This window comes from Lactuca sativa, chromosome 2 (assembly GCF_002870075.4).
Source record: "Lactuca sativa cultivar Salinas chromosome 2, Lsat_Salinas_v11, whole genome shotgun sequence".
Taxonomy (NCBI): domain Eukaryota; kingdom Viridiplantae; phylum Streptophyta; class Magnoliopsida; order Asterales; family Asteraceae; genus Lactuca; species Lactuca sativa.
The window spans coordinates 135745095-135817183 of NC_056624.2; the positions used below are offsets into that span (position 1 = coordinate 135745095).

The 72089-nt window shown below is 35.5% G+C and overlaps 7 protein-coding genes and 1 long non-coding RNA gene across 8 annotated transcripts; 5 read left to right on the top strand and 3 right to left on the bottom strand.

Annotated features, from left to right (window-relative positions):
• Positions 1–16477: 16477 nt before the first annotated feature.
• LOC111884693 (uncharacterized) lies at positions 16478–16914 on the bottom strand. Its single transcript, XM_023881011.1, has 2 exons — positions 16714–16914; positions 16478–16615 (listed from the first exon to the last, which is right to left on the bottom strand). Exons 1-2 carry the CDS (start codon positions 16912–16914, stop codon positions 16478–16480), a joined length of 339 nt encoding a protein of 112 aa, XP_023736779.1.
• Positions 16915–42622: 25708 nt separating this feature from the next.
• LOC111884692 (uncharacterized) lies at positions 42623–43930 on the top strand. The gene is made up of 3 exons (XM_023881010.1): positions 42623–42827; positions 43381–43594; positions 43672–43930. The coding sequence occupies exons 1-3, from the start codon at positions 42623–42625 to the stop codon at positions 43928–43930; spliced, it is 678 nt and encodes a 225-aa protein (XP_023736778.1).
• Positions 43931–45467: 1537 nt separating this feature from the next.
• LOC111884703 (peptidyl-prolyl cis-trans isomerase CYP18-2) lies at positions 45468–46882 on the top strand. Its single transcript, XM_023881022.2, has 6 exons — positions 45468–45628; positions 45710–45805; positions 45925–45986; positions 46254–46387; positions 46465–46549; positions 46658–46882. The coding sequence occupies exons 1-6, from the start codon at positions 45560–45562 to the stop codon at positions 46701–46703; spliced, it is 492 nt and encodes a 163-aa protein (XP_023736790.1). The 5' UTR covers positions 45468–45559; the 3' UTR covers positions 46704–46882.
• A 1199-nt stretch (positions 46883–48081) lies between these two features.
• Positions 48082–48937, top strand: LOC111884691 (protein FAR1-RELATED SEQUENCE 5-like). Its single transcript, XM_023881009.1, has 2 exons — positions 48082–48676; positions 48732–48937. Exons 1-2 carry the CDS (start codon positions 48082–48084, stop codon positions 48935–48937), a joined length of 801 nt encoding a protein of 266 aa, XP_023736777.1.
• An 11-nt stretch (positions 48938–48948) lies between these two features.
• Positions 48949–50339, top strand: LOC111884690 (protein FAR1-RELATED SEQUENCE 6-like). The gene is made up of 3 exons (XM_052768933.1): positions 48949–49537; positions 49659–50032; positions 50199–50339. Exons 1-3 carry the CDS (start codon positions 48949–48951, stop codon positions 50337–50339), a joined length of 1104 nt encoding a protein of 367 aa, XP_052624893.1.
• Positions 50340–54818: 4479 nt separating this feature from the next.
• Positions 54819–55331, bottom strand: LOC111884698 (uncharacterized). The gene is made up of 2 exons (XR_002847861.3): positions 55214–55331; positions 54819–55108 (listed from the first exon to the last, which is right to left on the bottom strand). It is a non-coding gene; the product is annotated as an uncharacterized LOC111884698 (long non-coding RNA).
• Positions 55332–58693: 3362 nt separating this feature from the next.
• On the bottom strand, positions 58694–59604 carry LOC111884686 (60S ribosomal protein L21-1). Its single transcript, XM_023881003.3, has 2 exons — positions 59287–59604; positions 58694–59107 (listed from the first exon to the last, which is right to left on the bottom strand). The coding sequence occupies exons 1-2, from the start codon at positions 59521–59523 to the stop codon at positions 58850–58852; spliced, it is 495 nt and encodes a 164-aa protein (XP_023736771.1). The 5' UTR covers positions 59524–59604; the 3' UTR covers positions 58694–58849.
• A 9083-nt stretch (positions 59605–68687) lies between these two features.
• On the top strand, positions 68688–70434 carry LOC111884702 (uncharacterized). Its single transcript, XM_023881019.3, has 6 exons — positions 68688–68885; positions 69027–69077; positions 69671–69722; positions 69796–69854; positions 69949–69994; positions 70150–70434. The coding sequence occupies exons 1-6, from the start codon at positions 68760–68762 to the stop codon at positions 70290–70292; spliced, it is 477 nt and encodes a 158-aa protein (XP_023736787.1). The 5' UTR covers positions 68688–68759; the 3' UTR covers positions 70293–70434.
• The last annotated feature ends 1655 nt before the right edge of the window (positions 70435–72089 follow it).

A 72089-nucleotide genomic window follows, 5' to 3' on the forward strand; every position in this document is an offset into this window, starting at 1 on the left:
GAACGAGAGGAGACCGGGTGAACTTCCAAGTAAAACCGAGAATAATTCGAGAATGGAGAATGTGAATGCTATAACCTCCAGCTATGGAGAAGTTTTCACTCCTATGACCCCTGCACAGAAGGTCTCAAATAAGGTGCATGCAGAAAAGACAGAAGAGTCGAGTTCAGCTAAACCCAACCAGACTCGCCGAGTCCCTCTAATGGACTCGACGAGTCCATGCCCTGATGACAAATTTGTTGTTTCCTTAAAGCCTTACAACCCTCCTCTGCCATTCCCAATCAGAACCATACATGATGAAAAGGTTAAAGCATACAGAGCTTTCATGAAGCATGTTAAAGCCCTTCAAGTCAACGTCCCATTTGTGGAAACGATGCTTCAAACACCCAAATATTTGAACTTGCTAAAGGGTCTCTTTGCTGCTAGAAAAGATTTGGTTGAAGTCGCGGAGATAGTATTGAGTGAGCTACCAGAAAAGAAGGGCGATTCGGGAAGCATCATAATTCCTTGTCAATTTGGAAATATACTTGCTACTCAAGCGTTGACCGATTCGGGTGCAAGTATTAACTTAATGCCTTTTTCTTTCTTCAAGAAGCTGAATTTACCGGAGTCAAGGCCTATGAATATGAAGATCCATTTGGCGGATAAGACGATTATTCGTCCAAGAGGTGTTTGTGAAGATCTCCTCATTAAGGTGGATAAATTTATATTCCCCGTGGACTTTGTAGTACTTGATATGGAAGAAGACCCCGAAATTCCAATTATTTTGGGGAGATCATTTTTGAATACCGCATGCGCATTGATAGATGTATGTGAGTCCACATTAACATTGAGGGTAGGAGATGAGTCAGCAGTGTTTAAAGCTCTACCAGAGATTAAGCAAGAAGAATGAAGAAAAGAAGAAGTTTCCTTCATTGATTTGGATGATGAAATACTACAAAAAGAACTTGCACGCTTGCAAGAAGAAGATCCAAGTAAGTTTTTGCTATCGTCTGAAGGAAACTTTGATGCTGATAAAGACTTAGAAGAGATGGAGAGGTTGCTTGGGGGAGCTGATCCAGAAGAAACGAATAATTTTATGGAATACGCTCCGACTCGCCGAGTCGCTTTGACAGACTCGACGAGTCCCGTCGAAAAGTGCAGAAAAGAAGACAGCCTTGACTTGCTTGTTACCAGCCCCTTGCATGTTCTGGACATGAAGATTTTTCCTAATTCTTTAGAAGATCAAGCAGCAGAGGGCGGAACTGTTAAAGCATATGGTGATTTTCAACACGTTCAAGTAGCATGCCTCGATACAATAATGCAAGAAGATGAAGACATTCCACTTGAAGAGGAGGTAAGCTTTGGAGAAGAGGAAAATGCAAAAGATAACCCATTCATTGAGTCACGTATTAACAAACCTCGAGCCCGAGTTTTTACCAACTATGAAGTAATGAAGTTTAAAGAAGGAGGAGTGCAAAAGAGGGTGCAAGAGAATGGGGTAAAGAAGAAGAAGGTGAGGAAAAGGGAAATTCATGCAGCTGAAGATGATGCTACAAGGAAAAAGAGAGAAGAATTAAGACGGGCTTACAAGAAGAAGATACACGCTTACAAGACAAAGTATAAACCGCAAAAGATTAGGCGTGCATTCCCGATGCAGGAAAATGAAGAAACGTAGATGGGAAAGACTCCAGCTAACGACTCCTTAAAAAGAAGCACTTGGCGGGAGGTAACCCGTTATTAGAGTTTGCTTTCTTTTATCTTTCTCGTTGTAGTTTTGTTTGATTTTCGTTTTTAGGATTTTATTTTCATCTTATAAATCATCAAACATGATTGCTTGAGAGTGCGTATGGGCTGAGTGTGGGGAGGAATGAATTTTTTCTTTATGAATAAATGATAAAATGATATAATTTTTGAATTGTTTGCAAGTGACTCGCCGAGTCTGACCCTGACTCGACGAGTCTATTCAGATTCCAGATGAGTTTCAATTCGCGACCAGACTCGCCGAGTCTGACCTTGACTCGACGAGTTGATTTTATTTATAGAAAAAATTTAATTAAAACAATTGTTACATCTGGTAAAACTCGGGTTTTTAACCCTAATGAGATTATATTTCCTTCATACTCGTCGTGCGCCTCTCTTGCTTTTTCTCTCTCAAGCACTCATCAATTTCTTCACTTTTTCTTCCAAATTCTCGAATTCTATCAAAAAAGGTACTTAATTTCTTCCATAATTCTGTTAAAGCCATGATCTTTAGATGTTCTAAGGTGTCAATTTCATAGAATACCGGATTTTGAAGTTTAGTGAATTTTTTTAGGGTTTTGATTTTGTATTAAATGTGTTGTTTTGGATGGTTATTCTTGCTCTAATACATCTTAGGAACGTCCATGGACAAAACCCTTGAAACAAATTTCGAGTTTTTATGGTCAAATTTCGCTCGACCCGTCAACTGACTCGCACAGTTCATCCGACTTGCCGAGTCGTTCATGGACTCGACGAGTCTAGTTGGGGACCCAGATGGATTCTGTTTTAATGTTTTTCTATGTCTTCTGGGTTGTTTGTTCTTTGTTTTGCAGGTACCATGTTTTCAAGAGGATAGAGCTCAAGTGGAAACCAAGAAGATTTTCCTTGGTTGAATCTCCCTCAGATTGAATCTGCTTCAACAATGACAAAATGGAGGAAGAGGCTGGCTGAGGTCAGGAAGAAGGAGGTTTGTGTACCTAATAGGGTTGACTGGGATTGGTTAAAGAATGTCCGATATGAGGAAGAGTTGGCGCCTTACCTTTTTAAGGAATTTACTTACGATGGGGAGTCAATTATATATGATGGATGGAGCCGGGTTTTCAGAATTCAAGAGCCGGTGTTTTGAGAACTCTGCTGGGAATTTTTCTCCACGGTATCTTTCCGAGGAGGAGATGATTGCTACCACCCCGAGATTTTAGTTTTTGTCTTGGGGGCGAATTCCATCGATGTTCTGTCATTGATCTTGCATGCCGGTTGGGGATTTATGACCGACCATTGGTCACTATTGCTGTCTTCCGTGCCTTCTTGGAACAATCTCATAAGGTGTTCCCCGACGGTGTTACAAGTACTGGTTGGTGGAACACAATCTCCAACAAATTATATATTCCGAAATTGGCTCAAGAAGGGAGCATTAGGTTACCCACACACCGCCTTATCTCCACTACAATCAATCAAAGAAAGGACGACGACAAGTTTTCCAACCTTGACGTATTTTATCTTTGGAGTATCATCACGCATGACACATTCTGCAACATTCCATGGTGTTTGGCCTCTTACTTGGCGGAGTGTGCGGTCAAGGATCGCAAAACCTCCAATTCCTATGGGTTGATGACCTGCGGTGCATGGAACTTGATGATAATGATTCCTGCCCCTCCCTTTAATCCTATTCTTTTTTCGGAGAGCAAGAATTATTGAAGATTATGGCGGTGGTCATTATGCTATCCCACATGACGATCTGGTGGTCGTGCCCGAGGCACCGGGAAGGAGGGTTAGATCGAGATGTGAGTGCGAAGTGGAGGAGGAACCGCCGGTGATTCCGGTGGACAATGATGAAGTGCCAATGGATTGGTACAATGTCGAGATGATGCGGCTACAAAACCAAATGGCGAGGGGTATCGATTTCAGCAATGAATCCCACGTGCGACTTTTTGACCATTTCCATATTCCACACATTGATGGGGGTAACTTCCCCTACATACCATCTTGGGATGAGATCATTAATGCAAGGCGGAGTGGAGCTGGTGGGAGCGGGGCTGCACATGGCAATGATGAGGAAGAGGATGATTAGTTTTTTTTTATGTTTTGATTGAACAATTTATTTTTGTTTTTGTTTTGTTTGGTGTGTTTTGAATTCTTAGTTAAGACTTTAAGTTATGTGTTTGATGTTTTATTTGCCTTGGTGACTTTCAAATTTTGGATTAGGAATGCTTGCATAAAGGGTTTAGAGTTTGAGAGAAAGAAAAAAAGAGTGGAAAAGAGTCAAGGAAGGGCGAAGTTTAGAGTTAAGGTGTCGAGTCCGGTCCTAAGGGACAAGAGTGACTAATTGTAGAAGTTATGGGAAGTTCTTGAGATTTATCAAAGGATGGAACAAGTGTAGAACGTTTATTTTTCCACCCAGCGATGACTCGCCGAGTGCAATTAACCAACTCGACGAGTCGAGATATATGTTCACACTTTTGAGGCTTTCCGTGACTATACTCGACGAGTCGTTTATATGACTCGAAGAGTCACTTATTTTTATACCGAGTAGACTGCTGATTCGATGCTGTTGAACATACCACTTGACCACTTATTCTTTTCGATTAATTCCAGAAGATTTTACACTATTTTTCCTGCATATTTGGAGCTGCCACATGCGATTTGATGCCCAAGACGTGGATGAGCTGTTCCCATGTCTAAAGTCAATTGAAGATGGAGTTGAAGAGAAGAGATATCAACCTAGCGACTGGTACCCCAGGGGACTTTGTTCCAATTCTCTCTACATTTCATGTTTTTATTTTTCATGCATAATATGCAATGAGGACATTGCATAAAATAAGTGTGGGGTAGGGGGTTGGTTACATCCTAGTGAATTGAGAATCTTAATATCCTAATTTAGGACTATTTTAAAAAAATTTGCATACCAAAAATGTTACTTAGGATTTAATCTAGAAAATTTTGGTAAAAAGTAATTAGGATTCCATGTTAGAGTTATGTTGATGATTGCATGAAGACCCAAATGTTTAGTTGAGCCTATATACGTTCTAGTGCATTTGTGGCTTCCTTATTCCAGTGAAATCATGGGACAAAAACACGACTTTGCTTAGCCCGAAGGATGCAATATGTTTAACATCGTGTACCAGAAATGTATCCAGGAAAATTATTATCGTTAGCCAATAAAGGTTGAAGTGGAGCGCCCCTGCTTAAGCATGTAGGGTTTTGAGAGAAAAAAGTGAGTTACATGTAAAAAAAAGAGAGAATTGCAAGAAAAGTTTGAAGAATTTTGGAGTAATTAAAGTGAAGATCAAAAGATCAAAATTCCAAGAGTTCAAAAGTTGAAGATACCAAAAATCAAATCAAACACGGTGGTGAATTCACAAAAATCAAAGGTCAAATTATCAAATAAGGGAAGAATTCCAAAGAGCTCCATAGTGGTATCATAAATTGTAATTCTAAATTATGTATGCTTGGGTTGCTCAACTAAAAATACCTTGAGGATAGGAGGTTTTCTGCGGATAGATTCGGAGGGATGCATAAAATGAGCATTGTTCGGGATAAGTGGGCGAATGTTTATGAGGATTATGAGTATTTGGAGTATGGGGGGTTATTAGGAAAATTTTTAGACACAAATGCATGCGTTGCGGTCTTGGCATAATGGCTGGGTTGGATTGGAGTTGTCCTATGTGATTCTAATGTGCTAAAATTTAGTTTTGCTTGGGGGCAAGCAAAAGTCAAGTGTGGGGTATTTTGATATCTGCATATTTAGCCTCATAATAAGTATAGATTTTTATCATTTATTAGCTAATTTATTGCATATCATGGACAAAAGATACTTAAAAGTGTTTGAATTGTGTTTTCAGTCCAAAAGCGAAGCTCGTAAGCAAAAGGAAGCAGGAGAAGCGGTTGGGAGCTCGGGAGTTGAACAAAGAAGAAAAAGGCTTAAAATACAAGGGACTCGGCGAGTAGGGTCGATTACTCGGCGAGTAGCATCGAAGATTCGAAAGGATAAAGACTCCGTGACTTACTGTGTACGGGAATTAAGGGATGGAATCGACGAGTCGGTATTGGACTCGGCGAGTCGGTTCGCATCTATAAAAACAGCTGTCCAGATTGACATAAGGTATTCTGGAACCCTTGGGGAGAAGCAAGCTGCGAATCAGAGCCAGGAGAGATTTGAAGAACGAACATACAACCTAGAATTCAATTCCGAAGGAGATTTGAGGCAAATTCTCATCATTCTACTTAATCTGTTGTTTTTCAATTATGGTTAGACAATTAGAATTCGTTTTATTGTTGTTAATTACCTCAATCATGAGCTAAAACTCTTAAACTTCTGTTTGGGGATACAAAATTGAGACTATGGTTTGATTATTGGTAGGATTAATTCAATATTGGTGATTTTGTTGATTTTAGCTTGTTAAAGAACCTTGTGTATGAATGATAACTATTTTTCTGTTGATAGGAAGATAATTAAATAGTATGAACATCTTTTAATTGTCAACCTCATATGTTTATGTGACCACTTTATCATATGTCTAGGAATAACGAACGTGAAACTAGAATTAATAGAGAATTAGGTAAATTCATGTGTGAGCTTGTTTGATGACCATCAACAAGAGGTTAACTAAAGGACCAAATTAGTCAGCTATTACAAGTCTAAATTAACCCGAACAAATAATCTAGTGAATTAAATTAAATTAGACAACTGATCACTGTTTGAGTTAGTTTGTTCTCTAAGGATTAGTGTAGCGAACGCGAAGCTAATCACTTGAATCGGTAGCCAATAGAAGACTTAATCCATTGCATTATTACCATAATATCAACCATAGGATCAATTGAGTTGAACTAAACAGAAGTCCCTCTCGTTATTGAAATTAGTTAAATCTTTGTTTTTTTAGTTTTTAGCCTAAGTAATATTAGTAAGTTTCTAGTCTTGTAAAACTAGAGAAAACCCCTATTTATTATTTAATTTAGATAAAATTAGTCTTTAGTTTTAATTTACCGTTCCCTGTGTTCGATACCCTACTTATTTAGCTGTACCACAATTGATAGGTCCACTGCCTTTGTATGTTCATTTTATAATTAAAAGTAGGTTTAAAACTAGTTGAGTTTACACACATCAGTTCTATTCTACAGTTTCCTATGATCCTAGGAAGACACCTGATGACAGGACAACTTTTTCCTTTCGACTTGGTGGTGTGAGTCGGGAGTGCAGCGCGATTGAGCTTGCCACTAGAGTTGGGATTTATATTGCAGACGAGACAAGGAGTGCCCACTTCCTGACATTCCTTGTTGATTGTCTTACGGGACGGCGGGGTGACTACAATGAAAATACTTTTTGGGCCGAGATTACTGGGGGAGTTTACATACCATCTACTGCTCGGGGGAAGTTGATTCGGTCTACCACTTACAAATTACTGCATCGTTTGATTTCTATATCTCTCACACATCATAAGAATAGTGAGAGAGTGCATTCTACAAATTTGTATTTCCTGTGGACTCTTGTACTACAGGGAGGCACCTAAACTTCCCGGTTGCTTTAGCTACTTACATGGGGAGGAGGGCCAGGGGGCTTCGTGAGGATAGCCCGATTTTTGGTGGCCACTTCATCACACGCTTGGATCGATCGTATCAGTTGTTGATGAGGGAGATCACTAGATCCATGGTGTCTTATGATATGAGGCCGATGAGTTTACAGTTGATGGAGTCGATGCATGTACTTCAACGAGGTGAGAATGGTATTATCCGGATACGACCAGATGACATGGCCAACGAGGAGGGGGCAGATAAGCCAACACCTGAGAGACGAGGGAGGCGTAGACGTGCTCCTCGAGGAGCACAGCAGGGACCGGAGCCAGAGATTGATATACGTTACCTGGACCAGCGCATGGACGAGGGATTTCAGTGTATTGACGAGAGATTTCAGATCCTGGACGAGCGCTATGCACACGTAGAGAGTTGACAGCAGTGGTATGGGGATGTGTTGACCGCATTCATTGCCCATCAGGGTTTTCAGTACCCAGTTCCTTTTTCCTCAACCATACCAGTCGCGAGATGATGGAGCAGGCCCATCAGGGACGCAGCAGCATGACGACAGGGATGATGAGTGACATAGTTATCCTTTTATGTTATTTTATTTTATTTTGTTATACTTATTAGTTTTTATTTTTATTTTGGTATGTTTTTTAGTTTAAATTAGGATGCTTTATTTATGGTTTATGTAATTTTGTTTTTCATGTTGATGCTCTTTGATTGTTTTAGATCTCTGCAGAATTTTCGCTCTTAGAAAGCTGGCAGTAAGTTCCGCAGCTAGGTCCGCTGTTGCTTTATTACAAGAGAGAAAGTCGCGTGAGAGTTTGAAATTTATAGTCAAGACCCACAATTTTTCATAAGTGTGGTGTGCGTGTCGATATGGTGAGAGTATCTTATTTAGAAGAGTGGCGTTTCTATTATATTTTGACTCCTATGGTATGGATGAGATGTTCCCACACCATAGAGTTTTATTTCGACGCGAGGTAGAGGTATCATCCCAGCTGCCACGAAATGGTTGACACTTTCCTATGTCATGGGGGAGCTTTTCGTCGCAAGAGGAGGCTGTCATTCTTGATATGACGACGTGGTCGACACTTTTCCACGTCATGGTTACTACACATTGCATTTATTTGCAATTTTTTGCACCACATTTTAGAAGTCAGCGTTCTTGATTTATTTTTCCGGCAAATTCATAAGCAGCAGTTCCAGTTTCCAGTTTTCCAGCACATTTATGGAGCAACTTTTAGCAGTGCCATTCGATCTCGCCACAACTACCCCAGGGGAGTATGTTCCTTATTCTCCATTTTTATTGTTTTTATGTGCTTAATTAGTTTTATGCATACAATGAGGGCATTGTATGAAATAAGTGTGGGGTAGGTGTCGAATAAGAAAATTAAAAAATGCTCGTTTTAGAAAATTTAAAATTTTAAAAAATTTATAAACTTGAAAAATAGTTTAATTTAGGAAAATCTAGTGATAATTTAAAATTTTTCTAATATTGTATGGGATGATCCGATGAGAACTCAAATGTTTAATTGAGCCTATATACGTTATAGTGCATTTGTGCCCCCCTTTATTTTAGTGAAATCATGGGACAAAAACACAACCTCGCTTAGTTTGAGGAAAGCAATATGTTTAGCAACATGTACTTGAAATGTATCTAGGAAAACTAATACCTTAACCAATAAGGGTTGAAGTAAAGTGCCCCTGCTTAAGCATGTAGGGCTTTGAGTGAAAAAAGTGAGTACATGTAAAAAAAGAGAGAGAAATTACCAAAAAGTGAAAAACTTGAAGAATTTTTGGAGCTATAGAAGTATCAAACTTTGAAGATCAAAGATAAAAAATTCTGAGGTATCAAAAGTTGAATATACCAAAAATTACACAAAGATAGTGAATTCAAAGAAATTGAAGATCAAATATCAAGGAAGTGAAGAATTCAAGAGCTTCATATTGTGGTATCTAAAAAAGTTGTAATTCTCTATTTTATATATGCTTGAGTAGCTTTACAAAAATACCCTGAGGTTAGAAAGTTTTTTGAGGATGGATTGAGAGGGTTGCATAAAATGAGCATTGTTCAAAAGAAGTGGGCGAGTGTTTATGAGGATTGTGAGTATTTAGAATTGAGGGGGGTCCTTAGGAAAAATTTTAGACACAAATGCATGCGTTGCGGTCTTGGGATAATGGTTGGGTTTAAAATGGATTGTTTTATACGATATTGGTAAATTAAAAGTAAGTTTGCTTGGGGGCAAGCAAAGGCTAAGTGTAGGGTATTTTGATATGTGTATTTTTATACATATTTTTATACATTATATCTTAATATTTTAGCCTTTATTATTCTTATTTAGAACTAAAGGTACTTATAATGCTTTGAATTATAATTTACAGCTATTAGTTGTTGATAGAGCGGAAAAGAAAAGATCGGAGCGAAAATCGGACTTAGAAGCAAAAAGAAAGAAGGTTGTTGAAGATTGAATTACGCCCAGCGTAATTCAAATTACGCCAAGCGTAAGGCTTAAATGAGGACTACGCCCCACATAGATATAATTACGCCCAACATAGTAGGCTTGTGTCCCGAAGTATGGATCGCGATGGAATTCTAGCTACGCCCAACGTAATTCGACCTACGCCCAACATACGTAGGTCGGTTCTAAAAGCTATAAATAGAGGATATCGGCCAACCAGAAGGAGGATTCTGACTACCATCGATCCTTAGTCGACAAGTAACATATATTTGGCCGTTTTGAGGGTCTAAAAGGCAGTCGGAAGGCCGTTAAGCTGACAGGAGCGAATATCTAAGGGATTGGAGAGCGGATTCATGTCAGTAATCATGTGGTTTGTTATCGTGAACATGTTAGCATTCCATTGTGATGCCATTATGTGTTTACTTTCTGATTTAGGTGTTAAAACCTGTTACTTTGTGCTTATGACTGAATGAATCTTCGAATTATTGGTTTAATTGCTATTTGGATTATTTGTTCTTATTTAATTTATTTTGTCAAGTTTGATTGAAGATCCATATTTGTTAAAGATTGTTTTTTGGTTTCCTATTGCTGAATTAATAAAGTTCAGATGACCATCTACCTGTGTTAGTTTGAATCATTGTTGTCCAACGATCATTGGTGATTATGGCTAGAGTTTTGACTAAAACCTAGGGTTAAGAAAAAAAACAATGAACTTTAATGTGTGTGCATGAGTAGAATGACCATTCGATGCATGATTTAACCTCTAAGTCTATTAGAGTTAAATAAGATCAAATCTTGCTTAATACGAACCAAATACTGATTTGCATGATTGTTTGTTCACTTGATCAATGAGTTAATAATTGTGTTGAAATCAAAGGATGAGCAGTCATGACCATGACACTAGTCATATTAGGAATCGGTGAATAATGAATAATTATCCATTGTATCAGTGGTTAGCCATTAATTTAAGAAGTAAATTATCTAAATCAAAGTACCTAAAGAAATTTGTCTTCTAGTTAGTTTATCGATATTTGATGTTAAGTGGTATTTAAAGTATTTAATAAAACTTTTTTTTATTACTTATGTGTTTTGTGTAACCTATAATCAAACATTCTAAATTAATTCACCACCATTCCACTTGTGTTCAACACCATTGCTTATCAAAGTTATACTATACTCGATCGGGTTCGCTACCTGTAAGGTATGGTTTAGATGCGATAAATTAGAAATTATAAATAAAAAACTAGTGCATTAAATATTCACATCACCGGCCCACTGGATTGATATCCTGGTTACTGTATGATGTTATGTATTTATGATCAATTAGATCTGTATGGTTATCTGTATTTGTCGGTTTCGTGTTCATGTTTGTTTGTTGCATATGTCGACATGTTGGTTTGGGTTGAGGTGTTCCTGCTTTATGTTGTAGGCCAAGACACATGGGGGCGACCACATAGGTTGTAGGCCCTGCGGGGCGGTCCAATCAGGACCGCGACCCGTAGAGCGGTTTGGATAGGTTGTAGGCCCTGCGCGGCGGTCCAATCAGGTAGGATGCTCGTGGAGCGGTCCAGATAGGTTGTAGGCCCTACGAAGCGGTCCAGTCAGGTTGGTTGCTCATGTTTGCATGCTTGTTTGTTATGTTTATACGGTGACACTTTGGGTGAACTCACTAAATGTTGGCTTACAGTTTTAGTTTTGTTTCAGGTACTTCAGAGGACGGTGGGAAGGCGAAGGTGTGACCGTACACTTCCTGGGTTTTATGATTGACTGGATCTTGGGAGACTCTGTTTTGAATAATATTTTGGAAACAATGATTATGTAAGCACTTCTTTTTAGTTAATGAGTTGTTTTTAAAAGTTTAAATTTATTATGATTTTTTAGATGTTACGGTACCTGCACCTGAGCCTGAACCGGAACCTGAACCTGAACCTCCTCTATGTGTGCTCATCATCATTTTGAAAAACAATCATACAAATTATCATAACATACCCAAGAATCCTCAACCCATAGGCTTCCTTGATTCTTTGTGACTTTCCTCAATTCGAGTATGTATCTTGTGCTTTCATTAGTACGGGCCCAATACTATCTTATACACTTATCCATACTTTCATCAATAATTATCCTGAATCCTCCAGGTCACCTTCTCAAACTGGTACTCCAAGTACTTGCTAAACAGCGTAACCCAACCACTAAAGCACTTCCTAGTCTCTCATAGGTTCCGACCTCACCCTGCCATCAGCTGCTGAATAACTCCCACTAATGTCAGCTAACTAGTTCATGAATATAACCACATGCTACAAAGCTTAGATAATCCTTCAAGTAAAAGACTCAACCCCACAACGGTTAGACTCAAACGAGAGTTGTGCAATAGAATCAAATCCATCACTCTAAGATTATTTAACCTTTGCAACATGTAACATAACACATCTACTTAATAGTTAACTCACATCAATAAGAGTCCCACAAAGCACAAAGCAAGAAACATGCATGTAGTAACACTCTAAGGTGCTATTTTTTTCTGAGGCAAAATGTTTGCAGTCTGCGGACCACATCTGTAGATCTCTGCAGTAGAAGAGGTGGACCAAACGTTTGCAGTCTGTAAAAAGAAGAGTGCTTGTTTTTTTAACATCTGCGGGCTACTAAAATAAACTAAAATCTAAATAAACTGATTTTTTAAACTTAAAAGTGATTTTTTTAATATTTTTATGACTTTGTTATAAATAATTAACTAATCTAGATCAACTTTTATGTATTATTGTATAAAAAATAAAAATAAAAATGGTATGAATTAACGTATATATTTGATAAAAACCAACAACTTTGGTTGCAAAGTTATAACTAAACATTATAATTAGTGATCAAAGAATTTGATACATAAATGGATGGAAATAAACTTCGATTTTTTCAATTAAATCCATTAACAACGTATCATAAATATTTTCTCGAGAAATTGACGATACTGTATTAAATAATGTTTTATAAAATTTGGCAAAAAAATATAAGAATATATTATGATTTTTTTCATATTTATAGAAACAACTTCAACGACTATTATTGTAATAAATCTTTATTTATAAATTTGTCAAAAATATCATGTTTGTATCGTTGAACGTTTTTTTTAAAGTTTTGTAATATTTTTTTCAAAAATTTTATCATTAATAAAGTTAGAAAAATTATAAGTTAAAAAGAAACTTTTAAAAAAATAAAGATATATATGTTTTTTAGGCTAGAAGATGTCTGAAGATGTTAGAAGACTCTGGTCCACATCTGCGCCAAGAAGAGGGTGCACAGAGATTTTTAGGTTTGCAGTCTTCAAAAAAACAAACAGTCTGCGAATGTTAATGTCTGCGCGTGGTCTGTGCGACACAGACAGAAGAGGCCACGCAGATCTACAGACAAAAAACAAACACTACCTAAGCCATAGAACAAACAAACAACCTCCCAAGCTCACTTTACTACGACCCATGCTAGGAACTTCCACTCTCATTACCGGTTGCCTTATGTATACAAATTATACATAATATAATATCAAATAGACTGTCGAATAAAAGACTCTACCCTAGGACCACAACCAAATGAGGAACATGAAATAAGGCCTAATCAATCATTATAGGGCTATATGATCCTAACCGTATATAATTTTTAAAGCATACATTTAGCAACTACTGTTACATATTCCCAATCATAGCATTCAATGCTTCCTAGGCTACAAGGCATCACATATCAGGTCGATCTATCATGCAATTTCTGAAAGTATCCCTAACTTTATCTTATCATGCAAACATTTATATCATATAACATATCAACATGTATGGGTATTCTGGGAATCACTTACTTTAGCTCGGTCGATTGCACGCATCACCCTCTTTTTCTTTACAAAAGTCTTTTTAGAATTTTGTTTTTTTAATGTTACTAATTCCTCAGTTTGAGTTCAGTCACACCCGAAAGTGTACCTGGATCCCTCAAACCAAGGCTTTGATACCAACTTCTAATGACCCAAAAATTATAAGGTAAAATTTTATTTTTAAGTCAACCAGAAACATCAATTATCCATTTTCCTAATTAATCAAAAGTATTTCAAGATAAAAACAATTATCATAGTACAATCCCAAAATCATGAAGTTGCGGAAACATGGGTGGATGCGCTGCAATCTAGTCAGGCCATTTCTTTTCGAACCATAAGCACTTGAAACCATAACCATAAAAATCGTAAGCACAAAGCTTAGTGAGTTCACCAAAATACCACATACCATACATATCATTGGGCCAAGTCCGCACATTGGGCCCAACCCACCATAATGGGCCTAGCCCTCATACAATGGGTCCGACCCAACATATAAATGCAAGAGTCATAGAGACAGCTAGCATCTTACATAACATACATTGGGCCTAGACCTTCCTGATCCATGGGCCTATCCCAACATACAAATGGGCCTAGCCCAACATACCATGCAAGAGTCAAAAAGAAAATTAGCATAATAGATCCTAGTGGGTCGATATTGGTGCCTTCGACCCACGGGTACAGTGAGGAGACTCACCTCAATCCAAGATAACCGAACACACGAGCTGCTGCCATCGGAATCCTCACACTAAACATAACCAAGTTATCCCTAATCAATAATTAAGGTATGTAAACCCTAACTCTTGTATTTTTGATTTTACTAAGGTTTCCATGGGGTTTGATATTTATAGTATCTTGTTATTGGTTGTCAAGACATATATTTGTATGGGTTGCATATGCCCTTAAGTGTTAAGTGATTTTTCCACATTCACATGTAATTTTATAACCTATAAAACCCTTCAGTGGTATCAGAGCCTTGGCCTCACAATTGATTGCGCACGAGGTTAATTGATCTAGCTATGGTTTATCGAAATAAACCCTTGCCTCTTGTATTTTTTGATAATTTCTAGGGTTTCTTGAAACTTTACCCTCCTTGCCTATTTTCGAAAATGCTTATGGTTTCCTTAAGGTTTCTCGTTTCCTTATTTGTTATTTTAAATGCCTTAAATTTTGAACAATTAAATCTTGGTAACCCTAACCCTAATTTCGCAAATCATAAGGATTGGGATTAATTTTGAATTATTTAATTAAATGCATAATTAAGGTAATTATTTAATTCTTAAATGATTAATTTAATTTAATTAATTGTTTAATTAAAATAAACATTAAATCATAGTAGGTTTAAATTGATTAATTAATTATATGATTAATCCATAAAATTAATATTTAAACCTTTTCTTAAAAAGGTTTTAAAATACATCCTTATATATATATATATATATATATATATATATATATATATATATATATATATATATATGGGTGAGATCGGTTGAGAACTCATATTTTCCTGAAAACTAAAAGTGGAGCGTTAGATCAAAAGTAATTCATTAAGGACATGATCGTCATCTTACCAATCTCATGTAATGTTTAATTTTTTTTTGTGTGTTATTTAACATATTAATATAAATGTCTAAAAATTTACATCATAAATCAAATTTTCATATTTTTTTAAAAATAGTATTTTTCGTTTTTTTTAAATGTAGATTTTCAAATTTTTATAGTAAACATGAATTTTTGAAAAAAAAATATATTTTTTTAAAAAACTACAATTTTTTCAAAGAACTGCAATTTTTTTTTTTAAAAAAAGCTGCATTTTTTTTCAAAAAAAACTGCGAGTTTTGTAAAAAAATCCAACTTTGTTAAAAACAACATTTTTTTAACAAAATCAACGTTTTAGGTGCAAACATATTAATTCAAATGCATATATACATATTTCTTATACTATAATATTCGTAAGTAAATTATAAAAAAAATCTCATTTTTATTAATCAATCTATAAGTATAATAAAAGTATTTTATTCGATACAAAATAAAATATAAAAAACACTACAAAGATTCACAGTGTTATCATCTCTTCATATCAAGATTTTCATATTTTCTTCAATTTATCACTTTTCACCTCTTCAATATTTTCCAAAAATTCTTCAAAATCTACAAGAAAATTAAAAAAATTGATTAATGCAAGAACACGCACAAAAATGCACATGTATATATCACGTAAGATTCACATGTGATTATATAATGTGATATTCACATGTAATTATATCTTTTAAGATTTAAATGTGAAATTCACAAGAAAAAAAATTTAAAAATAATTAACGAAGAACACTTACACAAAATGCATGTGTGCATATAGACATAATTCATATGTGATTCACTTGTGATTTACATGTGAATCACATGTAATTGATATGTGATTCACTTGTGATTTACATGCGAATTACATGTGATTAATGTGTGAATTACATGTAAATTACATATAATTCATATGTGATTAACTTGTGAATCACATGTAATTCATAGGTGATTCACTTGTATTTAAATGTGAATCACAAATTAATCACATGTGAATTACATGTGAATCACATGTAATTCATATGTAAATTATATGTTATTTACATGTGATTCACTTGTGATTTACACGTGAATCACATGTAATTCATATTTACATGTGAATCACAAGTGAATCATATATGAATTACATGTGATTTATATGTGAATCATATGTGAATTACATGTGAATCACATGTAATTCATATGTGATTCACTTGTGATTCACATCACATATGAATTACATGTGAATCACATGTAATTCAAATGTGATTCACTTGTGATTTACATGTGAATCATATATGAATTACATGTGAATCACATGTAATTCATATGTAAGGTTTGCAACCAAAACACTTCAATAAAATTATATTTTTATTTATATGTTATACTAATGGATTAGTTTATTGGATGCTAATATGACCTTTAGCTCTTCTTCTATTGATAAGTTTTTAGGCTTGTAAGCTTCAATGGGCCCTGTTCTTGAAAAAGGCTTTTTTAGTTTCAAGAATCTCCCACTCTTGGTTATCTTTCACATTTGTTATATCCATGCTAAAGTAAAAAGTTTACATCAATATGTTGGAAAAGGCAGTGACTTTATTAGATTTAGTAAATGAGTTAACTCACCTGACTTGTAAAAAGATGACCTAGCCCAAGTGCTCCAAACATATTGAGTGGAATCATAAGAAGCCCATATCTGATAAATGGACCTTTTCTTCCCCATATTTTGAACCATGAAGCTGAATTCTGAATTTTAGCAGCATTTGTATATTCTAGTTTGTTAGTAGTATTAGGTTGTTGATTCATTGTTGTTCCAATTGTTGTCATCCTTAAACGCCACAAAATCAGGTAAGATTTTGTATGTATAAACCATGAAAAGAAATAACATTCCTTGTCATTTCTGATGAATAGCAACAATTTTTTTTAATCTAAACACAACCCATTACTGAGAACTAAATAATAAACACCAATCTTGGTAATAGGAGACAATCTCCTATTGCCCATAATAAGGTTCATCTTCCCAAGCTCCACATCCTCGCTTCTTTTTAGTCTCTGCAAATCAGAGAAAATGTGAAAACCACATCCTGTATCAAGGACCTAATAATTAGAATGCGACGAGTTTTTAGATAGGATAGTGTAAATACCCGTCGAGGTTGGCTTAACTTTTCCATCCTTTATGTCTTGCAGTTGGGAAACTTCGTTTCCAATGCCCCTTGTCATGGCAGTAAAAGCAAGTAGCCTCCTTAGGATCAGAGGCGGGGGAGCTTCAGAACCAGCTTTTCCTTTGGGTCCATTGCTTGAGGACCCGACCTGGGACTTTCCCTTCCAGATCTATTTTGAGGGGGCTTTCCTCTTCTTCTCCTTCCCTTGCCCGTTGGCCAAGATGGGAACAGCAGCAGCAGAAGTGGAGGTAATACTCTTTCCCTTCATTTCACTTTTAGTGGTTCTCAGTAAGCTTTGGAGTTGACTCAATGTGGTTTCCTCTTTGTTTTGATGATAAGTCATAACAAACTGATCATAACAACCAGGAAATGAGTGTAAGACTATGTCAATAGCCAATTCCTCATCAAAGTTCACATTGAGTATCAACAGACAATCCACATAATGTTAGATATGTTGCAAGTGGGTCGTGACGGACTCTCCGTCCTTCATCTTGTTAGTTATGATGAACTTTACTATCTCGTATCTTTCTTGATGATCTTGTTGATGGTACTTTTCCATTAAGTCCTTGTTCATCTTATACAGACGATAGTCCTCATAGAACATTTGTAGCCCACGAGTCATAGTAGCCACCATGATGCATGAAACTTTTGTCGCATCATTGCAATGTCTCCTATACTCGTCTATCTCTTCAGGAGTAGATTTTGTTTCATCAATCTCGTTCAGCTCCTTTTCGAGAACATATTCCTTGTCCGCGAAGCGCAAAGCCATCTTAATGTTGTGTATCCAATCATTATAATTGGTACCATCAAAAGTGACTTTTGAGTAGATGCTCAAGAGCGAGAAGTGGTTGGAGTTGTTGTTGGAGGAACCAGGAGCGTTATTGGAAGTTGACATCTGAAAAGGAAAAAGGACAAGTTTTGATTAGATAAGGAAATTCTCAATATTACACCCAAATGAAAAATTAAGATACATGATCCAACTAAATAATTCACAATTCAGAAGAGGGATGCCGTAATCTAATTAAAAATTATTTAAAGGTAGGTAAATGACGATTTATCAATTTCACCACGAAAAACAAAATTTAAACGAATTAGGTTTTAAATGAAATTCCTAGATCTTTTGAGATTCATTGAAATATTCAATGACATGTTTAATCTCGATTATGCCATTTCTATTTGTAATTGGGATACAGAGGATCACAAACAAGGTGTGAATAACCATGCAAACTAGTTTGGTACTCTCAATGTCATTTATCACTTAATTAATGTGACGGTTAACCACATACGATCCATTAATCAATGATAATTTACGAGACTCCCATTGCCACCCTCTATTAGTCTATATTAGTGTGCCGGTTAACCAGATACGCTCTACTAATGACTTTTATAAAGTGCAATGTGCAATTTCATGGATTAGCATCAAATTCACATTTTTCTAAAGTAACTAAGATTGAGATTTAATAAAAACATTTAGTTAATTTATTTATTCCAATATACTTATTAATGAGAATTAATTGTCATATCAAACCCGTTAGGCTAACAGCCCACCACCAATCAAGGAAGCGGTGGGTGAGAGTGGACACCCATTCAACCGCTAATTTATAGACAGTTTCCTTATACCCCTCTTATTGATCGGCTTCGTGAACGAGGCATACTAGCGGTTTGACTGGCTTGTCTTATACATATAGTAAATATTTAAACTTTTAATATTACATATAGTATAAGGGTGTATTTTAAACATTTCAAAATACTAGGGTTTTTAAATATATTAAAATTTTGAAAATTAAAATCAATTTTAATTCAAATTTTAAAATTTAAAACCTTTGATTTAATAATTATCTATTAATTAAACATTAATTAATTTATTTAATTGATAAAGAATTATCCATTAAATTAAACAAATTAATTTAACCTAATCCATTATCCCCTGATTTTAAAAATATGTGAGGGATTTATAAGTTCCTATACTTATCTAGTAAAACAATTAGGAAGATAATTATCAAATATAACAACCCTATCAAACCTTTGATTTTCGAAATCTGGGACTTGGAGTGGAAGGCAAGGCTTTCAACCTTGCCTTATTTTCGAAACCATAGGGTTAGGAAACCTTAGATCTCAAAAATATGGAGGCCAAAGGAAAGGGTATAAAAACCCTTAACAATTATCGATGTAACACCCCGAACCTTGCAGGTATATCTTGAAAACCTTCTTCCTTTTATAAGTTGTCATGGTTGGTCCTTGGAGTTGGTTGTGTTGGGTTGTGAGAAGTATAAGGACTAAAGTTACAACTTTAGGACTGGGAAGAGTACGCTAAGCGTACATAAGGGTACGCTAAGAGTACTAGGCGCGCCCTAGTACGTTGGGAGTACTTATGTCCGATGAAAACCCTAATAGTTGGGGTTGGGGACTATATAAGCATCCTTATGGCTCATTCTTTTGATTACCCTCAGCTTCCATACCTCAGAAAACGTCCCAAACCTTAGTGTGTGTGAGAAGTGTGAGTTGGTGTGCGTTTTGAGCCTTGGAAGTGAAGACATTGCACCAAGGAGCTAGAGAAGGAAAGCAAGGCTATAGATCTGAAGTTGTATTGTGCCATTGAAGCTCCAGAAGGTAAAAAGCGTGGAACTTTGTGCTTACTAGTTATAGATTTAGACATTTAACTTTATGAAAGTCTTATTGTCCCAAGAATCCCCAAGATGGTGCATGTGGTGTCTTAGACAAAATAAGTTGTCCTTTTAGACCTTAGGAGAGGTCTTGAGTGATAAAAATCAGTTCCCAACAATTAGGCTTGTCCCATGCATGAATGAGAAGGTCTTAATGGGTTAAGACGATGAGTAAGGACTTTCTAGATGTCCAAAGTGATAAAGTCTGGAACTTTATGGTCCCATGGCATATTTGGTCGATGGATCTGGGATTTGGACTTAAGAGCTTAAGCCATTAAGCACTTATTAGGGTTTTGGTAAAACCCCGCATACGCCCAGCGTAAATTCTGTACGCCCAACGTACGAGGTCAACTGTCCCGATGGCAGTCAGCGTAGAACGACATTATGCCCAGCGTAACCAGAGAGGTACGCCCCGCGTACGCTCCCTGTTGGGCTCATGTCAAATGGGCTTAGGGTTTATGAGCTAAATGGAGTGGGGCCTTTGTTGGACTCTGCAAATAGAATGTTTTGGGCCAGGTTATGATAGTGGATCATGGGGTTAGGCCCAATAAGAAGGTTGGGGCCCAATTTGGTAAATTGGGCCAATAATGGACTTTAGACTATGGACCTTCAAGATAAGGACTTGGTGTTGGGCCTTGGCCCAACAAAAAGGAATGGACTTTACGAATTACGTGGACACTTAGTCAAGGGAATGATGTCGAGTAATAACCTAGTATTTATTATGTGTGTCAGCTCGGGATTTCCAGGGAGGCAGCGTTTAGAATTTCAGCATTTCGGCACTACTAGTCAGGTGAGTTTTCCTCACTATACTCAAGGGTCTAAGGCACCAAGTTCGGCCCTTGAATTGTCATTGGTTACGCTATGCTAGTATGATATGTTAGTTAGATATCCTAGAGGGTAGGATAATACTATATGTTATGTGGTGTGATCCGGTATATCAGTTTGTTGTCTATAGACTGTTATGTGATTATCTGTTACATGTGCACATGTTTATTTATTGGTTGAGGCTTATCTACTTTGTGCGAAAGCCAATAGACCTGGGCATTCCAACCTGTTGGTTGTGGGCCTGGAGTATTCCATCCCGAGGATGACTGGACGCATAGTATGTGGGCATTCCAACCTGTTGGTTGTGGGCCTGGGTATTCCATCCCGAGCATGATTGGACCCAAAGTATGTTGGCATTCCAACCGAAAGGTTGAGGGCCTGGGGTATTCCAACCCGATGGTTGATTGGACCCATAATATCCTGTTTATGATTATATTTGTATTGTGTGAGTATGGGTATTTTGGGGGAACTCACTAAGCTTTCGGACTTACAATTACAGTTTATTGTTTCACGTACATCAGGGGATCGCGGCGAGGCAACGGCGTGATCGTGCAGCTCCTCACATTTTGTTTATGTTTATGGGAAAACTCTGATAAGGACTATTTTGAAAACAAAGATTTTTAATAACTCTTGGATTTTAAATGTTTTGAAAAGTTAAAATTTGGTTTAAATTTTATGGGTGTTACAATCGAAAACCAGGGTTATGAAACCCTAATTTGCAAAAAATCCAAGGCTTAGGTTTTAATTGCCATAAACCCTAATTTTGTCAAGTTCAATAAATTACATCAAATCTAATTAAAAACAAAAACCAATAGCTCTAATACCACTGATGGGTTTTGAGCATAGCAAACAATCATATGTGTGCATACAACCCTAATTGTTGGATCTATGTTTTCTCTATTAGGCATACAAGCATTGAACACAAAAGCTAGAAACCATAGGATGCACGTAAAATTTTCGAAAATAACATTATAATAGGGTTAGGATACATACCTTTATTGTTATTAGTAATAACAATGGTTTCCTTGTAGATCTTGAACTTTAAGAGCAAGTGTCACAAGTGTAACACCTCTAATGGCTCACAAACACACTATGCAAGAGGATGAGAGGAGAGAGGAGGGAAGTTGCTCAAAGTTTCAGCTCTTCTAGGGTTTCACAAGGATGGTTGAAACCTAAAAGGGGAAGCTCCTTTTATAATTAAGGTTGCTTAGTCCCAAAGCTAGGGTTTGCTGGTGGAAACCTTAATTTCCAGCTTAAGGCCTAAACACCCATGGACTCCCCTTCTCAAGGCTTTGGATGAAAATCCCTATGTCCTCCTTATAATTTTCTAACAACACTCTTTAGTGTGATCCAATAGACCAAACCACAACTATTAATTAATTGCAAAACAACCCCTGAACATTTAGTTAAATCATTTAATCCCAAAATCAATTCAAATTAATTCATGATTAAATATTAATTAAATAACATGATTTCTAATTAATATATTATTTTCATAACATATTAATAAATCATTTTATATACTATTTTATTATTCCAAATAATAAATTCAACCTCTCTCTCCAAAAGTCATCCTGTCAAGTTGCTAGTATGAAGGTAACCCAAAAGGATTGTGATACCATCAATTCAAGTACATACCAATTATAGTTATGGGCTTAGACACCTAATCAAACAACTCCATCCCTCTCATTGTTGCCTTTTGAAATATATTGTTGAGGAATATCCTAAGCAGTGTTGTCCATCCCGATGATGATCCTTACGCTAGATCCCTTGAATTATATGATTTGGGGACAAAAAGTGAGGATAACGGGAACGAGTAATCGGGTTGAATGATTTTGATGAATATAATAAAATTAATTACTGTGGGTTGAAAACCCTATGTGCTCACCGGGCTCCCAATCCTGACCCACTCAGTTTCTTGTATTACAAGTAGTGGCCATAGAGCACATAAGTGATGATCTGATGAGAGATCGATAAATTATATGTCATTAGAATAATAAATGTTGTAAGGCTTTTACTATTTCTGTTTATGCTTATGTACTGTATTGACAATGACATCCCAACGTTTTTAATATAATGAAAACACATTCCTTTGGAAATGCTTTGATAATTTACTTAACATATTTTTGGGAACAAATTCCACAACATATTTATTCAAAAGTACACTCTGGTTTTCAAATAAAGCATAAACAAATTGTTCTTTTCTGGTCTTGAAATTGGGGATGTCATATCTCGTAAGACGAGAAACTCATGACAGACTTGAGTCGAGGGCTGAGAGTTGTATTTTCATTTACTACCCACAAAATTCCTTTGGATACTTCTTCTACAAACCTAGTGTGAACGTGGTCTTTATAGCTAGAAAACGAGTCTTTCATGAGAGATAGCTCATATTCAAAGAGGACAGTGGGAGTGTTAGGGATATGGAATAAACTCTAGAGTCATCCAACGAAGGAACCTTAAACGACACCCGTACTCAACCAGAGGATGATATACCTTTTGAGCTGATTGACAACTCATTACCTATTCATCGTTCCAATGGAGTTAACATACTACCTGAGTTATATTGGTTCCACATTAATACAAATGGGGATATGTTTATCAGTGATAACACGCTGATAAATTTGGATGAACCTATTAACTATAAGGAAGCGATGGTAGACCCCGAGGCTACAAAATAGAAATAGGTTATCGAAATTGAGATCCAATCCATGTATGATAACCAAGTATGGAACCTGGTCGAAAGACATAAGGTTGCAAGTGGATCTTCAAGAAAAAGACTGACATTGACGGAAAGGTACACACATTCAAAGCTCGACTGGTTGTAAAGGGATTTACTCAAACCCAAGGGGTTCACTATGATAAGACCTTATCACCCGTGGATAAGATCAAGTCTCAAGATAAGGCTTGCCATTTCTACCTTTTATGATTATGAGGTATGGAAAATGGATTTTAAAATTGCTCTCCAAAATGGGAAGTTAACTGAGGACGTCTACATAAGCCATCCAAAAGGTTTTGTACATGCCAAATTTCCTGATAGAGTGTGTAAGCTTGAGAAATCCATTTGTGGATTTAAACAAACATCTCGCAGCTGGAATCTTTGCTTCTACGAGATAGTCAATGAGTACGGATTATGTAAGAGTGAGTATGAGTCATGTGTGTATGCCAAAGCTAGTGGGAGTATAATAACTTCCCTAGTGTTGCATGTTGATGACATACTCCTTGTAGGAAACGACATTCCGACCTTGCAATAAGTGAAATCTTAGATTAAGAAATGTTTTGATATGAAGGATTTAGAGGAAGCGACCTATATTCTTGGGATTAGAATTTTAAGAGATATAAAGAAACGTCTTATTGGACTTAACTAAAGTACATACTTTGATAAAATACTGAAACGTTTTAGTATGTAGAACTCCAAGAAAAGGAAATTGCCTATTCATTGTACTGTTAAATTGAGTAAGACTTAATGTCCTAGTTATGATGAAGAGATAACTAACATGAGTTGAGTCACATATGCTTCGGCTATAAGATTGATCATGTATGTTATGACGTGTACTCGCCCTGATGTGGCTTATGCTTTGAGCATGGTTAGTCGATTTTAAGGGAAATCCTGCCAGAGCCCATTGGACTGTAGTCAAGAATATTCTTAAGTATTTACAAAGAACAAAATAAATGTTTCTAACTCTTGGTGGGAATGACACGTTGAAAGTAAGTGGTTACAGTGGTGCTAGCTTTCAAACAGACCGAGACAATTTTTGTTCTTAATCCGGTCGTGTATTATTGTTGAACGGTGGATCAGTGACTTGGAAAGGAAAAGTTCCAAGCAGTCAATGGTGGTTTATCCCACTTGTGAATCATATTACGTTGCAACGAGTAAGGCATCATAAGAAGCGCCTTGGTTGAAGAATTTCATCGTAGATCTTTGAGTAGTCTCGGCCATTCAATAGCCAATGGAACTCTTATATGATAATGAAGGCGCGATTGCTTTGACCAAATAACCAAAGGATCATTGGAGGTCCAAACATACTGACAGAAAGTACCATTACATCGGACATGCGGTTGAAGATGGGCATCCCCAGGTGAAACGAGTGTCATCAGAAGATAATCTTGCAAATCCTTTCACGAAGGCTCTAAACAGGGTCAAGCACATCCAGCATGCTAGGAGCATTGGCTTAATAGATGATGTTAGTTTTAGTAGTTATTTGATAGATTAAAACTTTGTAACAAAACAGATGTAATTGATTTTGGTGATTGAAAAAAAGAGAATTATTTATGAGTATGGTTATTGCCTTCTTTAATTATTTATTCTTGTGTTTCATTTTGCATATTTTTACTTCCTGAGTAATTTTTGATTATTCGAAATTTCACAGCCGCTCATACTTTTGGAAGTAAATAATGAATTAAGCTTGTCATGAATCGATTGTAGATTGTCTATGGAGATTGGATATTGCATAGAGATTGCTGAAATATTCATGAGTACTTACAAAATAAAGATTTTGAGTATTGGATAAACCCACGCTTAGAGATTACTTCGTGGAATCAATCACGAGTAGTTTTAAGATAATAATATCTTATATTATTCAAACGAAGATGCATGAGTTGTAATTTACAAGACGATTATGAATTGGCGTTGCGTAAACGCATCAGTAACATGATGTTATAAAATGTAGTGTCATGTATAATTGTAACACCTCAAATTTTAAACCAAAAATTTCATTTTTAAATTACCAAAATATTGTTCATAAGCCAAGTCATACAAAACATAAATGTCAAATACAAGTCATCATAACAAAATATAAGAGTATCACAGACTGACCCAATACAAATCTCCCAGCGAGTGTGTACAATCAGACCTTCGCCTTCCCGCGATCCTTAGAACTACCTGAAACACATATATCAACAACTATAAGCATGAATCTTAGTGAGTTCCCCAAGATACCACATACAACACAACATAAATAAACAACTATGAGTTATCAGCAATCCTAGGGACTATCAACAGTCCCAGTGGGCAACAACACTCCCTATGGGTTACCAGCAACCCTGGAGACTATCCGCAGTCTTAGTCACCAGTTAGACCTAACTGGTCATCACGAATACAACTATTTCAGAGCAGAGACATATTCTAGAGTTCTAATTCGATTTCAGATCCGGAAAAGTGCGAAAAATAACCCTTGGAAGGAGATCGATTGGAGATTAAAGATTTGAATAATCGTAGCAAGAATTTACATTACATATTCGGTTTGCATTAGATTGAACATGTTTAGCTTGAATTCTTATGCGTTTTTGTGATTATTTTCTGCCATGAGTAACTAAAGCATTAGGCATTCGTTTAGTGTAAATGAACCCTAATACTATGTGTTAGTTTCTTGCTTTTCATGGATTTTTATGAAGTTGGTTTTAGCTTGTGTTTGATTATTATTACCTAACATGTTAAAGTTCTAATCTTTGTTGCTTTAATTCAAGTTAAGTGTAATTGAATGACCATTCGAATTGCATGAACTTGTTTATCTAGTAGTTAGTGATAATTAAATTGCTAGAGCTAGGAGTAGCCAAATCTTAGATAAAGTAATATAGGTAACAACTTTAACTGTGTTAGAGAACATAATTTGATCATAATTGTGTTTGATTATTTGTCTTGATTATAGATAATAATCTTAGATATATCTTACATAGGTCAATTATCTTTAATAATCAATTTTGTGTTTACTTGTGTATGAACGTTACATAGTAGTTCATGAATTGGTGAAAACATTAGAGATCGGATCAAGACCGCTAATTATATTTATATTGGTAACCAACTAAATAAATCCATGTTTAGAAACTAACCATAAGAAAAAAAGGGGATTCAAAGCTAAACGAAAGTGATCTTGATAGTAATCGTTCTTAGTTAAGTGTTTGATTAGTTTTTAGTTAACTGAATAGTTAAGTTAATATGAACTTGCAAAATCAGACAAAACCTCTTTTTAGTTATTGTTTTTAGATTAATTTTTAGTAGTTATTTTAATAGCTAAATTCCGTTTTCTATGATCGATACACAACTTACTTTATTATACTATAAACTGGCTAGATACATTGTCTATATGTGCATTAGTAGATAAGTAGTTAGATTTATAAATTTAAAAGTTGATAGGTACTTCTGCAAATACACATCAAGTTTTAACCTGCTACTAGAAAGGAATAAAAAGTAAGCATTAATGGTACTTATGACATATAGGTTCTTTATTCCAACAATGTCCAAATCCCTTTTCATTTTCTCTGAAGTAGTGTGCAAAATTAGGAAAGAAAACAAAGGATGTAAGAATCATAACTGGTGGGGTGAGATTCGAGACTTAATTTACTTCTTCCTTGTCTATTATTTTGGTCAACCTTGAAAAGAAAGAAAAGAAGAAACATCCTTAACCATTTTCGTATTGTGGTTGAACGATGTGGGAAAGAAGACTAGAAAGAAAATAAATTAGACATAACTCACTTACTCGAAGAAGTATTACAAGTACGCAACACCGTCAAGCAACTTTTGTTCCCCTTCCCAATCCAACACTTTCTTCAACGAACCCTTAATCAAAGTCTAGCACACCAATAACCTACTCTAAATCGAAACCTAACAATCCATCTAATTATTCATCTTCCCAGTTAGCATCTTATACTTATTGAAAGATTTTAAGGGGTAGCATGGGTTATCCCTAACTATAACATCTTATATTTCTTGAAGATTTTAAAACATAACACGGATTACCTCTAGCTATAAGTTGAGTCTGCCCCTGCTCATATAATTTATAGCTTTTAGTCACATACCACCTTCTATCATCTAATTATTATTATTACTAGGTTATAACCCGTGGAATCCACGGTTCACAAAGTAAAATAATATATAAACTATAATAATAATTATTATTATTCATAGATTTGTAATTTTTTTTTATAAAGTTTGATGTGTTAACCATAATTGGATTAATAAAAAAAATATATTAAATAGAAAGGAGTAACACTATGGATTTTAAATACAATATTTTCAATAAAAGCATTTCCATTAGAGGATAGATGATCCAAACTCGCCATTCATTGGAAGGTTTTGTTGCACCAAACCACCCCCTTAAACAAAGCAATTTAGATATATAGCTCACACCTAAAATTGAGTTGAAGTTTCTTATCGTAGATAAATATTATTCAAAATAAAGAATATCCTTTTGAGAAATATATCCAACATAGCAAACCGAAATGTCTAAAAAGTACATTCAGATTATCTTTGAATAAAAAAAATTAGTCATTACATTAATATAAAAGCACAAATATAAACAAATATTGAAACCTCGTTTTTAGTTTCTATTTTATGTGTGGAACATTGAGTTGCTCTGCAACCTGATCATGATTTCGATAACTTGACCTTGTTGGATGATCTTTGCAATGACTATTTTTTTTCTTCATTCGCTACAATATTGGAAAAGAAGAAGCATGGGTCATAGATGGTAATCTTGTGTTAGGCCATAACTGCTATACATTTAAAAAAACAGAAGCAATAAAAAGAATTATAGTTATAAACCTATAATTTTCTTACATGATCATCATTTGTAACATCCATTTATTGAAAAGTGTGTTGAACCCCATTTTCGATTCCCATCCGCTAAGTTTTTGATGAAAAGCCGAAAAGAGATTAGGTCATTAGCAAACCAAGTTTCTCACAATTATATCCAAGTCTAGGCTGGTTTAAGGGAAACAAACAAACATCCATTCAAGTTAGAGTAGTACTTGGACAATGAATTGTAAAATAACATAAAAAATAAAGTTTTTTCCCTACAAAGCGAAGCTTGATTAGCACATAGACAATGAGTATTGTGATTGTGAAACTTCTTAGTGTTAAACATTTTAAAAAGATCACAGGAAATAGATATTTTAGTTTAGTTGTAGCATTTAATAACTAAAAAAAGGGCGAGAAAACATATTATTTAAAATTACTTAAATGAGGATGTGGGGATGGAAGTCAAATAACCAAAACTAAAGTTTTAAGAAATCTTTACATATCCATGATGTATGTTACTTCTTTAGGAGTAAAACTCACAAAAGTATTACAATAGGATCTATATTTCAACTTTTACAACCACCTTGTAGATATTATACTTTAAATGATTCCAATAAATAAAAGTTTTGAATATCTCTATGTTTGTATGCACCTTAATCCATCAGAAAAAGTTGGAATAAAACTGAAATGGAATAAAATTGGATGTGGAAAGAGAAACTGAAAGTTGTCCCATGTTAATTATATGATTAACTTTTGTAAACAAAAATTCATAAGATGGAAGCATTACATACAAAGGCTCCTGCCACAGTCCCTTCAAATCTAAGGAGATAGATGTATCTTAATTCACATTAAAAAAAAGATAGCATGACATAAATAACAAATGAGCTCAATAATAAACTCAATACTTAGGCTTCTTACATTCTATGGATTTTAGGAAAGCTAAGCTCCAAAAGGTTCCTCAACTCATCAGTCATTTGTCCTGAATAAACTTGAAGAAGTCAACATATAAACCTACAACCATTACTTCCACAAAGCCACTTAAACCAAAAAACACATTCAAATCAAAATTATTCTCATAATTGGATAAATAGAATCGTTTAGATTAGCTCAATCTTTGCAATCGAGATCAAAAAATAGTTGGAAACCAATAGATATTGTGTTAACAATAGAATCCAGTCAAAATAGGTTGTAACACGAATCAAAAAGGCTAGGTAAGCATTGTGATTTAAATATAATCTTTAAAAATAAATGACTAAAGAAAAACGTTGAATAAAGAGACCGACAAATACAAACCAAAAGAAATGGACGCTGACAGTGGAGAATAAAATACAGATACGAGGAAGACCTACTTACAATCGTAAAAGATCTGATGTGGAGGACCGAAATCTTTTTTGATTTGACACTTCATCGGAGTGACCTTATGACTTCCATGGCTTTGCTCAAGAATCATATTACATCCTTGATTGCAACATACACAATAAGAGTGAAAAGGATGCATTTATCAACTTTAGAAAAAGAAAAATAGAGACCAAAGGAAGTTATCAGTTAGTCTTTCAAGTAGCATTAAAATGAAATATAGATGCATAGTGAGATAAAATATCCTTTACTTGTATGAATCAAATCATATTTCCACTAAAAGGAAAAAGGAATATGAAAGAGTTAAATTGCTCCAATATTTTGCCTGTTTTTTCATTAAGAAACACTCTCAGGTTCAACACCTTTCGACATCTGCAAAAAATATCACAGTGTAAGCCCTATATCATGCATTATTTCAAAAAACAAATGGTCCATATAAGTCTGACACTACCACGACAAAATTTCTAGAAAATAATATATCAATATCCATGGTTGTGAATGTTTAAAAAAGATTTTAAACTAAAACTTGCATTCACATACACACAACCATTCACACCAACCCAACATCTTCATCCTTAGCTTCCACCAAGGTCTCATTTCCAACAATATGTAAATGAAAAAAAATATATTATTGTTGACAACAATTCGTGATATGGACTTTTTCCAATAAAGCTCTATTTTGTGAATTCATTGAATGGGAAGTTCAGAGTTTATAAAACCAAACAAATATGAGTAATTTCCCAATATTTTAAACCAAGCATTTAATCAAACGGTTGGTATGCATTCTGATATCCCAATAATTGGCCTCATACAATTCTAACACATTCATGCAACAAAACCCACAAACAAAAGAAAATAGAGTAACAGTTTAATACTCCATACATAATATGATCAAACACAAGAATTGATTAAATTTTAGTAAACACGTGTTAGGTTACTGGCTTGCGACGAATCGAATAAAAACTGTAAAAAGAACAAAAGTTGAAAACATTGGGACTTACCGGCTATTCAAAAATTGAAGGAAAATAAAACATAATTAAAGAACACATATAGATTTACCTCCTATGGTGATTGAACAAACATTTAGCAGCTTCACGGAATTGAAGTGAGATATTCTTCACAATTTGTTGATGCTATCTCATTTTTTACCCAAACCCACAAAGAAAAAGTCAAATGAGAAGATCAACGAAGAAGGAGAAGGTCTTTGCAAGGAATTTTGAGGGCAGTTATTATAAGAATATTTAAAGTGTGTGAGTTTGGAGGAGATCACATAATTTACGGTATCAGATTTGGGAAGAATGCAAGATGATGAACGAAAATTAGGAAGGGTTATTTAATAGTGTTTATTAAGTAATAAAATTTGTAATCGTGTATATTGATGATTTATTGGGATTTATAGGGAAACAAAACAAAAACAGCTAATTTTAAGCGTGTTAGTTATCAATTATCAAATTGAAATGAATATATTTTTGAGTTGGAAAATAAAAATTGAAGCTTTAGAGTGATGACACGTGGTAGAAACATGATGTAGAAAGATGACACGTCACATAAATAGGATTCATTTATTAGAGAGGTAGATTATTATTATTATTATTATTATTATTATTATTATTATTATTTTGCAATAGGGTTTTTTCCAAAATAGACCTTATATTTACAGTTTTTTTCTATTTAAACCAAAAACTTTATTTATTTCCTAAAAAGACCACACATTTTGATGTTCCTTGTTATTTATTATGCATAACCGGTTGACTAGTCAATAGCCGGTATCACGAACGTATCCTTCTTGCGTACCCTTTCTTTTCTTGCGTACCTTTCTTTTCTTCTACACTCGCTAGGTTTCATTCGTTCACTTCAAGATACACAAGTCGATATGAAAATCTAGGGCTTTTTCTGAAATCGCACAACAAGAAAGTCATGGCATCCAACAACGATGCCAAGAAGAAAACTAAGAAACACAAGAAAAAATACACAGATTATGAGGATCCCGAAGATGAAATTCTCATATCAGACATGCCCATGGACTATGAGAGGGAAAAGGTAATAGCTGTTTCATTCCAATCTGTTAACGATCTTTTCTTACCAAACTTTTTGAAGACGAATCTGAGATTTTTGGTGAAAAAGATGAATATGTAGATGATTTAGTTCATCTAGAAGATGACGAGAATGACATTGGTGGTTCCAATTCTGTCCATGATCCCACCATAGAGTGGAATCTCATGGAACCAAAGGTTGGAGAGAAATATCAAAATTTTTCTCAATTGAAAAATTGTCTTATTAACTACGATGTGGCCCATGGGTACCCCCTAAGGTTTGAGAAACTTGAAAGTACTAGGTTAGTAGCTAGATGTGGTAGAGATACAGACAAAAAAATGTGATTTTCGTTTGTATGCATCATGGATGAACACAGAAAGAACAGTCCAAGTAAAGTTAATGAAAAAGAAGCACTCATGTTCAAGAAAGTTTACTTTTGGACACCTTGTATCCCCTCAGTGGATTGCTTCTCATCTTGTGAAGGAGATTGTTTTCAACCCATCTATTAAACTTAAAGAATTAAGGCAACTCATTAAGATAAAATTCAAGATCACCCTATCTATCAGTAAATGTAGCAGGGCTAAACATAAGGCAATGGTGATGATTGAAGGGAAGGCTAGTGATCATTATGCTAGAATTTGGGACTATGCTGCAGAAATACAAAGATCCAACCCTGGTAGTACTGTGCAAGTGGGTGTAAACCTTAATCCTAATGGAAAACATTACTTCCATAGATTCTATGTATGCTTTCATGTATTGAAACATGATGGATTGCTGGATGTAGAAGAGTGATAGGATTAGATGGATGCTTTTTGAAAGGGCAAGTTGTAACGACCCAATTTTCACGTCCAAAAACTTCGTTTTAAAAACATTACTTTAGAAAACATCAACAGTTAAAAACATTGTTGGATCAAACCATAACACAACGTAGACCATGTTTAAAAGTCAAATCATACAACCCATCAAAATATTAGAGTACAATCCCAGAGAATCTCGTAAATGCGGAAACCAGTGTGTGTCGATGATGTACCGCTACCGCGCCAGCTCCTTCCTCTTTGAAGAAGAGGTGCCTGAAACCAAAACTGTAAACTGTAAGCACAAAGCTTAGTGAGTTCCCCCATCGTACCACATACCATACAAACACATAACATACATACTGTCAGGCTATTCTGGGGTGCCTGACTACCCGGTACGGCCATTCTGGGGTGCCGACCTACCCATGCGGCCATTCTGGGGTGCTGTCCTACCCATGTCAAGCCATTCTGGGGTGCTGACTACCCATGTCAAGCCATTATGGGGTGCTGACTGCCCATCGGTCCTAACAACCGATCCTCGGGGACTGGTCCCCTCCTATTACCTCTATCGCATAACATAATAGGCCAGCATGCAAACATATCATCACGTACTGTCAGACATTTCTGGGGTGTCTGAGTACCCTTCAGTCCTAACAACCGAACTCTACTACTATCACATATAACATATCATGCTAGCATATAACATATCAGGTAGTAGCAACCTAGATGATATCACAAAGACAATCATCTAACATACGACTCCTACTGGTGGGCCGGCATTGTGGCCGTAGACCCACCACTACTGGAAGGTAACTCACCTCAAAGTAGCTGCTGATCTGATCGGGAACTGATTGTTTGCTGCTACTCCGGAAATCCTCCGGCTGCAATTCCCACAACATACTCAATCAAACACTGCTAACTGTCCTTTGGGTAAAATGACCATTTTACCCCTGATCATGCCCTAAGTCAAAGTCAGAGTCAACTTTCAGTTGACCCGACTCGCCGAGTTGGCTCTCCAACTCGCCGAGTCCCTACCCAGACGATTGTCCTGAGTCCCGTTTCTACTCGTCGAGTTAGGCTATGACTCGACGAGTTCTTCTTCTAAACTGATATTCAAGTCCTTCATCCTACTCACCGAGTTGTATGAACAACTCGTCGAGTTCATCTTCATCCGATGAACACTTATGCGGCGACTCGCCGAGTTGTATGAACAGCTCGCCGAGTCTGTTCTTGATCTAAGGAGATTGCCTTGAACTCGCCGAGTCAGGGCATCGACTCGCTGAGTTCCTCCATAGATGAGTTCAGCTTCCAACTCACTGAGTCACACCCCGTGACTCACTGCACACTCGACACTACAAAAAGGGGACAAACTCGGAGACTCGCGAGCAAACTCGCCGAGTCACATGAACGACTCGCCGAGTCGTTGCCATGCACCTACTAAATACATAGATTTGCTCGATTCCAGTCCATGCCATTCACAGATCTGGACTCCTAGAACACGAATCACACGTAAAGTTTCCAGCTTTACGTGTAGATATTCACCCTTAAGGGTTTTAGGGTTCAAAATGTACCCAAGAGGGTAGATCTAGGGTCTTCATGCAATGGGGGTCCATAAAGGCAACAAATCTGAGCTCCTGGAGCTCAACCATGCCTAGATCTAAGGTCCAATCAGCCTATTACGAAATAATTTGCACATACAAACTTGGGGATTGGCTCAAGAATGACTTAAATGAAGTAATAAGCATAGAAACAAGGGGAAAACAGATTATACCTCAAAGGAACTGCTGAAGGAGTACAAAGATGCCTGGATTCCTTCCCTTCCTCTTGACCTACTTCCCCTTTTGCCTCAAAACCTTCAAGAACACACAACAATTGCCTCAAACTCTCAATGAACAAACTTAGAACGAGGGTTGGGAGCTCTGGGGGGTGAATGGGGGCTGGCCTGGGGCAGATATGTTGCTTAAATAGGGTGCAAACCCCTAGAACTTAGGGTTTCATCCAACAGCGGTGACTCGCCGAGTCGCCAAGTTAAACATGTCCCGGGTCTCGTCCTTACTCGACAAGTCGGGCCTATGAATCGCCGAGTCCATGGCAAAAAGAAGGAGAATACTCAAATAAGATTTACGTACCAGGAACCAGGTGCTACAAATCTCCCCCACTTATTTTAGACTTCGTCCTCGAAGTCTGCTGCTCGATCCTGAAACAGCTCGGGGTAATGCTCCATCATCTCATCCACCGGCTCCCATGTCCATTCCGAACCCTTGCGGTGCTGCCATTGCACCTTCACTAGCTCCACTTTCTTGTTCCGCAAATCCTTCGACTTCCTGTCGACGATTGCGACTGGGCGCTCAATGTAATTCAGGCTGTCATCAACCTGAATATCCTCTAACGGCACTACCGCTGAATCGTCCACTAGGCACTTCCGCAGTTGAGAAACATGGAAAGTGCTGTGGATCTGGCTGAGCTCGGCTGGCAGATCCAGCCTATACGCCACCTTGCCCACCTGGGCTACAACCCTGAACGGTCCGATGAATCTCGGGCCCAACTTGCCCCGCTTCCTGAATCGAATGACGCCTTTCCAAGGCGGCATCTTCAGGAGAACCATATCCCTGACTTGGAACTCCAAGTCAGATCGACGCTTGTCGGCGTAACTTTTCTGCCGACTCTGAGCAGTCTGAAGCCTGCTCTGGACCTGCTGGATCCTCTCGGTCGTCTTGAGCACCACTTCGGTGCTCCCCATGACTCTCTGGCCAACTTCACCCCAGCATATCGGGGTCCTGCACCTTCGTCCGTACAATAGCTCAAATGGGGGACGGTCAATACTCGTGTGATAGCTGTTGTTGTATGAGAACTCGGCCAGGGGAAGATAGGTATCCCAGCTACCACCGAAGTCTAGCACGCATGCCCGCAACATATCCTCCAGAGCTTGGATGGTCTGCTCGCTCTGGCCATCCGTCTGCGGGTGAAAGGCGGTGCTAAAATGCAAACGAGTGCCCAACTCATCATGAAATCTCTTCCAAAATCTGGAAGTAAAACGCACATCCTTGTCCGAGATCACCGATACCGGCACCCCGTGCCGCGCCACGATCTCCCTAATATAGATGTCGGCCAATTTCTCGGCCGATATGCTCTCCTGAATCGGAATAAAGTGAGCACTCTTGGTTAATCGATCCACGATGACCCAGATCGAATCCACTCCACGCGCGGTCCTGGGAAGCTTCGTAATAAAATCCATCGTGATATCTTCCCATTTCCACAGTGGAATATCCAACGGCTGCATCTTACCATGCAGTCTCTGATGTTCGGCCTTGACCTTCCTGCAGGTCAAACACCGCTCAACGTACCATGCCACATCCCGCTTCATGCACGACCACCAATAATCTAGACGAAGACCCCTATACATCTTCGTCGCCCCGGGATGAATAGAGAATCGGGACTTGTGCGCCTCCTCCATCAAAATCTGGCGCACGCCTCCGTGATACGGCACCCACACCCTACGGTGTAGTGTCAAAAGTCCTCAGCTATCATAATCGAAGGAGGAAACCTGACCCACCACACGCTCGCTCTTCCGATGCTCCTCCTTGATAGCCTCCTGTTGAGCCTCCCGAATTCGCTCCAACAGGGGAGTCACCACGGTCATCCTCATGTATATGTCCCTGATCGGCGCCGCTTTGCGGCTAAGCGCATCGGCCACCACGTTGGCCTTCCCCGGGTGGTAAAGGATCTCGCAATCATAATCCTTCACCACATCCAACCACCGACGCTGCCTCATGTTCAGATTTGGCTGATCCATGAGGTACCTCAGACTCTTGTGGTCCGTGTAGATGGTACGTCGAACCCCGTAGAGGTAATGCCGCCAATTTTTGGGGGCAAAAACCACCGCCCCCAACTCCAAATCATGCGTCGGGTAGTTCGCCTCGTGAGGCTTGAGCTGCCCCGAAGCGTAGACAATGACATGCCCCATCTACATCAGTACCGCGCCCAACCCTGAAATGGACACATCACAATAAACCACAAAATCCTCTACGCCCTCTGGCAGGGCTAAGATCGGTGCCTCGCACAATCTCTGTCTCGGCGTCTCAAATGCAGCCTGCTGCTCGGGTCCCCATCGAAAGACCACGGCTTTCTTCGTTAGCCGCGTCAGGGGTACGGCTATCTTGGAGAAATCCTGAATAAATCTCCGATAGTAGCTCGCTAATCCCAGGAAACTCCGAATCTCAGATGGAGACTTCGGAACCTCCCATCTCATCACGGCCCCGACCTTGGCCGGATCGACCAGAATCCCGTTCTGGTTGACGAGGTGTCCAAGAAATTGCACCTCGCGCAACCAAAACTCACACTTGGAGAACTTGGCATACAAGCTCTCCCTCCTCAGGGTCTCCAAAACCTCCCTCAGATGTTCCTCATGCTCCTCCTGAGTCTTGGAATAAATCAAGATGTCATCAATAAAGACTATCACAGACCGATCCAGCATCGGTCTGCACACGCGGTTCATGAGGTCCATGAACGCGGCAGGAGCGTTGGTGAGCCCAAACGGCATCACCACAAACTCATAGTGGCCATAGCGCGTCCAAAACGCGATCTTCTGCGTATCCTCCTCCCTGACCCTCATATGATGATAACCTGAACGTAAGTCAATCTTGGAGAACCAAGATGCTCCCTGAAGCTGGTCAAAGAGGTCATCAATCCTCGGGAGTGGGTAACGGTTCTTCACCGTTACCTTGTTCAGCTCCCGGTAATCTATACACATCCGATGCGACCCATCCTTCTTTTTCACAAATAGGATCGGGGCTCCCCAAGGCGAACTGCTCGGACGAATAAATCCCTTGTCTAGCAGCTCCTGCAGCTACGTAGACAAATCCTGCATCTCGGGAGGAGCCAACCGATACGGTGCTTTGGCTATCGGAGCCGCACCAGGAATAAGGTCAATCCTAAACTCCACCTGTCGCTCCGGAGGTATCCCAGGTAGCTCCTCCGGGAAAACATCTGCAAAATCTCGAACCACCGGAACCTCACTCATTGTCGCCTTACCCGCCTCCCGGGTATCCATCACATACGCGACATATCTTGCGCATCCCTGCTGAAGATAGCGTCTAGCCCTCGCTGCTGAACATACAGTGGGTCCACACTGCGGCCTTTCGCCATGAATCTCTAACTCTCCCCCGCTTGGGGTCCTAACCCGTACTAGCTGCTGCGCGCAATCTATCACCGCCCCATTAGGGCTCAACCAATCCATGCCAATAATCACCTTGTTCCCGCGCAACGGAATGGGAACCAAGTCTACTAAGTAACGCTCCTCAAACAAACGCAGAACGCAATCTCGAAACACCATTGATGCACGCACTGATCGATCATTAGCAATCTCTACCTCTAAAGGGTAATCTAACTCGCCCGAAGTCTCATGAAACTTCTTGCTAAGTGCAAGAGAAACAAACGATCGGGATGCACCCGAATCGAACAATACCTGAACTGGGATGTCGTTCACATGGAACGATCCTAATGCATACATATACATACGGAGCACATATCAATATCATAACATCATAAAATAAAAAAAATAGAGGGAAAGAATCATACCCGTCACCACATCGGGTGCGGCGCGTGTCTCCTCAGTAGTCAACTGGAATGCTCAGCTCCTCACCACCGGAGCCTCTGCCTTGCCCTGCCGGCTATCCGTGATCCGCAGGGTCGCTGGAGCTGGCGCCTTCACCGGTTCTGAAACTGTCAACTGGGGGCAATTGGCCTTCTTGTGGCCCCTCTGGTTGCAGTGGAAACACAGCAACTCTGATGTCTGGATAACTGCTGTCGGAGCAGTGCAATCCCTGCTGATGTGCCCAGACTTGCCGCACTTGTAGCAACCTGATGATCCCATCCTGCACGCCCCCTCGTGTGGCCTTCCGCATTTCCTGCAGCGGCTCGGTCCTGACTGGCCTTTCGGCCTACCATCTGATCCCTTGGGCTTCTTCCCCGAAGCCCCTCCTGTCTGTCCCTCCTCTAATTTCCGTTTCCGGATGTGCTCCAAATCTATCTCCCTCTCCCTCGCCCTGGCAATCATAGAGTCCAAGGTAGGGCAAGCCGAAAAGCTAACATGCTCCTGGATGTCAGCTCGTAGCATATCGTGATAACGAGTCCTCCTCATATCTTCGTCACCAGCATACTGGGGCACCAACAAAGCCCTCTCCCGGAACTTGGCGGTGATCTCCGCCATAGTCTCCGTCGTCTGCCTCATGTCCAAAAACTCCCTGGCCAGCTGCTGAAGCTCGACAGCCGGCGGAAACTCTGCCCTGAACCTGGTCACAAAGTCCGACCATGTCATAGCCTCGATAGCTGAGGCTCCCAATGAGTCACCCACTGACTCCCACCAATCCCGAGCTCGGTCCCGTAAACACCCCGCTGCATACCTCACCTTCGACCCCTCGGGGCAGAAGCTAGTCAACTGTGCAGACTCGATGTCTGCAATCCTTCGCCTGGCAGCAATGGGGTCTTTCACCCCATGGAAGTCCGGCGCACCACTGCCCCTGAAGTCCTTGAAGGACAGTGTGCGAGATCCCGACTGGCTAGATGCCAAATCACTCCTGAATGCCCGCAGGCGATCCTCCATCAACTCCATGATCCCCTCCTTGATCGACCCAAAGAGGATGGGGGTCGACTCAAGAATGCCTCTAGTGATCTCTGATGCGATGAACTCGCGTAGACCCTCATCTACCGGTTCGGAACCTGATCCCGAACCTGACCCCTCTCCTGAACCGCCATCTACCAGCCTCGATCGAAGTACCACCATTCTGCAATACATCACAACAATCATTAGAGATACTGATATTTCCTGAGGGATCACATTTACTTACAAGTTCCCTGGTCTTGTCTTGGCCTTCCTTGGTTCGGGTACAGATCCTCTGCTTTCAGTAGTACGGGCCCATACTACCTTCCATATCTATCCGTACCCTCTTCAAGGATTGCCTCGACTCCACCAGATCCCTTTCGCTATTGCTGATCACCACTATACTCATCCCAGGCTCGCCCTAGGGAAATCTCCGACTCTACTCGATCCAGTCCTCAGCTGCTGCAGGCCTCCTGGTAATGCCAATTAGCCATTACCCGAATACCATCACACGCGACGAGACTCAGATAATCCTTCGAGTACCCGACTCGTCCCTACAACGGTTGGACTCAAACAAGAGCTGCGCAGTAGGATCAAATCTGGTACTCTAAGATTATTCAACCCTGATCACATGTGACGTGACGTATTCCCCTGGTAGCTAATTCCCATTATTCGGAGTCCCACATAGCACGAAGCAAGCAGCATTCAGACAAGGGTAACAATATCAATCGACTCTATCTGCTTACAGGAACTGCACTAGCATAAAGTGCTAAGCTCATACTATCAGGCATAACCTAGTCAGGCTATCCTACCGCTGTCTACTCAATAACTAGCATGTAATTTTCATTCAACCGGAACATATAAAACAGGCACATAAGGCATCACTCCTAGATCCTTAGTCCTATTCTAGCATGATGTTCTACAAAAGCTGATAAACATAACATAAACTTGTATGGGTACTTTGGGGAATACTTACTTAAGCTCGGCCGGTCGCACACATCACACACTTCGTTCTTTCTTAAACTCTTTTCTCAATTTTAGAAAACATTTTCGTTTTAGAAATCTTTTAATCCCTCGATTTGAGTTCAGACACCCCTGAAGGTGAGTCTAAATCCCTCAAACCAGGGCTCTGATACCAACTTGTAACGACCCAATTTTCACGTCCAAAAATTTCGTTTTAAAAACATTACTTTAGAAAACATCAACAGTTAAAAACATTGTTGGATCAAACCATAACACAACGTAGACCATGTTTAAAAGTCAAATCATACAACCCATCAAAATATCAGAGTACAATCCCAGAGAATCTCGTAAATGCGGAAACCAGTGTGTGTGGATGATGTGCCGCTACCGCGCCAGCTCCTTCCCCTTTGAAGAAGAGGTGCCTGAAACCAAAACTGTAAACTGTAAGCACAAAGCTTAGTGAGTTCCCCCATCGTACCACATACCATACAAACACATAACATACATACTGTCAGGCTATTCTGGGGTGCCTGACTACCCGGTACGACCATTATGGGGTGCCGACCTACCCATGCGGCCATTCTGGGGTGCTGTCCTACCCGTGTCAAGCCATTCTGGGGTGCTGACTACCCATGTCAAGCCATTCTGGGGTGCTGACTGCCCATCGGTCCTAACAACCGATCCTCGAGGACTGGTCCCCTCCTACTACCTCTATCGCATAACATAACAGGCCAGCATGCAAACATATCATCACGTATTGTCAGACATTTCTGGGGTGTCTGACTACCCTTCGGTCCTAACAACCGAACTCTACTACTATCACATATAACATATCATGCTAGCATATAACATATCAGGTAGTAGCAACCTAGATGATATCACAAAGACAATCATCTAACATACGACTCCTACTGGTGGGCCGGCATTGTGGCCGTAGACCCACCACTACTGGAAGGTAACTCACCTCAAAGTAGCTGCTGATCTGATCGGGAACTGATTGTCTGCTGCTGCTTCGGAAATCCTCCGGCTGCAATTCCCACAACATACTCAATCAAACACTGCTAACTGTCCTTTGGGTAAAATGACCATTTTACCCCTGATCATGCCCTAAGTCAAAGTCAGAGTCAACTTTCAGTTGACCCGACTCGCCGAGTTGGCTCTCCAACTCGCCGAGTCCCTACCTAGACGATTGTCCTGAGTCCCGTTTCTACTCGTCGAGTTAGGCTATGACTCGACGAGTTCTTCTTCTAAACTGATATTCAAGTCCTTCATCCTACTCGCCGAGTTGTATGAACAACTCGTCGAGTTCATCTTCATCCGATGAACACTTATGCAGCGACTTGCCGAGTTGTATGAACAGCTCGCCGAGTCTGTTCTTGATCTACGGAGATTGCCTTGAACTCGTCGAGTCAGGGCATCGACTCGCCGAGTTCCTCCATAGATGAGTTCAGCTTCCAACTCACCGAGTCACACCCCGTGACTCACTGCACACTCGACACTACAAAAAGGGGACAAACTCGGAGACTCGCGAGCAAACTCGCCGAGTCGTTGCCATGCACCTACTAAATACACAAATTTGCTCGATTCCAGTCCATGCCATTCACAGATCTGGACTCCTAGAAAACGAATCACACGTAAAGTTTCCAACTTTACGTGTAGATATTCACCCTTAAGGGTTTTAGGGTTCAAAATGTACCCAAGAGGGTAGATCTAGGGTCTTCATGCAATGGGGGTCCATAAAGGCAACAGATCTGAGCTCCTAGAGCTCAACCATGCCTAGATCTAAGGGCCAATCAGCCTATTACGAAATAATTTGCACATACAAACTTGGGGATTGGCTCAAGAATGACTTAAATGAAGTAATAAGCATAGAAACAAGGGGAAAACAGATTATACCTCAAAGGAACTGCTGAAGGAGTACAAAGATGCTTGGATTCCTTCCCTTCCTCTTGACCTACTTCCCCTTTTGCCTCAAAACCTTCAAGAACACACAACAATTGCCTCAAACTCTCAATGAACAAACTTAGAACGAGGGTTGGGAGCTCTGGGGGGTGAATGGGGGCTGGCCTGGGGCAGATATGTTGCTTAAATAGGGTGCAAACCCCTAGAACTTAGGGTTTCATCCAACAGCGGTGACTCGCCGAGTCCGGAATATGGACTCGCCGAGTCGCCAACTTAAACATGTCCCGGGTCTCGTCCTTACTCGGCGAGTCGGGCCTATGACTCGTCGAGTCCAAGGCAAAAAGAAGGAGAATACTCAAATAAGATTTACGTACCAGGAACCAGGTGCTACACAAGTAAAGGGTCAACTCCTAACAACTATAGGAAGGGATGCCAATAACCAAGTATATCCTATATGTTGGGCTGTGGTAGACATTGAAAACAAGCAAAACTGGAAATGGTTCTTGGAGCTTCTTCGTGAGGATGTTGGAGTACAAGAAGGTGGCGGTCTTACAGTTATATCAGACCAGCATAAGGTATATTGTTATTCTTGTCCCTTATGTCATAAATTTCAAAGTTTTTCTTGTCCATTTTTTCATAAAAAAAAGGTGTCAAATAACATTGCTATTCTTTTAGGGGCCACTTGAAGCAGTAAAGGAGGTCTTGCCAAATGCGGAGCATAGACAATGTGCTCGCCATATATATATGTAAACTTTAAGAAGTCATATAAAGGAGAAGAGTACAAAGATCTATTTTGGGCTGCTGTTGGTTGCACTGTCGAACCTGAATTCATATCTGTGATGGAGAGATTGAAGGCTATAAATGTGGGTGCATATGAATACTTAATGTCCCATAACCCGAGCTCATGGAGTCGTGCTTACTTTTGTCAAGGTAAGTATTACATTTTCCTTTTTACTTAAATTTGTCTTTATACTTTAATATAGCACTTAACATTTGGTGTTTGCACTTAACATTTGTGGTTTGGATGTTTTTGCCCTTGTTGATGTGCTAGATTGAACAAAGGAATGAGCAATTCCAATGCAACCAAAGTGGATGAATTTGTAAATCAAAGCGGATAAGGTTGTTGTAATTTAAGTAAAGCTGAAAATAGAATTCTGAAAACAAAAATCTGAAAATTAGAAATCTGAAAATCAGAAATCTGAAAAATAGGAAATCTGAAAATCAGAAATTTGAAAAACAAAAATCTGAAAATATAAATATGAAAATAGCAATCTAAAAATCTGAAAATAGCAATCTGAAAATCTGAAAATATAAATCTGAAAACAGCAATCTGAAAATCTGAAAACAACAATCTGAAATCTGAAAATAGCAATCTGAAAATCTGAAATCTGAAAACAACAATCTGAAAATCTGAAAAACAGGTATGTTTATTTGAAATCTGAAAAACATAAATATGAAAATAGGTGTGTTTATTTTTTAACAGATAGAGCATGTGAGACTTTTGAGAATGGTGTTAGTGAAAGCTTCAATGCGATGATTGTTGATGCTAGAAAGAGGCCATTGCTAACAATGTTGGAGATGATACGTTTAAGTGTCATGGAGAGAGTTTCTTTTATGTATAACCTACAACAAACGTGGGAGCCTCCTATTTGCCCTGCAATCATTAAGAAATTAGAAACATTTGGTGAACACTACAGGTTAGTACATTGCTTGTATTTGGAAACATGTGTTGGCCTATTACAACTTCTAATAAGTGCATTTAATGTATTTATAGGTCATGGTCTGTCATACCAAGTGGTGGAGGGATATTTGAGGCAAGGTCAACCTATGAGTCATACTGTGTAGATTTGCAGTCTTGGTACTGCTCATGTAGACTATGGGAATTATCAGGGATTCCTTGTGTTCATGCAATAGCTGCAATGTTTTACAATCAGCAAAATCCAGAGGATTTCATCAGTCCTTGGTTTTCAAGTGAAAGATTCAAGGATAGTTATGCTACTTTTTTACAACCTATGAATGGTAGCAACCTATGACCAACAACTCCTTATGAAAAACCTTTGCCACCTATGTCTAGGCAGATGCCTGGGAGGCCTACTGTGAACAGGAAGAAGCATGCCAGTGAGAAAGGAGACGGCGGATCTAGGAAAAGAACTGTTAAGTGTAACAATTGTCAAGAGTTTAGACATAATAAAAAGTCATGTAAGAATCCTACAAAGGAGCCTGAGCCCAAACCAAAAAAGAAGATAGGAAGGCCAAGTGTGAAGATTGAAGGTACTTTAAAAAGACCAAGAAAAAAAAAACTAAAGTTCTATGTGCATATTCACAAGCAGTTGTTGATTTGAGGGAGTCTGGATACATTTCCCAAGAAACTGAGGAGCTAATGGGTACAAGGGATGATGTTACCCAAGAAACTGTGCAACTACCAACAATGGATGATGTCACACTTGAAGCACAAGGCATTGCAGAAACACAAATGGATGATGTAACTTTTGTACCTGAAACTATTGCACCTGGTTCGACCCCGGCAGAACCAATGACATTGGACTAATAGAGTAGAGGTGATTGTATTTTTGTAGAGGGGGTGGGGGTATTTTTGTATAGTACCATTAATATGGCCATTTTGGTCTTTTTGTTGCAACTTATTATTTGGCATTTTTGTAAGTGTTAATGATGGCCAAGTTCACACCCACATGTTATTTAGAAACTGATCCACTTTGGATTAACATTCCCCTTTGTAAACTGTTTATGAAATGTTGTGTACTTTGTTTATTTTCTATATTCCTTTTTGTCTTTTTCTTATTAGGACATTCTACTTTCAAATATCTATCAAATTATATCATATTAGTTTATAATAAAGGCCATATAACAGCCCCATATTAACAATTTTTTTTAACTTAACAACCCTTATATTAACAGTTTTTTTTTTTTTTTTTAATAAAGTTACCCTTTTAGGAAAAACCAAATTTAATAATGAATGTATGCCTTAAAAGGGTAAAATTGGAAACTGAAAATAATATATATATATATATATATATATATATATATATATATATATATATATATATATATATATATATATATAAGGTTAGGTTATTTTGTTTTTAGTATTTATTGTGTGTATGTATGACTGATTCTGGACCAATCATTTTAGTTATTTTAAGAAAGTAATTAATGCATATTACATCTTGAAGATATAATAGGTATTAATTACATCTTCAACATTTAATATGCATTAATTACTTTCTTAAAATAACTAAAATGATTGGTCCAGAATCAATCATACAGACACACAATAAATAGTGAAAACATTTGAACCTAACTCTCTCTCTCTCTCTCTCTCTCTCTCTCTCTATATATATATATATATATATATATATATATATATATATATATATATATATATATATATATATATATATATATATATAAGTACTTGTATTATCCTACGAAACCTAACCAACTATTTTCACGACCCGATATTAAAAAAAAATGAAAAAAGGTTTTTACAACATTTGGGTCGGATAAAACCCACATGCCTTTCACGACCCGATATATTGTAATCCAATCGACGGTAACTTAAGGTCTTAAACCCTAACCCTGGTCACTGACGAACCATCACCGGAGTAACCTCTCCTCCAGCATCGACACCATTGCAATCAACCATGCCGAATGCCGACGGAGGTCCACCGGAGGTAACCCTGGAAACATCAATGGGTTCTTTCACCGTCGAGGTAAAATATTCGACTACTCTCGAGCTTTTCTCACTGTTACAAAAGAACTTTGAACAAACTAATTGATGTCAAATTGATCAGATGTACGATAAGCACTCCCCCAAAACCTGCAAAAACTTCATTGAACTATCTCGAAGGGGTTACTACAACAACGTTAAATTCCACAGAATCATCAAGGTCTGTAACTCCAAAAATCCCCAACTTTCAACACTTTTGTGTTTTCGTTTGTCGAGTAATGATAATAATCCATGGAAGTAAGTGCTAATTCTGGATAATTGTTTATATTTTTGTAACAGGATTTCATAATTCAAGGAGGTGATCCCACCGGCACAGGAAGGGGTGGAGAATCCATTTATGGGTACGTTTTCTCATCTCCAATTAAGCTTTCCTTTTACGATTTTTATGCTTCAATCTTACGAACTTGTTAGATTCGAGATTGTTGAAGTTAATCCATACTTCTGGAATCCGTAATCCCAATCAAATCTGTCGTTTGAAGTCTGAACACAAAAAAGTAGATATCAAAACTCGAATTCAAATTGAATTTCAACAATCTACTGGCAAGTTGCGCTTATGTTTGAGAAATTTGACTTTTTTTTTTGACATGAGTTTGTTTCCATTGTTGAAGCTCAAAGTTTGAAGATGAGATCACTCCAAAGCTGAAGCATACTGGAGCTGGTATCATATCCATGGCTAATGCTGGTCCAAATACAAATGGGAGTCAGTTCTTCATCACCTTAGCACCAGCTCAATCACTTGATGGTAATTATATTTTTTCAAAAAGGGACTATTTTGATCAATTTGCTCCATTTTAATATTTATACTTATCATAATTTCAGGAAAACACACGATATTTGGAAGAGTATGTAGAGGAATGGAGATTGTGAAGAGACTTGGTAGTGTTCTGACTGATAATACTGATAGGTATATTGCTTTCTTATTCTATTTATTTGGAAAATGTATGATTGATTTTGATAAATTCTTGTCTTGTTATTATTATTATTATTTTTTTAATGTTTTGTTTTGTTTTAGGCCTGTTCATGATGTGAAAATACTACGAACAAGTGTTAAAGATTGATGGTTTTTGGCACCATAGATTTCTCAAAGCAAGGTGTTGCTACTATCCATAATCCCATGAATGTAATCGAATTATATAGGGCTTCATATGTATGCAATTTAACAAGAAAACATTAGTATCTTGTAATTTGAGATTGTAACAAAATTATGATTTACTCCTCCATGTTCTAATTTGGTCAAGTTATTGACTTCTTGTGATTTGCATATAAAGATAGTGTTTTTTCATATGGTCAAAAAAGGTTGCCAAATGGTTAGGTTAAACCACAATCACAACAAACCTTCATATCTTCTTCTTTGTTACTTTACTGATTTTTTTTACTCTAATAAATAAAACCATTTTTGTCGCTGGTCATTCTCTCATGCATCATGTTACATGTCATTTTGTGGTAATTTTAGATTAAATTATATCCATATATGTCATTTATTTATTTTTTCTATTTATTAAATTTCATATAATATTTAAATGAAAAAATATAATATTAAATGCATATCAAAATTTTGTGGTTTTTTTTTTTTTTTTTTTTTTTTTTTTTTTTTTTTTTCCATTTTACTGTATTAAATTAATTATAATATTTACTCTAATAAATGAAGTTTTTTGTTGTCATTTGTCACATTTCCATTCAATTTGTCAAATCTCATTTTGTGGTTGTTTTGAATTAGTTTTTTGTCCACATGTCATTTTATGACCTTTTCTATTTTATTAAATTTCACATAATATTTTAATGTAATAGTTGCAATAAATATACTAATAAATGAATATCAATTTCATTAATAAACTTATTTTTTAATTTCAAAATTCCTAAAATTAAAGCTTATTAGTTTCTTTTATTTATTTAAATTATTTTTTTAATTTAAAAGATAAAAACATTTTCATTATAGTAATTCATTATTTTTTTTATTTTCTTATAAATTCAAAGTTTTCAAATATTTTGATATTTATACATGTCATTACACATGTCATCCTTCTTCAGTTCCATTTAATTTTAATTGATATCCCTATAATACCCTTAATGAGGTAATTGAAAATTAAAAAAAAAAAAAAAAAAAACACAAAATCACGTAAACAAAAAGAAGTAAAATCAAGTAACCAGTTTCTTCCATACGGCTCCAACCCTATTCTCATTTGATTATTCTCATTTGATTGTTCTCGTTATTCTATGTTGCACACATCGACATCGACATTGACAGCCATAGCCATCATAGACAACAAGTAAGGCAACATGTAATTTTTTCTTACATTCTCACTGCCCCGTTGGTATGATTATCTTCTTTATTGTTAATACAATTTTTGTTTTATTGTTGAAACAGTCTCTGGTTTGATTAGTTGGTTTGTTGTTAATAAAATCTTTGTTTTATTGTTGATATAGTCATTGATCAGTATGGAGGACGCAAATTTAGGTGAAGGGGATACAATTCTCAATCCTCAAGATCAAAACATTCCTAAAGTTGGAATGATGTTTGATTCAGAAAACGAACTTGAAGATTACTTTAAAAAATACACATACCAGATTGGATTTGGTGTACGAAAAGTTAGTACAAGAACAAAAAAATGTATTGCCACAACATACTACTCACTTGGATGTTCCAGAGGAGGTGTATATGAGCCTAAGACAAACAAACCATATCTAAAGTCTTCTAAAACAAATTGTCAAACAAATATTTGTGTAATTGCATATGGTGATGGAAGATGTACTATCTCTCGTGTTTTTCTTGAACATAACCATGCTTTAAGTCCCAAAAAATCTAGTTTTCATCGATCACATAAGAAAATGGATTCATATGCCAAGAGAAGACTTGAGTTGAATAATTATGCTGGAATTCCATTAAACAAAAGTTTTCATTCGTTAGTTGTTGAAGAGAAAGGGTATGGCAATTTGTCTTTTGGCGAGACAGATTGTAGATCTTACATTGCAAAAATAAGACAACTAAGACTTGGGCAAGGGGATGTTGAGGCAATTCGTAATTATTTTGCCCGTATATAAAAAAGAAGTTCAAATTTTTTTCTACGTGATTGACATGGATGATGAAGGTCGTATGCAAAATGTATTTTGGGCAGATGCAAGGTCTAGGGTAGCTTACGAGTCATTCGGAGATGTTATTTCATTTGACAACACATATTTGACGAACAAATATAATATGCCGTTTGCACCTTTTGTTGGAGTAAATCACCATGGACAATCTATCTTATTTGGATGTGGTTTGCTTTCTCGAGAGGATACAGAAACATATGTATAGTTATTCAAGTCATGGTTAGAATGCATGAATGGAGGGGCACCAAAAGCAATAATTACAGATCAATGCAAGGAGCTGTGGTACAGGTATTCCCCGAATCTCATCATCGTCTTTGTCTTTGGCATATTATGAAAAAGATTTCTAAAAAATTAAGTAGATTGGATCAATATAAAGTAATAAAGAAGACTCTAAAAACCCTTGTGTATGAGTCTACGAACACTCAAGAGTTTGAAGATGGGTGGTGCAAGCTGGTTGACAAATATGGACTTGAAAAAAATGAGTGGTTATGTTCTTTATTAAACGATCGAAGTCATTGGGTGCTGATGTATGTAAAAGTAAACTTTTGGGCAGGGATGTCTACTACACAACAAAGTGAAAGCATAAATGCTTTTTTTGATGCGTATGTTAATTCTAAAACATCATTACGACAATTTGTTGAGCAATATGACAATGCGCTAAAAAGCAAGATTAAGAAAGAAAATAAGGCTGATTTTGAGTCTCTTAATTCTTCATATAAGTTAGTAACTGGGTTTTATTTTGAGAGACAGTTTCAGGAGGCGTACAGAAATGCAATTTTTAAGTTGTTTCAAGATGAGTTACGGGGTATGTTGTTTTGCAATTCTTTATTGCTCAAAGTGGATGGTGCACAATATGTATTTCATGTCACAAATGTTATCGAAGGGAAACATTGAGATTTTAAAAAAAGAGTTGTTTATATTGTTAGGTATGATGCAATCGCATTTGATATACAATGTTCTTGTTATTTGTTTGAGTTTCGCGGAATTATTTATCGGTATGGTGAAGATATTGATTGAGAAGGATGTTAAAGAAATTCATCCACGATATATTTTGTCTCGGTGGAGGAAGGATGTGAAGCATGGACACTACTCGGTGATAAATTGTTATGAAGATTTGATGAGTGGTGAAAATGCTAAACAGTTTGACCACTTGTGTTCCAATTTTTATGAGGTTGCGCATATTGCTAATTCTCACGAAAAGTATGAATACTTGCTAAGTTGTATAAATATGGCTAAAGAAAAGTTAAATGATGATTCATTTTGGGGTTGTAGTAGTAACGTAAAATTGATAGTTGAAGATGTTCGTGTTCCAGACTCGACTAAAAAAATTGTTACCACCTTTGCAAGTACGTAGTAAAGGCCGTCCACCATCCAAGAGAAAAGAATCTAGAGTTGAACGGGTTATGAAGAAGAATAGAAAGAAAAATGTAATATTTTATCTATTTAGATTTTTTTGTTTAATGTAGTTTTTAATAACTGCGTTTATTTATGTACTTGAGAAAACGGATAACATACAACAAGATCCAATGGGTCCAAGTCGTGAGCATGGGGCAATTTCCTATAATGATGAGCCGAACTACCATTTTGATCTTAATGTACCGGTTTGAACAAGAAAGACCGATGAATATGTGGAAAAGACTGATTTTCAGTTTTAGTTATTTTTAGATTAATTATTTTGAAAGAACCGATTGGCATTGTGAAAGTATTAAGAATTGGATTTCTTGGTTTCAAAATAAAGGGCACATTGGTCATTTTTGGAATATTTATGATTTTATTTCTTTGAGGTTCAAAAGATGTCGCAATGTGTATTTTTCTTAAGTTTCCTATGATGTATACCAATAGAGTTTTACATGATACATACAAATGGAACCAAAAATAGCAATGCACTTTAAAAATTAAATCAAGAATAACAACGCACTTTCAAAATAAAAAGTGGGACAAATTACAAAAAAAAGAGTTACAAATAGAGGGGCATTTATGTCCCAATATTTAACAAAATGGAACCTTTGGCCATTTTTGTCCCCATTTACAAAATACAATACACGGGCATTTGTGTCCAAATGAGAAATGAAACTAATGGACATTTTAATATTATCATCTAGAAGAAAGAATAGATACATTGAACTTCGTTTGACACAAAAACACTTTCTAGATCAAGTATATGACCTTGTTAACCATGGTGACAACAACTTCCAAGATATCCCCTTTGAAAGGTCAAAACACAACACATTGATACTTAACAGGAAAAGTAACAAAACCAATGTTATCTCTAAGAAAGAATAGATACATAGTTTAATACAATAATTGATATTAAACCCAAATGGTGTGTTGTTTCTACCTAATGACATGTCCATTTTCTCCTCTGCCAATGTTATTATAGCGGTTATAAGTGGTTTTGTAGCCATCTGCACAAGTTCCTCCAAACATTTAAGCTTGATAAAGTGAGACAAAAAAATTATGTGATATACACATCCCATGAATATTTTATAAATAGTTAAAAGTAATAAATTGTAGTGATAAATGCAAAAATTAAATTGTAATTTCAATTTAACTAAAATATTTCATAAAAATATTTTTATAATCGTTAAAAGTTTTCAAATAAGTACCTTAAAATAACATAAAATAATAATGTTAAAAGTAACTCTATATAAATGATTATATTGTTACCTTTAAAATCAAAAAACAATGTTTGATGTTTTAAATAATTATAATGATAGAACTTAAAACATTAAGCAAATAAATTTTAAAAAATTAATGAATAATAACAACAACTATAAATAACATTAAACTATATATTATATTTAATTTTATTCATATGTAACTTGCGGATAGAAGTCATTCAAACAATTGAGATTATGCAGTTATAATAGATGTATATATTATCATATAATTCAAAATAATCAATATTATATCAATTTAGTATATGAATTATCATATCAAATTTAACAACAATGTTATTGTTATATTTAAATAAAACATATATTTGTAAAGACTTCAATTATATAAGTGTTTATGCGCAACGTGCGAGCATTCGCCTAGTAATATACATAAAACCGTTTCTGCCACTTGTCATTCTCTCATGCGTCATGCCAAATCTCATTTTGTGGTAATTTTAAATTAAATTATATCTATATATGTCATTATATGTCATTTTATGTTTTTTTTCAATATATTATATCAATTTAGTATATGAATTATTATATTAAATTTAACAACAACATTATTGTTATATTTAAAGAAAACATATATTTGTAAAAACTTCAACTATATAAGTGTTTCAGCGCAACGCGCAGACATTCGCCTAGTAATATACATAAAACTGTTTCTACCACCTGTCATTCTCTCATGCGTCATGTCAAATCTCATTTTGTGGTAATTTTAAATTAAATTATATCTATATATGTCATTTTATGTTTTTTTTTTTTTCATTTTATTAAATTTCACATACGATTTCTATTTTTTCTCATAATTATTTTAACCACTTAAATGCATTATTGCAAAAGGCGCGATGTTACGTCTAGTAATATATATATATATATATATATATATATATATATATATATATATATATATATATATATATAATATAATATATAATATAATATAATATAATTGTTTCTGTCACTTGTGATTCTCTCATGCTTCATGCCACGTCATTTTGTGGTAATTTTATATTAAATTATATCTATATATGTCATTTTGTGCTTTGTTTTTTCATTTTATTAAATTAAATATAATTGTTAAATATAATAAATATAATAATAAATGCATATCTAAATTTTGTGGGTTTTTTTCCATGTTATTAAATTCTAAATAATATTTAAAGGTAATAAATATAATATTAATAAAACCGTTTCTACCGGTTGTCATTTTCTCATGCATGATACCACGTCTCATTTTATGGTAATTTTAAATTATATTATATCTATATGTCATTTTGTGCTTTTTTTCCATTTTATTAAATTTAATATAATATTTAAATGTAATAATAAATGCATATTAAAATTTTGTGTTTTTTTTCATTTTATTAAATTCTATATAATATTTAAAGGTAATAAATTTAATATAAATAAAAACCTTTTCTGTCACTTGTTATTATTTCATTCATAATACCACATGTCATTTTATGGTAATTTTAGATTAAGTTATATCCATATATGTCATTTTGTGCTTTTTTCCATTTTATTAAATTTCATATAATCTTTAAATGTATTAAATGTAATAATAAATGCATAACAAAATTTTGTGGTTTTTTTTTTCATTTTATTATATTCGATATAATATTTAAAGGTAATAAATATAATAATCAATGCATATCAAATTCATTAATGTAACTTTCCTTATAATTTATAAATTTCTAAATTTAATCTAATTATTTTAATTGTTTATTTATTTAAATTATCTGTTTAATTTTTTTTTTTAAAATGAGCACTTCAATCTTAATAGTTAAATATTTTTCTCTGTTTCCTTCTAAATTCAAACTTTCTAATTTTTTCGATCTTCTTATATTTTCTAATTTTTTTAATAAACTCATGTAATAGTGGGTTTCACAATTAGTTTATAAATAATTAATGTATTGAATATGATCAAGAAAGCTATATAATTCATAATTGAAATAATGTTATAATTGTTTTACTAGAGGATGGATATGCAAACATTGTTGGTGAACCGATTACATTTTTTTTAGTTTTAAACTTTTATCAAAAAAGCAGTCGGATGAGAACACCAATCTGAACTAAAACTAGACTTTTGGTCCTAGAAAGACCAAATAAAAAGAAAAAATAATAATTAGATTTATATACAAACTAAAATAAAAAGAATTAGACTCGAACATCCTAAAAGGGCCGTATTTTTTTGTTTGTAATATCGAATTCTACATAACCGGATATAAATTGGTCTTTGTGATAAGAGTTGGTACTCACCATTATTTTTTCCATCTTTGTGTTTAAGTTGTTTTGATGTATGTGAAGATGCATATATCTAATGTTTTAAAAATATTAAATATTAAAAATAAAAAATAAAAAAATAACAACCAAGAAGAAGACTTGGGCTCTCAACATAGATCAAAGACCTTATTTCTAGAATGGGAAGGCTTACATACGTCAAGAATCATAATCATAATCACATTGAGGGCAACTCACAATAATACGAACATATACACATATTACCACTACATTTTCCCCAAATGGCTCTTTTTGCTACACTTATCTTCGCATCCTCTCACCTCACATTTCCTCATATGTCATTTTGTGTTTTTTTGTTTTTTTTTCATTTTATTAAATTCCATATAATATTTAAATGTATTAAATGTAATAATAAATACATATCATTTTTTTTCATTTTATTAAATTCGATATAATAATTAAAGGTAATAAATATAACAATAAATGCATATCAAATTCATTAATGTAACTTTCCTTATAATTTTTAAATTTCTAAATTTAATCTAATTATTTTAATTGTTTATTTATTTAAATTATTTGTTTAAATTTTTTGAAAAAAATGAGCACTTCAGTCTTAATAGTTAAATATTTTTCTCTTTTTCCGTATAAATTCAAACTTTCCAAAATTTTAAATATTCGTATGTTTTTAGTACATGTGATTATTAGTTTATAGATAGATAAATTATTAAATATGATCCAGAAAGGTATATAATTCATAATTGAAATAATGTTATAATTATTTTAGTAGATGATGGATATTCAAACATCGTTGGTGGCTTTTAACTGCTTACATTTTTTTTTAGTTTTAGACTTTTATCAAAGAAGCAGTCGGATGAGAAAACCAATCTGAACTAAAACTAGGCTTTTGGTCTTAGAAAGACAAAATAAAAAGAATAAAAATTATTAGATTTATATACAAATTAAAATAAAAAGAATTGGGCTATAAACAGTCTGATCCTAAAAGACCCGTATTTTTTGTTCATAAAGCCAAATTCTCCGGAAGTAGATAGAAACTAGTCTTTGTGATAAGAGTTGGTACTCATCATAATTTTTTCCATCTTTGTGCATAAGTTGATTTGATACATGTGAAGATGCATATATCTAATGTTTTAAAAGATTAAATATTAAAAAAAAAAACAACCAAGAAGAAGATTTTGGGCTCTCAACATAGATCAAAGACCTTATTTCTAGAATGGGGAGGCTTACATACGTCAAGAATCATAATCATGATCACATTGGGGGCAACTCACAATAATACGAACATATACACATATTACCACTACATTTTCCAACACCAAATGGCTCTTTTTTACTACACTTATCTTCGCATCCTCTCACCTCACATTTCCTCATGCTAATCGTCTTTTTGCACACGTGCTCCGGGATTCTGATACCATGAGCAACACCAAAGACCATAGTTGTGGTTGCACAAGCTATTCATCTCAAAATAAATATATATTCTTTTAAATAAAATGAAGAAATAAAGAAGTGACTTATGTTGGAATTACTATAACTGAATGAGAAAATAGAAATCATACCTGAAAAGAGTAGGAGTATAAGCAAAAGTGTTGGGAATTTGCTTGATTTTGATGTCTTCATTTTGAGGTTTGATGGTTAGGCTTAAGGAAGGTATGTTATGTATGCATTAGTTTATAAAGGGTTGTTTTGTTTCTTCTTTATACAGTTTGTAAGCCTCTACTTTATTCTATGCCTCTTTATTGTGTGTTTTTTAAATGATTATTGTGAATTTAAGAATTAAAACCCAATAAATATTTTATTAAAGTAAATGATAGTTGGAAAACTTTATATTTAATCTCAATAATAAATTTATTTTAGCAACTTCTATCAAGTTATAACAATGTGTAACGTGGTAGATTTTATAGAATATAATGTTCTAATAAGAAAACTAAATAAAAGTAGCGTGTTATAATAATTAATAAGGTAGATTTTTCAAAATATAATATTGTAATAGAATAAATAAAAATAAGATGTTATAGTACACATAAATAAATAAAAAACATAATTAGTTTTTTCAAACATTTAGGATTGCAATAATTACATGTTCTTTTCTTTGTGCTTACTCACTTCCCCTTTAGTTTCAATGTGATTTGTAAGCTTCATCAAACAAATGGCAGATGCTTGTTATGTCTCATGACACGTGGATATAAAATCTTCAAATGCTTTTTTGCTTTAAGACCTCTTTAAGACGAAATAGATCTTAAATATTTCCATTTCTAGTGAATGGAAAACATATTGAACTTTGAACAAGTCATTTGTAATGTATATGAACAAAAATTGAAACGATAGTTTTTTTTCCACACATTTTATTACTTTGTTCAACTATAATAGAACTGTAAAAGATAATGTTTGAATTTACTTTTTATTATTCAAGTGTAAGAATCAAGTAATATAGTTTGAACTTTGAAGTGTTTTAAGCATATTATGATTATGTAAAGAGTTCATAACCAACATGACTGATTTTTTTTTTTATATATTACCATAATAATATTTTCATAACTATAATAACGTTTTTACATCTTATTTATCATTAACATATAGAAGATCATTATTGATAGTTCTAGGGACATACGATTTTTTGTTTCAATTGGTTATTCTTTTTCAAAATCTGCACAAAAAAGTCATATCCAGATGTATTTTGAAATTGCAATTGAAATTAAAATTTGAAATGTAAGATGAAGATGATGAGGTTAATATGCTTATTAATACATATTATTCAAAAGATAAAGGAAGTTGGTCAATTACAAGTGTACTTAAAGTTTGAAAATATAATTTTGGTAAAGAATACTTCAACTTGTACGTTAAAACTTAAAAAGAATGATGAAAAATTGCTTATTGGAACAAGTTAAATGCAAATATTGATTAGAAATGGGTAAAACCAATGTAGGATGTTGTTCTTAAAATATGTAAAGTAAGAATATTTGAATGTACGATAGAATGCAAGTGAATTTGGAAATAGTCAATAAGTACGAAAAAATGTAAATAGAAGTAAATACTTAAAGCTTGAGGAAAAAGACTTGAAATTGGTAAAATGATCATTTTAGACATGAAAATAAAAGTGGAAAATGATTAAAACCTAATTAGTATGATTCCTTATCTTACAATGATACAAGAAGGAAAGAAATAACAAAGTTGGGTTCAAGAAAAAAAATGTATTTTGTTTAATCCTAAAAATAACCGGACAATGATAAAACTAAAAACTTATATATTTAGCACATAAAAGTGCAAGTGAATATACTATAGACTTAGAATGATATTTATAAAGGCTTGGGAATACATTAGAAGCAAAGTAGATGAAAAGTAATGAGTTTTACAATATTTTATGTTTTTGAAATTTTTAACGGATCAAATTATCAAATGTTGCATAAATAATAAAATTAAGCGATATTTTGAAATCTAATTATTGGTATTAATGAGAAAAGTATCAATAAAATCTCGAAACAAAAATTGATTTAAAAGAACCTATGAACATTTATACATGTTTAAAACACTATTGGTGCATGTATAGACTATGAGGGTGTTTGACTAAGTTTTTTAGTTTTTTAACTTATAGTAGTGTCAAAACAAAGTTTTTAAAAAAATATTTGGATTAACTTAAAGAAAAAAGGAAAAAAAAGACTTTTAGAGGTGTTGGACAACTATATGCTATAAGGAGTTTTGATAAGTTAGAGGTTAGTAACTTTAGAAAAATGACTTATCTTCGGTTTCACACTGTTATGAATTGTTTTTAAAAAATAATCTATCCAAACATTCATTTTAACTTATACCGGTGTAGATTCAGTAATAAGTTAACAACTCATTTTTTAAGTTTATGGCTAAACACCTTCTATAACATAACATGGAGTTAAACACAGTTAAGAAAGAAAATGACTAATTGGCCAAAAATAAGATAAGAAGACTAAAATGCCAAAAGTGATTACTAAGTTTATATGTATGTTTAATGTTGGAATGGATTTGAAATACTATAATAATGACTATATTAACATAGACATTAACATATAGATCATATAACTATGAGATTTGAAGCATTTTATTAAAATAAAAAAATAAGATCGTATAGTAAAAGAATGAAATAATACCAAGATGGTTTTAAAGTGAGACACATGTGGTTATTGAAACAACTTTGGAATGATGCTAGAATTACTAAAACAACATAGTTATTGCATGATCATGAGAATCCAAACTGATAAAAAGGAAAACTTCAAAGAAAATCCAAACGTATTTTTATAAATACTTAAAGAAATCACTATTTTATTTTTTAGTGCACTAAAATTATATTTTCTGAAATTCTTATTTAAAGTTTTTTAACCTTAAAAAAACCTAATCTATTTTCATGAAAGAATTAAAAAACCACCATATTATTTTTTTTAATACTTTTAAACCTTCATATTTTTTTGAAATTTTTTAATCTAATGAATTGTAACAATCAAAACATCGAGAATCAATTGTCTAGCATTTTCGGCTATCTAGGTACAATTTACCGAGCTCAATTCCGTATTAAAAAATATAAAATTTTTAACATACAAATAAATAATATAGTAGTTTTTTAAAACTTTGATGAAAATATGTTAAGTTTTTATAAGAATTTCCCCCATTTAAAAATAAACTTGTTTATGAAATAAATGGAACCTTTGATGTCAAACGACCTATGCAAATAAGACAATACTACATTAAAACAATTTTGGATTGGATGATCAATAAGTACGAAGATGGTGTTGAACTTGAACAAATTATAGTCAAATATGTCAATTCAAAAGATCAACTAACGAATGGTTGTATTTCGATGTAATAATCATTAAAATCTTATCAACTCTAAAAAAATCTACAAGAGCTGTATTTTTCTCTATTTTGTTAAATGTTTTAGAAAATTTCAACATGAATATTGAATAGTCATGAATATTGAATAGTCAGATTATAATGTTGGAGAAAACATCCAACATCCACAACTTTCAATGATTTCAAAGCAATAATCAAATCACAAAGTTGAAAACACAAATCCATACGAACACTAACATCTGTTTCATGAAAATAGTTTCAAAAGTTTCAACCAAATCCTTGATAAATCAACAAAAACACAAAACGAGTCTAAATTAAACATAAAACATATCAATGTCATAAAACAAAACTGACACAAAGATTTGAAACAAGCTCTCGACTTAATATCCACCCTTGAGATCATTGACAACATCATATGGAATCGGAGTTACAGTCTCTAGAGTCGTCCCTTCAACCATAAACCCTGGTTTCGGTCCAAGTGGTTGCCTTTTGGTACTGATCACAACCCCCTTCGCCTTCGCCTCCGCCTTCAGCTGATCGTTCTTCTTAATCCTCTGTTTCAGTTCCTCATTGCACCTCGAAGGCATCACATGTTCAATTCGAACATGAATCCTCTTCTTGATGATTCTGTTACCAACCTGTTTGATCGATACGTATTAAACACACAAATCGAACAAAAGGGGGATAATCAGAAACCCTAAAAGTACATCCAATGATCTCTCGAACCCAAATGCGAGATAGATCTTAAATAGCAACTAAAGTATCAAATTCTTGAGATACGCATAAAGAGAGAGGTGGGAAGGAAGGGAGATTTGACCTGTTTGTTCATTTCGACGCCGATGGCGCGCTTGGTGACGTTCCAGACTTGACCGGTGCGGCCATGGTAGAACTTGTGGGGCATACCTTTGTGAATGGCGCCGTTCACCTTGACATCGACGTAATCTCCGACGTGATAAGTTCTGAGGTAAGTGGAAAGATGAATGGTACCCTTCTTCCTGAATCCTCTTGCGAACAAATCCCTTGTTCTTGAACGTAATCCATGTCCCGCAGGCATCTTTCCCTCTCTCGATCGATACCAAAATTGCAGACGAAATCGAGTGGGTGTTTAGAAGAGGCTGTAAAGCTGTGGCGCGATATATGAGATGTTTGGTAGGTATCTAGGGTTTTTGATTTGGGCTTAATGGGCTTTTTGAATGTAGACTAGCCTAGGATATAGGGTTTTTGATTTGGGCTTAATGGGCTTTCATTTACTGGGCTTTTTGAATGTAGACTAGCCTAGGATATAATGTGCCTCACCTTCAAACATGGTTAAAGGAAATGCTATACAAAAATAAAATAAAATCTCTGGTTAGGATTTTTTTTTTTAATACTGATCGAGTTTTATAAATAAATATCATTCTAATTTGAATTATATAATTAAAGTATTGTAGATTTGTTTTATATAAAATTTAATAATTGAAACTTTAGTTTATTTAAAAAGAATCATTGTAATTAGGTATAAAAAGTTTTTGAGTAACACAAAACTTGGAATCTATAAAATAAGAGTAAATTACACGAATGGACTTTATGGTTTGGAGTAATTTGCGTGCTTGATACTTTTTTTTTTTAAATCGGATGGTTATTATTGTTGTTTTTGTTACATGTTTGGTCTCTATCTTATCTAAAAATAATATTATTTAAATAGAGAAAAATAGAGAGTTAAGTAAGGTAAGGTGAGGAGTGAGATTGAGGTGTTTTTTTTTAAATAAATTAAAAAAAAAAAGCAAGGGCAAAATACTATTTTTAAGTAAGACAGTGACCAATCGCATAACAAAAACAAACAATATAGACCTTTCGAGTTAAAAAAATAAGTTAGAAACTAAAGTTATCCTAAACCATAAGGACTATTCATATAATTTACTCTAAAAATAATAACTATAAATTGAAATTTTTGTTGTTTAATCATTCAAATTCTTCTTAATATTTATCCGCTAAAACTTTGATTATTAAAAAAACTACTTCATGAAAATAAAGGAGCTTTTCAATTATATTTATAACTTTTAATTTGTGTTTTAAAATTATATTTGATTTATCCACATAGGATGGTAAGTACTAATGATTTAAGTAGATATAATTATGTTTATTTGATTAGACATAAATCATATACATTTGAAAAGTTCAAGGAGGATCACAACGAAGTAAATATTCAATTGGGAATGAAGATAAATGTTTTTTAATCCGATAAGGAGGGGAATACATTAGTATTGAGTTCTACAGACAGCTTAGAAATTGTGAAATAGTTTCACAGTTAGCTTCCCTAAATATGCCGCAATTGAAAGGTGTTTCTGAAAGGAGAAATTAAACCCTGTTGGATATGATTCTATCTATGATGAGTCATGTTACTGTAACGTCCCAAAAATTAACACTAAAAATTTTGATTTTTAAATTAATAAAACCAAATCCAAAACAATATCATGAAAACCATAGTTATGAATTAGCAAATGGATCATAGATTTGAAATGACATAAACAATATAATCACAAACTGAAGCTCATATCATTGCTTGGAATCAATAGTTTGAATCAATGAATCCTAGAAATGAGAATAACCAAATTACCACCAATGGAACTAGAATTTGATTCAAACATCATGAAATAGCATCATTAGCCAAAAGATTGACAATTGGATCACTGATTGAAGGAAGATGTACTATCTAACTTCTAACCATAAACTCAAGCTCATATCATTGCTTGAAGCTTCAAATTCAGATTTGAAAATCTAGGGTTTTAGACACCCATCAAGTCACGTTCAAACTCATAAATCCTATAACTATTTGTTAGTCAAATTTTGTAGATGGGTCAATGAGTTAAACTACATCAACAATTTCACAATAATCACCCAATTTAAGCATAAACTCGGATTTCACCATTGTTACTTAAGAAAAATCATCAAAATAACTCCAATCTTACAATTCTCACAACCATTTGTTGGTTGGAGCTTGGAGATGGATTAAGGAAATGAACTACATCAATAATCTTATATAAACAACATATATGGAGTATAAATTTTGGATTTGCAATACCACATAAACTCTAAGACGAATTTGGGGGAAAAGGAAATGATTCTACCGTTAAAAGAAAGATCATGAAATAGATTGATCAATGTTTCATCCAAGAGTTCCAAGCACCAGAATACCATGAATATTATAGAGAAAATCAATCCAAAATTGTCACACCCCCGAACCAGACGACGGAAACGTCAGAGGGCTCGCGTGACTTTAATCGAATATCATCACAATGAATATACATGAATCATAACATAAACGTTACTATGCATCAATATATTACAACTAGAATTGTTCACATCAAATACATTGTTTTAATATTACACATTTATAACCTAAATAGTTTGAGTGCTTTTAACAACATAACATCTAACATTACTTCATATTACTCTTCCGCTTACCTGTTACCTGAGAATATAAGTTATTTTGGAAAAACGTCAATATATGAAATGTTGGTGAGTTCATAAGCAATGTTGTGTTAAAATGATTTGTGTACTTTGTAAAACCCATAAAATCCGATATTTTTTGAAAAGACTTTTGTTTATCAAAGTGTGAAGATCCATAAGTTGATGCATGAATGATTTTAAAAACATATATATATATATATATATATATATATATATATATATATATATATATATATATATATATATATATATGAAGGATATTTTGTATTATAGTTATAAAGTTTCGAGCGAGTAGTATTGAATTCCCCGGAAAACCTGATGTTTTTCGATGTTGAAATGTATTCGTGATTATTGATTTTTGTATTGCCTTAACGAATGAATATTGATTAATCTACATTGTATATCATCCTAATTTTATCTACTTAGATTTCTCGTAAGCCTTAGCGAACGAATAGAAGGGGAGCATTATGTCCCACTACTATCGTAAGTACCTTAGGCTGTCGTGGATGCGAAAGACACGATGGTCCAACTCGCACTTGATTACTGTGACCTTGCCAGCTTTTCTAACGGGACACTTTGGCCCACTAGCACATAAAAGCTATTGAAAGTCCTTTTATAAAATATTGGGTCATTGAAGGCCCAATAACATATAAGCGGTATCCCTTTGGACCCAAAGATCATGTTGGTAGGCTTACAAGGCCCAACAAGCATGATTTGAAACTTATAAGCCCAAAGTTTGTAGATTTACTCATTGTAGTCATCACGTATCTATTGAAGTGTTTTGATTTAACGATTGTTGTTTTGTATTGATTTGAGACCGAATCAATACATTTATAACGATTTTTGGTATTGAAGGTGTATTCGTTTTCCGTTTTGTCGTTAGTCGGGTATCTTGTATTTTGCCTTAATGAATTAATTTGTTTAAAAGTAGAATTTGACCTTTTCACTACCTTTCTTTTGTAAAAATGACACTTTTAATCCTTTATATAAAAGAATTTCATTTTTAGTCCTTAAAACATTTTCTTGACACTTTTGTATCATAAACTTGTTGAAAAGACAGTTTTAACCCAAAATTTATTTTGTTAACAGCTTTAGCCCTTCCAGAATGGTATTTCTCGGTTAAAACCCCATTTTTCGCAACTTTTATAGTTTTGGCCCAAAATCTAAAAAGTTTACATTTTTTATCCTTTTTGGAATTGAAAAACATTTTTGACCTTTGAAATAGTTTTATTTCACTTCTTATCCCCTGTTTTTGCAGAATGTTACAATTCAGAAGGTATAAAGTCTATACCTTGCTTGCTCTTTTGATAGATCCCATTTTGGGGAGTTTTAGGGCTTTTCTAAGCCATTTTGGTCACCAACCATGATTGCAAGCATGGTTTGAGGGTGATGTTTCAGATCTAGGTCCTTTGTGGGGTTTCAAGGCAAAAAGGAGTGGCTTTTGCACTCAAGGAAGGCCCCATGCATTGTGAGAGCTTGTTTTAGGACCTTTTGAGCTTAAAGTGCCATGCAAGCACGTAAAGGTTGTAACTTTACGTGCTAGATCGATTGTAGAAGCTTAGATCTACATTTTGATCAAGTGTTGTACATCAGAAAGCGAAGATTCAGTGAGTGGTTGTGACCAACTCGGCGAGTCCGTTCTTGGACTCGGCGAGTCCAAGGTTCTGTCCCATATCAGTTGAGGGTCATAAGGACCTAGTTGAGTGTGGAAAGGTTTTAAGGGGGTCCCAAGGGGTGACCCAACGTTCTGGACTAAGCCATTGTTCTGGAAATTCATGGTACTCGGCGAGTCCAAGGCAATCTTCTTAGGGATGAAGATGGACTCGACGAGTTGTTCATACAACTCGGCGAGTCAAGGGCAGGACTTGAGCATCAGTTGATGATGAACTCGATGAGTTGTTCATACAACTCGGCGAGTCGAATGAGGATTCAGTCGATGTTCATTGAGAAGGAAAACTCGTCGAGTCATCGCCTAACTCGACGAGTAGAGACGGGTTTGAGGTCTAATGGAAGGATAGGGACTCGGCGAGTTGGCGAGCCAACTCGGCGAGTCAGGTCAACTAGAAGTTGACTTTGACTTTGACTTGGTCAAGGGGTAAAAGGGTCATTTTAACCTAAGAGTAGATTTCAGTTTCTGACTAAGTGTTTTGTGGGAATTTTAGCCGGAGGATTTCCGGAGCAGCAGCAACAGTAGTTAGAGGATTCCCGCATGGTTCAGCAGCTACTACGAGGTGAGTCATCTTCCAGTAGCGGTGGGTCTAAGGCCACAATGCCGACCCACCAGTAGGGTTCGTATGATAGATGATTGTCTTTGTGATATCATCTAGGTTTGCTACAACCTGATATGTTATATGCTAGCATGATATGTTATATGTGATAGTAGTAGAGTTCGGTTGTTAGGACCGAAGGGTAGTCAGACACCCCAGTTACGTCTGACAGTATGTGATGATATGTTTGCATGCTGGCTTGTTATGTTATATGCGATAGAGGTAGTAGGAGGGGACCAATCCCCGAGTTCGGTTGTTAGGACCGAAGGGTAGTTCAGGCACCCCAAATATGTCTGATATTATGTTTGTGTTATGTCATATGTGATAGTAGTAGTAGGGGGTGAAATAGTCCCCGAGGTTCGGTTGTTAGGACCGAAGGGTAGTCAGCACCTCATAATAGCTCGACATGGGTAGGTCAGCGCCCCAGAATGGCTTGACACGGGAAGGACGGCACCCCAGAATGGCCGTACAGGTAGGTCGGCACCCCAGAATGGTCGTACCGGGTAGGTCAGGCACCCTAGAAATGTCTAGCAGTATGTATGTGATATGATTGTATGGTATGTGGTACGATGGGGGACTCACTAAGCTTCGTGCTTACAGTTTTTAGTTTTGGTTTCAGGTACCTCTTCAGCGAAGGGGAAGGAGCTGGCGCGGTAGCGGCACATCATACACACATATTGGTTTTCCGCATTATGAGATGTTCTGGGATTGTACTCTGACATTATTATTATTTTCATGTTTTGGATTTTCAGACACGAGATATGTTTTATGAAATGATATGATCGGATGATGTTTTACTACAACGTTTTACAAACCACTTATTTTAAATGAAAATTTTGGGCGTGAAAATTGGGTCGTTACATGTTGGAACCCCTGGAAGAGTGCTAGGGCTTGTTAGAGATAAGGATCTTGGATTGAAAATGTAATAGAAATTCAATGGCCCCCAGATTTAGTTACTCATATTAAGATACATTAATATCTGTTTCTGAAAATTTCTTCTGGTTTAGAATGGAATTGCATTTATGTAAATATAATAGGGAGGGAATGGAGTCATATAGTGGGGTTGGTTGGCTGCTGATTAGGGCTGGAACGGGCTAGAATCTCATGGGAATCAATAATATGTATGTATATAGTACGTTTGTGTTAGTGATTCAAGTACGGTTATATTCATGTATTATATTGATTCAAGTACGGTTATATTCATGTATTATATTGATTTATGACCGTATTAGATTGTATTTTTGATTGGGATATAGAGTACGGTTAAATAGTCGTACTTTATTAGTTAGTTTAATCTAACACTCCCCTCTATTAATATGACTCATCATTTGTACTATATGTATACTTTCAACCATATTAGATCACGGTTTTTATAGTAGTGCTTCTATTCGTATTAGTCATCCAAGAACCTAATAAAGTTGAGCTTACAATTCCAGTTGCGGTCCGGCCTCTCATCACTGAATTTTAGGAGGTATTTCCCGACGACATACCCCCAAGGTTGCCCATGATGCATGAGATTCAACATTGTATTGATTTTATACTCAAATAGGTAATCCCAAACAAACCCGCCTACCAAATGAACCCGACGAAATATGCAAAATTATATCGACAAGTGACGGAGCTACTTGAAAAGGGTCTTATTCGAGAAAGTATGAGTCTGTGCGTCGTTCCCGCTTCACTAACACCTAAACAAGGGGGTGCTTTCCGTATTTGTATCGATGGTCGGTCTGTCAACAAAATTACTATAAAATATCGTTTTCCTATTCCTCGTTTTGACGACTTAATATATCAACTTCATGGATCATCCATTTTTTCTAAAATTGACCTAAGGAGCGGATATCACCAGATCTAGTTGTGGCCCGGAGATGAGTGGAAAACTGCCTATAAAACTCGAGACAAACTTTATGAATGGATGGTCATGCTGTTCGGGTTATCAAATGCTCCGAGAACATTTATGCGTCTCATGAACCATGTGTTTAAATCTTTTATAGGCCATTTCGTTGTGGTCAATTTTGATGATATACTGGTATTTAGCAAGAATGTTGATCAATACATATCGCACCTTCAACAAGTTTTCATGGTTCTACGGGAACAAAAATTGTATGCAAATGCAAGTGCCATTTTCTTACCACAAAGGTTACATTCCTTGGGTATTTGGTGTCTTCAGAGGGTATACACATGGATGCCAGTAAAGTTAATGCAATATGGAGTTGGCCCACACCCACTTTAATTAATGATATTAGAAAGTTCCATGGTTTGGCTTCATTTTATCGACACTTTATTAACAATTTTAGCAGTATTATAGTTCTTATGACAGAATGTATGAAAGCAGGTGTATTTAAATGGTCAAAAGCAGCTGATGATGTTTTTGTTGCATTAAAACATCGGGTGACGCAAGCACCATGTTTAGTTTTTCCTAATTTTAATGATGTGTTCCAAGTGGAATGTGATGCTTCAGGGTTGGGTATTGGAGGAATATTGAGTCAGAATAAACGACCAATCGCATTTTTTAGTGAGAAGTTTAATGACGTTCTTCGTAAGTATTCTACTTATGATAAAGAATTTTCTGCAATTGTACACAGTTGAATATTGGCAATACTATTTATTACCCAATGGGTTTATTCTCTATTCTGATCATGAGGCTCTTAAGTTTATTAATGGTCAACATGCACTCAAACCCCGCCATGCCAAGTGGGTCGAGACGTTGCAAGCTTATTCTTTTGTTATCCGACACAAGGTTGGGGCATCCAATATCGTTGCTGACGCACTCAACCGCCAACATGCTCTTCTCTCGGCCATACACTTGTGGGGGAACAACCTAACAATGGGACCTTATTTTACTGCATGCTGAATTTGCTTATAACTGTTCAGTAAACTGTACAATAGGTATGTCTCCGTTTTGCATTGTTTACAGTCGCAATCCTATAACTCCCATCGACCTTTCTCCGATACCTCATGATAGGGTTGTTAATAGTAATGGGATAGATCACTCCCAATATATTAAAGAGCTGCATCAACGAGTACGCGACAATATCATTAAACACAACAAGTGTTATCAAGTTCAGGCCAACAAACATCGTAAACGGGTCGTGTACAAGGCAGGCGATCTTGTGTGGATTCACTTACGTCCAAAGCGAGTCCCGAGAGGCCGTTTCAACAAGTTACAACCTCGTGCAAATGATCCTTTTCGCATACTTCAGCGTATTAATGATAATGCCTATAAGATAGAGCTTTTGGGTCACTATAATGTTTATGCTACTTTTAATGTTATTGACTTTTCACCATATGAGTCGACCAATGACGAGGAGGTGGACTTGGAGTCGAGTCCTTTTTAAGCCGGGGAGGATGATGCAGATGCATGGGCAACTCACGTTGCTTCTTTTGGGTAATATCTCACATTTTAATAAATTGATTATTATTTTTAGATTGGTTTATTTCAGATTTTAAAGACCCATTATATATTTAGGGATTAGACTTTATCTTATTATTATTATTATTATTATTACTATTATTATTATTATTATTATTATTATTATTTTTTATAATGTCGTTTGGTTAAGCCGGACTTATGGGCTCTTCATAAGTATCTTATTTGCTATTTGTTTGGAGGTGATTTTTTGATGAATAAAAAGAATGCAACCAAAAAACTCTCTTCTGTTTGCATTTGTGAGTTTTGACCATTTGAGTATTGTATGCATCAGAGAAGTTGATGACACAAAGTTATTTATAGGTGCACAAGACGGATCGATTTTGCTCACCAAAAGTTGAAATCGGTTTAAGTCAAGATCGGATAGATTCCAAATCAGTTTCTGAGCAAAAAGATCCAAACTTGTATGAAGTTAGGAATCGGTTAGGATTGATTTGAAACCGGTTCGTGTGAACCTATTTTTCTGCTAGACTTTAAACTTGATGTTTGAATTTAATGTAATATAAATGGTTGATCAGAAACAAAAAAAATACCTAAAACCCATGGCAATGCTATGATCTTAAGTATTTTCCGGGCATTTGGGACCATTTAAAGGATTCAAACAATATTCTACGGGCATCTGGGTTTATAAAAGAGGTGAAAATCGGTCTTGAGAAACCTCTAAAACCTTGTATAACAACAAATTGAAAAAATAATGGATAAAAACCATATTTTGTTATTATATGAAAATCAATTTGTTATAGGTTCGAAAGCTAATTTGTAAACTGTATTTTCAAACCAGTTTCACCCAAATCGGTTTCATTTCTATAATCCAAAAACCGACATAAATCGACAGATAAGTTTTAAATCGAACCTATTTCACCCAAACCATTGGTTTCGGTTTTCAAACCGGTTCCAAATCATGAACCGGTTTTTTTCCCACGGTTATTGGACTCCATACGGAAGTCCAACTAACACAAAGTTATTATGTTATTGGAGATTTGGGCCTTGGAGTTTGGATGATCAGCCAATTGTACTACAATTTGGGCCACAGTCCGGTCCATAGGCACGAAAACCGACTCCAAAGTCCAAGCAACCCTCCAACATTCGAGAGCAGAACTTTCCTCCGATAGGTTTCCGCTGAAACTGAACGTTTGTGTGATTTCAATGGGGACTCGAGAGGTGTATGAAGAGAAGCTACGAACGGGAAATCTGTATCACGAGCCCACCATCAATCCTGGCCTCGGTACTCCCCGCTGCCCTCGTTGTCTCTCCCTCCTCGACTCAGACTCGGTGCGTTCGGTTGATTCATCGTCTTCTTAATCTCATCCCACTTTCATTATTTTATTCAATTTCATCATGTAGTTTTCTTTCTATCCTTTGAATTTGAGCTGATTCATGGTTTATACACATGCTATGCTTTCATTGATGCAGGACAAAGGTGAATGGACCATCACTCCAGTGTTACATGACGCCACCGCTGTGGTAAATACTTATCACCACTATTTTGCTCCAATTTTTCGATTTTAATATGTGAATCATGACAATTAAGCCATTCTCGTTGTTTATTGATTTTCAATTACGAAATTAAGCTCCTGAGAAGTTCTGGTTTTTGATCACTGATCAGGAACACATTTTAGGTTTTGATTATACATACCAGATTTGGTTCTTATATCAAAAAAACTAGATTCAACTATTCAAGCTTATATGCAACATGTGATATTTTCATTTCATCCGATTGCCTTATTTAGGCGTTAGGGTTTACATACAGACTTTTTGAAATTAAGTTGCAGTTTGCTGTATCCTAACAAACTTCTCCTGATAGGAATGATGGATTTTCATAAATGAACAAATTTACCAGTTATGATGGAAACATTTAGCTCTAAATGACGAATGATAATTGAAATACTGACCAGTTATTGCATTGTTTATTTGTTATAACTTACAAATTGCTCTACTCTAAAACCTAATGGGAGTTAAAAAGTTATTATTATTATCATTATATATTAATAGTTCTCATGAAATTACTATTTAGTTATTACATATATAACTGATAACATATGTTCTGGATTTCATAGGCTGGCTGTGGTTTAGGTGGAATGCTCAGTGCTTTTTATGGTCTGAATACAGGTATATAATATTTTATACATTTTATAAAGATTGACTTAATTTATACACAGACTAAAACATTATTTTATCACAGGAATGCCTTATCTCCAAAAACATGTCAAAGGGCCAAAGTGGCTTCCATTCGTTATAGGGGTATTTCTACGAATTAAATATTTTCCCTTTTTTAAGGAAAATGTCTTATGAGTCAACTCATTTTAAAATTCTCACAAGTCTCTTATTTCCACAGGTTCCTCCATTGTTAATGTTTTCTGCTGCAAGTGCTGCATTAGGAGGTATGTAATCAGTTCTCAAGTTAAAAAAAAAAAAAACTTTTTGTTTTGTGTGATGGATCGGAATTGGCCATTCCTGAAGGAATGTGATTCCATTCCATTCCATGATTCCAACCAAACCAAATTGGCTGTTCTATCATTTTTATTTAATATTATAGGATATGGGCTTCCAAATTTCACACAGCTGAGTGTGACATCATATTATGCTGCATCAAGTGCTTCTCATTATGGGATTTCATTAATTACAAGATACATTGAAGACACTTATATGACACGTTCACAAAAACAAAGGCTTCGGTGATTTCAGCCTTTCTTTTGTAAAACATGATCTGTTTTGGCCCTTGTAGTGTAGATATATGTATGATATTGTTTTTGAACTAGAATTATAATGATTCTAAAATGATTGAATAATGGAACTGAAATGCAAATATATGTTAAATGTATCAAGTATTTTACATGTTTGATCATATGGAAAATTAAGCCTAAAATTAGTTAACCATTCTTTGGAATATATAATTATAACCAACCCGAAAAAGCACAGATTTTTGTTAAGAAAGTTGTTTTTGTTTTATGAAAAAAATGACCATGTAGTTGCGGCTAGCTGTTAGGACCCCAAAATGACCATTTTACCCCTCTAGAGTTTTATTTGTTTTTAACACTGTAAAAAACGCCAACTATTCTTGATGATTTTTTTGGCAATCTGAAACTCTCGGACTTTTTTTCATTGATTTTGAAACTGAAAATGGCATCCTCACAAGTTTCTGTTTTTGTTTGTATAGTGGCGGACTCAGGAAAAAATATTACTGGGATTCATCTTATTTAAAAGTTAAACAAAATTTTAAAAGTAGAAAAAATCTGAAATTTTGAGATTTTTTGGGCAGTTTTTCTGTTGAAAATATATTACAAAAATAGATTTTTTCAGGAAAAATAAGTGCCAAAAGGGATAATATCACCAAAAGACAAGTTTTTTAGAGGTTGTTTTAGTAAAATAGGGGTTAGGATCCACTTTCAAGTTGGGTTCAGAGACCCCCCTTATTAACACATTGGATCCTATTAGGATCCATTTTTAAGTGTGGTCCATGGACCCCCTTATAACACATTGGATCCGATTCCACCTCTAAAGGTGCTTATTGATAAAATGAATCACTGTGTTTCGATTGTTTTGATAAAATGAACGTCTTGTTTGCTCATTTTTTAACTTTGTCAAATGCATTTTAGATGATGTGCCCTTGTTCTATTATGGTTATACCAAACACTATACAAACAATCAATCTTGTCTTTGTTTTATTATGTTTTTTTTATTAGGCTAAAGGGAGTGGTGACACTCTTAGCATCTTGTCACATCAACATTTTAAATGTCACTTCATTTTTCTCTTTTTAACATTTAAACTTAACATTTGGTAAGGAGTGATAACATTCCTAGCACTCAATTTTTTATTATTATTTTTTTTAATTTAATTTAATTACTATATTTTAATAAACAAACATTTTTTTATTTAATATTATATAAAATATATTTTTTGTATTTTCTTTTGGTAATTTAATTTAATTACTTTATTTTAATAAACAAATATTTTTTATTTAATATTAAATAATATATATATATATATATATATATATATATATATATATATATATATATATATAATACACAAACATTTTTTTATTTAATTAATGACATATATTTTTAACGACAAACACTTCATATTAAATAAAAACGATTACAATAACTTAAAACACGATTTAATACTACTTAAGACCTAAAACATTATTTAATACATAAAAAAACACACTTAATTATTAAAACTCACTTCATAAAAAAACACACACTAAAGCAACGAGTCTTCCTCCGAATACCGACCTTCCAATTCGTCTTCCGGTGGCATATTTAGATCAAGATTGTCCATCGTCCAAAGATGATCGGTCAAATGGCGGCAAAGATCGGTATGGATTACTGCACTCTGAATTATCCTCAATCTTTGTATCCATTATTGACCACCATATTCTAGTGATTGTGTCTCTGGGATGATTTAATTCTCGTCGTACACACATATGGCGTTTCCTTCATGTTCTACTATCATATTATGCAATATGATAC

What these genes read in the sequence shown, in the direction of transcription:
- LOC111884693 (XM_023881011.1), bottom strand. Translation starts at nt 16,914, where the DNA reads ATGACAACAATTGGAACAACAATGAATCAACAACCTAATACTACTAAC. An exon ending in GTCATCTTTTTACAAGTCAG is followed by an intron (nt 16,616 to 16,713) that starts GTGAGTTAACTC and finishes CAAATGTGAAAG; the next exon opens with ATAACCAAGAGTGGGAGATT.
- LOC111884692 (XM_023881010.1), top strand. Translation starts at nt 42,623, where the DNA reads ATGTGCTCGCCATATATATATGTAAACTTTAAGAAGTCATATAAAGGA. An exon ending in TCGTGCTTACTTTTGTCAAG is followed by an intron (nt 42,828 to 43,380) that starts GTAAGTATTACA and finishes ATTTTTTAACAG; the next exon opens with ATAGAGCATGTGAGACTTTT. An exon ending in ACATTTGGTGAACACTACAG is followed by an intron (nt 43,595 to 43,671) that starts GTTAGTACATTG and finishes ATGTATTTATAG; the next exon opens with GTCATGGTCTGTCATACCAA.
- LOC111884703 (XM_023881022.2), top strand. Translation starts at nt 45,560, where the DNA reads ATGCCGAATGCCGACGGAGGTCCACCGGAGGTAACCCTGGAAACATCA. An exon ending in AATTCCACAGAATCATCAAG is followed by an intron (nt 45,806 to 45,924) that starts GTCTGTAACTCC and finishes TTTTTGTAACAG; the next exon opens with GATTTCATAATTCAAGGAGG. An exon ending in CTGACTGATAATACTGATAG is followed by an intron (nt 46,550 to 46,657) that starts GTATATTGCTTT and finishes GTTTTGTTTTAG; the next exon opens with GCCTGTTCATGATGTGAAAA.
- LOC111884691 (XM_023881009.1), top strand. Translation starts at nt 48,082, where the DNA reads ATGGAGGACGCAAATTTAGGTGAAGGGGATACAATTCTCAATCCTCAA. An exon ending in AATTCGTAATTATTTTGCCC is followed by an intron (nt 48,677 to 48,731) that starts GTATATAAAAAA and finishes TGGATGATGAAG; the next exon opens with GTCGTATGCAAAATGTATTT.
- LOC111884690 (XM_052768933.1), top strand. Translation starts at nt 48,949, where the DNA reads ATGGTTAGAATGCATGAATGGAGGGGCACCAAAAGCAATAATTACAGA. An exon ending in GTTTCAAGATGAGTTACGGG is followed by an intron (nt 49,538 to 49,658) that starts GTATGTTGTTTT and finishes TTATATTGTTAG; the next exon opens with GTATGATGCAATCGCATTTG. An exon ending in TAAAATTGATAGTTGAAGAT is followed by an intron (nt 50,033 to 50,198) that starts GTTCGTGTTCCA and finishes TGTTTAATGTAG; the next exon opens with TTTTTAATAACTGCGTTTAT.
- LOC111884686 (XM_023881003.3), bottom strand. Translation starts at nt 59,523, where the DNA reads ATGCCTGCGGGACATGGATTACGTTCAAGAACAAGGGATTTGTTCGCA. An exon ending in GCGTCGAAATGAACAAACAG is followed by an intron (nt 59,108 to 59,286) that starts GTCAAATCTCCC and finishes TCGATCAAACAG; the next exon opens with GTTGGTAACAGAATCATCAA.
- LOC111884702 (XM_023881019.3), top strand. Translation starts at nt 68,760, where the DNA reads ATGGGGACTCGAGAGGTGTATGAAGAGAAGCTACGAACGGGAAATCTG. An exon ending in CCCTCCTCGACTCAGACTCG is followed by an intron (nt 68,886 to 69,026) that starts GTGCGTTCGGTT and finishes TCATTGATGCAG; the next exon opens with GACAAAGGTGAATGGACCAT. An exon ending in TACATGACGCCACCGCTGTG is followed by an intron (nt 69,078 to 69,670) that starts GTAAATACTTAT and finishes TGGATTTCATAG; the next exon opens with GCTGGCTGTGGTTTAGGTGG.